A 70,700-nucleotide genomic window follows, 5' to 3' on the forward strand; every position below is an offset into this window, starting at 1 on the left:
AGTCTGACATGGAGGCATCTGCTTCTCATTTTCATTTTGAGATTTTCCAGCCAGGATCCCAATGTTGGGGTACATACATCCCAATAAAGTGCTAGCTGCTCAATCACTGTTGTCAGCCAGCTAATTCAAGATTGATTTCCCCCCTCACTGTTGATGTATCTCACCTCCCTGATTCTTCATTTGCAAGATGGAAATGGTATTGTGGCTTCAGCTCCAAGAGGTTCTTGCCAAGAGTATAGGGTGGAATTGGGGGGCATGTACAGAGACTGGGTGATGGTATGGGGTTCTGGGAGGAGAGGAGGCTGCACTAGGCGTTCCTTGTTATTCTCTGCTACAATCCCTTTTCTGTGGTGTCTCTGAAATTCTGATGGCAAATGTCCGCTGGCTCCTTTGATGATCGTGTGTGTGTGTGTGTGTGTGTGTGTGTGTGTGTGTGTACTTCACATGTGCTCTCTCAGCTCTAGAAATGGAAGAATTTCAAGATTTTTCTTTATTTAGATATAAAAAATACAGTACGTCTCAGGCACCAGTGTGGTCAATCTATAGTCATTATTTCTAGAGCAGTTACTACAATGATAGGAAAAAGAAGGTTACAGGAATCTGTTTATCAAACTAAAAAAAAAAAAAACAAACCTGTTAAATTGTTAACCTAAAAAGCAACTTGCTTACTATGCAAAACTCTTATATTTTTGTGAGAGCTAGAATCATGTAAGTATTATTAGTAAAAACAAAAAGTATATGAAGAACTAGTTGCTGGTTAAATAAGTCAGTGTTATCTACAGTCCCCTGAAGTGTGAGGGGCCTTGCCCAGAGTGGGAATCTCAGTCATGACCAAGAACGAGTTGGAGGGTTTGCCTCCTTCCCTGCACCCTCCTGTTGAGTGATGCCACTTCTCCAAGGCGTGTTTACAGTGGAATGTTCCATGTGTGGCTGAAAGTGGGACATGAAGAGAGGACTAGGGCTTGGGCAGGGCAGGGGCCTTGTCTTCTGCAGGGTGTGCCCAAGGGATGGGGCCCTGCTGGGGTTCCCTGAGAGGTGGCAACACCGAGGTGTGAGGGCAAACAGTGTGGCTCCATTGCAGTCATGTTTGGGTTTGGACATTGGCCAAAGTTGCTAGTTGCTGTGGGTGCCTCTAAGTCAAGAGATGAGGAGAGAAAGAAAGAAAGGCAAAAGAGAGCATGAATGAGTGACCAGGCAAGACAGAGATGGGGAGAGGTGTTCTGCTCTGGGAACATTGGTTCCCACTTCCCAGGCAAAACTAGAGGGGTGTTGATGAGGCTCAATTTGGGGTCACAGCTACTCGAGGCCCTCTACAGAGGGTATGGGTGTGGAGGTATCCCTCACTCTAGGATTTGTCACGCTTGGTACCCACTGTCCCTTCAGGATGAATTCATAGTTGCTTCAAAGTTCGGCGAGCCGTTTCCCTGACTTTGGTTGAATTTTCAATGTTCAGTACAGCACAGTTACCCGCATGGCAGACAAGTGAGGTCACCTCAGGACCTGAAGTTGGGAGCTGCCAAGGGCCACTGTCTCCCTCTTGACAGACCTGGGGAGGGGCCCAGGCGTGGTGCAGGACTTGGGAGGGGGTGGTGAGGAAGTTAAAGCAGGGCAGGCATGATGGACAGTCCCAGTCTCCTTTGGGACTGGGCTGCTGGGCGTGTCAGCCACAGGTCATGCTGTCCTGCACTTTGCCTCCAGGCAGACAGGCACCAGGGCCTTACCAGCCTCACCAGGGGTTTCAGGGACCTCAGGGGAAGACCTCTCCTTGGCAGGTGACCATAAGCTGCTTTGAGGAGCCAAGAAAGTCTTTGTGTTGGACCTGTGGTCCCTGGTGGCGGGGTTATGTGGAGGTCCAAGCCCAGACACAACACTAGCTGGGATTTTCCAGCATTTGGGAGGTAGCCATCACTGACATATGTTCCTGGACATTTCAGGGACCTGGAGTTTGCTACCCAAGGTGGTCAGGTCTCTGGGACTCACGAGGAAGGGCTGCTGGGCTGGGCTGTCAGTGCTACAAGTTGAGGGCTCAGGTCCTGGTGTCCGACTGGCGGAAGCTGCAGTGGTTTGGGTCCCCAGGCGCAGAGGCTCGCAGCTCCCTAATACACGAGGTCCTCCTGGGGGTCGGAGCCATACAGCTCGGCCAGCATCTTGAACCTGGGCCCCCAGTCGTTGAGGAAGTCGTAATCGACGTCTGAGTCAGAGGAGTCGGTGCCCAGGGAGCTGAGGGACTCAGCGATGGACTCGGAGCCCTCGTAGCCGTAGATGTGCAGCGTGTCGTAGGGCGGGCCGCCGCCGTCGTGGTCAGCCTCGTCTTTCTTCACCTCAATCACAGCGGCCATGTCCCCAGGTCCCCCGTGCACAGTAGGGGGCGTGCGCCGCGGCGGCTTCTGCACCTGCGCGTATACCAATGGCCCTGCGTCCAGCCCGGGCCGTGGAGGCTTGGCCCCGCCGCGGCGCGTCGAGTTGAGCACCGACACGTCGTAGCTGTTGGTGTCCATCTCGCCGCCGCCCTCTTCGTTGTAGGAGACCAGCTGCTCGTGGATTTCCGGCACACTCTTGCCGTGGGCGCGGGCCTGCTTCCGGAGCCGCCGTCGCAGGAAGATGAGCAGGGTGATCACTGCAAGGCAGCGCGAGTTAGACCAGGTGCAGCGGAACGGGAGGTCACCACCCTCGGGGGGACACTGCGCCCTTCCCTCCTCCCTGGGAATTCTGGGACCAGCCCAGCTTCCCTGTGACACCCAGGCCAACACAGAAGGTTTGGTTTGGTCCAGACGCCTGGTGGGCCCACCATCCGCCACCTCCGTAGTATCTGCCCGGCCCTGCTCCCAGGGAATCCTGACTGGATGTCACGGCCACTGGTAAGGATCCGGGGAGAGGTACAGAGGGGACCTCCTTCAAGTTCATTCTCTTCTGCCAGTCTCAACCCCATCTACCTGCATCCTCATTTCCTCCCTCCTCACACCACTGTGGCAAATCCTTCTCTGTCATGTCGAAAGGGAGAAAGCCAGAGGTGGGGGCAGGAATGGCGAAAGGGAGGGAGTCGGAATTTGGAGGGCAAAAATTCTGATCCATTGGTTCGTTGACAGTTATGATAATAATGCTTAATAGAGGGGATGGCAGACATGGGACTCATTGCAGGAGCAGTGAGCACCTACTGTATACATGCTGGCATGAAATTGGCACATTTCCATGTTGTCTCACTGAAGTAAGATATTATTGTCCCATTTTACAGGTAAGCAAATGAGCTCAGAGAGGTTGAGTGATGTGCCGAGACTACCGTGGTTGGCAGTGGTGTAGCTGTTGACCCTGATGAAAGCTCAGGAGTGTGGATGTATGAGGGTGACCAAACCCCCCGAGGAGGGGTGGACTGAGCTCCTACAATTAGACTTAGATCATCCCTCAGGCTCTGTCCTTCTAGTCTTGAATTAGTTAATAAACTGTTACGTATGTAAGTAAAGTTGAGATGTTCTCTCTGAGCCTCATTTTCCTTGCCTGTAAAATGGAAATAATGGCTTCTCTGCTCCGTTTATATTTGGTCAGGTGGTTATCAGGTTACTGCAATTCTGTGTGTGGTGGCAATGCCATTACCATTATTATTATTAACTATTCTTAAAAGAGGAATCTGGGTCAGGACTCTCTGCCACAGAAGCCCCCCAGAAGGGAGGCTCACTCAGGGGGCCTCTCGGGAGCTACTGGCAGGAAAGGCCTGGAGCAGAGAATGTGGGTGCTTCGCTCTCTCCCCAGTTCCTGTCACCTGAGGTGTCCTCTGGAGGATGGGCCTCTGCCCCATCTCATGGCAAGTGAAGTGCAGGAGAATTTTTGCCTCTCACAGGAGTCCCCAACCATCAACTGGTGGGAGTTGCTGGGTAAACACTGGCTATTAGTGCCGCCCAGTCCCAGTGGGAGGAAGCTCCCATGACTCACGGGGGTAATTTGGGGGACAGTGCACTCTTCCTTGGCTGCCTCCATTCCTCATCTCACACCCCATCTACCTTCTGGGCTTCCTGGGAGCATCTCCCAAGTAAATCACTTGCACCCCAATCCTTGTGCCCAGGTCTGCTTCCTGGGAACCCAAACTAAGGCAAGGCTTAAAATACTCCAAAAATTTCAGAGTCCCAAACAAGAAAGATTTCAAAGCTGGAGGGTTCCTATGAAAGGGAAAAAAGCCCATGGATATAATCTAAACTAGATGTTTTGAGATTTTTCTATTTCTTTCCAAAAGAGGAACTGTGTCTTCTGTTTTCAAAGTAGGTTCATGTAAATAAATGCCTAGAACAGTAGCTGGCACACATGAAGTTGAATAAGTGAATATAAAAGTTGAGTAAGTGAATGTCATATATAAAGTATTTTAAAGCAGGGCCCAAGGCCTGTCCTCCTCCCCGGTCCACCCCCACCCTTAGGCACCCAGGGAGGTCAAGCTGGCCTTCCTGGCCCCCACTCTGAACACCAGGGGCCCACGTTGGGGTACTGGCCCAGGGGTGGGTCCCTGGCCTCTTCCTCCTCTGGTACAGCCCACGCAGTGTCCCCTCCCTGCCCTCCTGGGTACTGACCTGTGATGGTGAGGATGCAGAGGAAGATGGCTACCAGCGCCTGGATGCTGACGCCCGCCTGGTAGGCCATCTCCTCACAGAAGGTGAACTCGCCATGCTCATTGCACTTGCACACTGTCACAGCCAGCGTGTTGGTGCCCGTGAGGCTCGGCCTCCCGTTGTCCGAGATGAGCACAGGCAGATGGTGGACCTTGGTTCGTTCCCGGTCAAACGGGCCGTACTTGACTGTGATGTTGGCTGTGTTATCTGGAAACACCAAGGCTGCAGGGTCAGGCTGTGCTGCCCACAGTGCCTGTCCCCTTATCCACACTGATGGGGTGGCCTGCCTCCTCCAGGGAGCCCTCTCTGATTGCGCCAGCCCTTGTGCTGCCTGGGCTGCTTCTGTGCCCTTTGCATCCCCTGCCTCGTGTTTCAGCCATTTCAGTGCAGGTCTGTTCCTCCAGAGAGGGGCTATTTTGGGCAGCTCCTTTTGACTTAGTCTCTAAAAATGGCTTGGCCAGAATGTACAATGTTTGCTTTCTGTGTCTGTGGGCAACTGATATACCTGACCTTTCTTCCTCCTTAACACACCTAATTGGGGATTTCTGGGACAGGCTGGAATTGGGACTGCTTCAGCCCTAGTATTGGCTCTCCCTCCCAGCTCCCGTCAATGGTTTCATGTATAGGAGAATTCCCCAAGGGAGCTTTTTAAACCTGCTGATTTTCAGACCCTCTTTCAGCAATCCCCACCTCCGCTCCCTCCCCCATTTCTGACTCAGTGGCTTTGCGCAGAGGCCAGATAATCTGCCTTTTGTAGGCTCCCTGGGAGGTTGTGATGCTGATGGTCAGGGGAGGGTTCAAGGACTCCGTGCTCCAGGATTTAGAAGGGGAATTTGAGCAGCTGTGCAGGGTCTGCCTACTCAGGAAGCCATCCAAAAGCAAAGGAGGCCATCTTTTAGATTTCAAATGATAGCCAGTGACCTCTCATTATTTAGTAGTCATGTCTATTATAATGGAGAATCAACGATATGGCATTGACATTTTATGGGAGAAATGAGGGCTTTCTCACTAAACTCACTTAATACTATAGCATGATATTCATGTTATAAGTGAATCTGGGACCAACAGTTGTGCCTCCTGGTTGCATATGGGTATCTTTTGGTTGGCCTTTAAAGCTTTCTACCCGATTGTAGACCTTCTCTGAGGTGGGATTTAGTTGGACCTTGTGGGTGGGGTGACAGGTATTTTTGCCACATTATTTACTGCTAAAGAGCTGAATGTTGAATGGTCTGTCATTGACTGTCAACACATCATGACCACCTTGCCCATCTCATAGGAGGCTGTGGCTGATCCCCTGGGTCTACCCCCACTCTTAGGGACCCCACTCCCTGACTTTCCTCAACAGTGGCAATGGCTGTTTCTATACAGTGTTCCTCATCAACCACAGTTTCGCCAGTCAGGGATGGGTAGGGATTCCATTCACCCCGTACTGGGGGAAGGATTTCTCTATTTAGACTCAAGGGGGATTTTTTTCTATTTTTGTAAGGAAGCTGCTGAAGCCATGGAAGCCTGTCTGCTGTTGGCTGGAATTCAATCAACTCAGCATCATCACTTTCCCAAGCTCTGATTGGTCACTGCTGACATCATAGGACTCTCTGGGTTGTGATTGGTGGGCCAAATCCTATTCCAGGGCACCTGGTGGTAAGTAGTTATTATAACTGAATTATGACAGTTTTCTCTATCCTTGGCATTTTGGATTTCACATTTCCGGTTTTGACTCTTTGGGAGTGACCTCAAAGTTCAGCATTTTGTAATTATGCTGAGCACAAAGATCTTGTATGGGAAGGAATTCCTTGGCTAGTTCATGAATAGAGCATCCCATATCTATTCTGTCTGTACCCCATATCTATTCTGTATGCCTCGCTGACTTAGATCTTAAGGGAATGGCAGGCCATGTGCACTTGGCAGTTTGGCCAGGGTGGCTCTGACCATTGCAGACCAATAAGGTATGTGGCAGAAGTTGAACAAACTGTTCCATAACGTGAAAACCCCAGTGAGGGCCTGCCCCCAATTTCTTGGCTGGTCCTTGACCCTGGCGCTTCAGGACTCAAATAACCCCATCCCTGAGCCCCCTAAGAGCCAGGCTGACTCCTTTGATGCATACCGTGATTATCTGTGAGGGTGAAGTTGCTGTGCTCGGTGCCCAGGGAGAATCTGAACCTCACGTTTGTTGGCGTTATGTCCTTGTCTGTTGCCGAGATTTGTACAACCAGCTGGAGTGTGAAAGATGGGGAACAGTCAGTGGTGGTGTTGGGGCGGCCTGGGGTTCACTGATGGAGATTTTGGGTTTAGACCTGATCATGGCTGCCTCTCCTGTGCAACACTAACCTAAATGATCTCCATAAAGCCACTCTTTATACCAGCCCCTTCCCCGCCAATCTGTTCTCCACATAGTTTCTCTGAGCCTCAGTTTCTCCATCTATAAAGTGGGGATAATGTCACCTTTCCTTAAGGTTGTTGTACAGGTTACATTAAGCTCAGTGAAATGCCAGCTGACTGTGGATGGGAGGGAGGTGGTGCCCCACAGCTTGTCCCAGGAGGGTGCCACCCTCACTCGCCCCCTGAGCCAGACTCACCTTGCCCTGGGCAGCATGCTCACACACTTTGGGACTGTAGGGCTGGGCGAACTCGGGGGCATTGTCGTTCTCATCCAGAACTTCGATGTACACCTGCACAATGGATTCTTTGCCTGTGGGGGTCCCTGCAGGGAGAAAGGACTTGTCACCACAGTGGGCTCAGCTCGTGCCAGGCCCAGGAGCAGAAGGTGTGTAGATGGGCACTCCTGCAGGGATGCCCATTTTGCAGGAAGAGGGGGCTATGGACTTGGAAGAGAGGCCAGGGATGGTGCTCTGGATGAAAAGTGTGGAAGAGGAAGGGGTTCGAGCTTCATATACAAGGATGCTTACTAAAGCATTACTTGTAAGAATAAAAAGGTAAATAACCTAAGTGAATTTTAAAAAGGTTTAATCAAGTTAATTGGATTAAGTAATTTAAGTAGCTAAATTATTAAACTAATCTAATGATTCAAGTAAGTAATTGAATAGAAATACATATAACTTATTAAATTAAATCAATTAATTACAAAATAATTTAAAAGGCAAACAGCCTAAGTGAGATTCGGTTAATAAATTATGCCACTTTAAAAGAATGGACTATGTGGCCATTTATAATGCCCATGTAAATTACAGTTAAAAAAATGTAATAAAAAAAAGACATTTTAGTATTATGAAAAAGTGGTTCTGGAATAAGGTTACATAAAAATGCAGGATATGATTTTACACAAATATTATAAACTTGTATAAAAATATGTATAGAACAAAGACTAGAGAAGCTATACTAAAGTGCTAACAGTAGTTGTCTGTACGGTGGGATTATGGGGGAACAATTTTCTTCTCCTTTTCTGTTTTTTTATGTTTTAAAATGAACAACAAATTATTACCTTTAAAATTTAAAAACTGTATGAATGATATTAAATGGGGAAAAAAGGGGTAAATATTTCTTTGGAAAATGCCCATTGAAGTTGGCCTGACTGCCACGTTGGGGGGCCCAGCAGAAAGCAGGGGCCTTCCAGGGTGGTACTTAGTGGGGCCTTGGCCACGTCAATCCGTCTCCAGGCTGCTGGTCTCCTGGGTAAGGTGGGCATGTTAGTCCTTTTTCTGGAGGGGAGTTATGATTTGCTCATATAGGCAAAGGATGCAAAACTCCAACACTTGCCTTTCCCTCTGGCACAAGTTACACTAATTTCTAGAGAACCTTACAATCTTGGAGTTAGAAGCTGCAGCAGATTTTGAATTCAACCCACTAACTGGAACATAAACAGCCCCCAAAGCTGCCTTTTCCAAACGTCCACAATAATAAGATTCAAGTGGCACTTGTTCAGTACACTTTCCTTGGCACTATTTCTGGTTCACTGGGCCAGAACCTCCAGAAAAGGGCCTGAGAAGCCATATGTTAAGAGGTTCCCTGGATGATTCTCATCACAGGGACATCTGGCAGCCTGTTGGTTAACAGAGCTTCTTAAACTGTAACATGCACGAGATTCTGATTCAATCTGGGTTTGGGGCCTGGCCTTCTAACAGGGTTTCAGGGGATGTGGATGCTGCTGGTCCATGCACATTTGGGGATGGAAGCTCTATAGCATCCTGGGAAAGTGGTGCTTCAGCAGGAACTTGTAATACCTGTAGAGACCTGCAATGACAGATTATGCCAATTTTGAAAGAATGAGAGAAAGGAGAAAGACCAGGTTCCCTGGCAGATGGGGCCACTCACCGCTAGAATCCAGTTCTTTAGCCTCCACAGTCAGGTTATACCAGGGGTAGATTTCTCTGTCAAGTTCTTTCTCATTGGAAATATCCCCATTCTTGTTTACTCGGAAGAACTGGCCCTTGTCACTGGTCCTGCGGATGGAGTATCTGCCCAGGAGAGAGAGATTCATGGCTTTCCATTGTTCTTTGCTGAGTTCAAACTCTCAGCATCACAGACGAGGCTCTTCAGGATCTGTCCTTTGCATCCTCCTCCGTCCTCCTTTCACTGCTCATTGCACTCTACCACCCAGAGCAGTTCAGAGCAGTGAGATAAACCCTTCGATCTGAGCAATGTTGCCATCACTGGACTGAGGGTAGTGCCTGGGACTCCATCAATAGCACTTTCAGGCAGGTGGCACGATAATCAACTATACCACAGCTGGGATTGTTTTTTTTTATGATTAATGAAAAGATAGTTGGGCAAGAGCCAAGAAGAAATAAAAAAGAAGCTGGAAGAGATAAGAACTGAGTGAAAGAAAATTAAATTTTTAAAGTGAAAATTTGAACAGTTTTTCCAGAAATCAAGAACAAAGAGGTATGAAGAGATGAAGAAAGAGGGAAAATATCATTATATATATATATATATATATATATATATATATATATATATATATATATATACACACACACACACACATCTATAAATATATATTATTTGGAATATATATATTTATTAATACTGAAGAAAATTCCAGAACAAATATAAACAGAAGAAATAAAAGATATAATAAAAGAAAAATTTTCTGATTTGAAGAAAGCCCCAGGTCTACAGATTAAAATAGGTCATTGATTTTAGGCATAATTTAAAAAAGAGATCAATATTTAGACATATCCTGATGACACTTTTGAATTTCAAAACAATATGAAGAAAGTGAAAAGAGTCTAGACAGAGAAAATGCATTTTTATAAAGAGAAATCGGATTCACCCCAGAAAGTCCCCACAAAATTAAATGCTAGAACACATCAATAGTATTTTTGGAGGGAAGTGTCTATAATCTTAGGATTATATGAACACATCTAAGTGTTATTAACTTAAGAAGGCAAAAGAACTAATGTATTTGTAAATATTCAAGAAATCAGGAAGTATATCACCCACAAAGATTGGTCCTGAAAAAATTATTTAAAAGCTTCATCTAACTAAGAAATATCTCAATATAAAATAAAAACTTGGTTTGATAGGAATTAAAATGAAATTATTGATTTATTAATTATACATAGGAAAGCAGTGGTCTGTGTATGTGTGTGTGTGTGTGTGGAGAGAGAGAGAGAGAGAGAGAGAGAGAGAGAGAGAGAAAGATCTTTGAACTACAAAATACAGGTCTAGGAAAACATTTATAATTTTACAGATAGAAGTAAATCTCACTGATAAAAGTAAAAATGGATGTACTCAATCCAAATATCTAGGTGAAAAAAATAGATGGTGAGAAAACAAAAAAAAAAATTGAGAAATGGGAAACGTAAAACAGGATAAAAGAAGTATAATCAAACATCGTTTATGATGAAAAATGTAAATAGGTTAAACACAAAGCATCTTAGTTTAGGTTGAAAAGCAAAGCCAACTACATTCTACTTCCAAGAGACAACTTAAAGCCAAATGACTAAAGAAAGTTAAAAAGTAAAGGTTGGAAAACTTGTATCAGGTCAACACAAATAACATGAAAACAGGGCTGACAAACTTAACATTAGGCCATATGGAATTGAAGGCAAAATGTTTAAGCAGAATAAACTGGGTAATTTCATAAGGATAAAAGTCATAATGAAGGTAAAATAGTTATAAACTTCTGTTAAGGGAATAGTATGATTAAAATATATAAAGCAAAAGCTTTGATATTCTAGGAAATAAATGAAAAAAAGTATCAATGTATTCCATCACAGAAAAAGTTAAAGCAAAAATACAGAATATCCAACCACTTGTAAATGAAAATAAAAACAAATCTCTTAAATAAACCCTTGGATCTATGAAGAAATAAAACTAATCATTATAGCCTATTTAGAATAAAATGGCCCCAAAACTTATGAAATGTGGCCAAAATGGAGGGACATATTTTGTTCTTAATAAGAAGATCTGGTAACATAGAAACATGAACTCTTCCAAAATTGATATGTAAACAGACCTGATAACATAGAAATATTTATTCTTCCAAAATCGATATGTAAACACAATTAGAATTCTGTTGTTTTTAAAAAAACTGGATAAAAAATTTCAAAGTTCATATGAAGGAATGAATGTTTCAGAGTGCATAAAAATTATGTAAAGTAAGAATACAGTGAGGGAAGGACTTGCCTTATACACACTAAGTTTGGCGTTAAGCTGCTACAATAAAACAGAATGGAGATAGAATAGAGGATTCAGAAATAGATTCGGGAATATACAGGAACTTAGTATACAGCAAAGGTGGGAAAATGATGACTTGTTTAATACATGGTGCTGGCACAATTGACTACCCCTCAGGAATAAAATGAGATTGGATTAAATTCATACTTATTATCAAACGTTAATAGCTCTAGAAAGTAGGACTTAGAACTATATTGTTTGTCCCAGAAAAAGAAGTAGTGATGAAATGGGCATGGTATGATCTAAAACATTTTAAAACCAACCCAAACAAACAGCAACTCCTCCATAAATGTATCTAGCTGTTTGTGTGGTCATGAAGAAAGGCGTGATAGGACCACATGAAACGAGTTGGATGAACATTGGTTATCTGGGAGTGGGCGTTACTTATGTTTCTTTATCGATCTTCATGTTGTTTCTCGGTGTGAAATAAACACTTTTTCCTTCTGTGGTTTTGGGAAGACTCATAAAACATGTTTAGTGTCATCTGGTTGGTTGCTCTCTTGACTATCTGATCTCCCCAGATGGGACCTGGGGGAGCCTGGGTCCAAAAAGAACAGGCCCTTCAAGGTTGAGCAGCTCGGATGGCCAGGACCGTGCTAGGGGGGTGCCTGGGCAGGATGAGAGCCCAGCCGGCCACGTGGGTTAGTGGAAGAGCTTGGGCTATACTAGTCTGGCCTCTGCTACTTCCCACACACGTGCCGGGAGAAGCGAGTGTTCCCTTTGAGTCCTGGTCTCAGTCCAGCAGGCGGAAGAACCGCAATGCCAGGGTTGTCACGACCACCAGCCTCACACCCTCCTTACCCAATGGTCCGCCGAGCGGCGTCGGGGTCCACGGCCCGCACTGAGCCGATCAGAGGTTTCTTTTGGTTCTCCCGCAGCTGGAAGTGGTAGAAGGGCTGCTGGAAGGTGGGAGGCTCGTCCACGTCTGTAATGTTGATGATGACCCGGGCCTTGTTTTTGGCAGAGGCGCTGCTTGCGTAGCGGAGGTTGATGGTGGGGTCCATGGCCTCGATGGTGAAGGTGTATTGCCGGATGCGTTCATAGTCCAGGGGCTGTGGGAGGGAAATGTATGGTGGTCATCTGCTCTGAGCCAAGCACATGGCACATGAGCTTCACGGCAACCTGTGAGGTAATACGCATTTTACGGATAAGGGGCCTGAGACGTGGAGAAGTGATATTTCCAAGGTCATCAAGGGAGTGGTTGGGCCTGGCTGTCCTCAGCTGTCCCCCATTGCACTCAGCTGCCTCATGGGTGCACCCCGAAGCCTGGTTCTATGCCTGGCCCTGTTCCAAGTATTGGGGACAGACAGGGATCAGCCCCAGTCCTGCTCTCAAGGGGATCAAAGCCTAGTGGTTCTAGACACAGCTCCTTAAGGACGAGCCTTTTCTTTATGCCTTTGCTAAAGATGCCTGCTTAGTACACCCCTACTTACCCCTCAAGAAGCCAATTCAGAGGTCATCAGATGTTCTCTCAGAACCCATCCCTGTCCCCTCGACACAGGCCATTGTCTCTGCACAGGTCGCTGTAGCACTTACACCCGGCTACGTGTTTTGTCTTTGCGTGTCTTCCCTGCTCGCTGACCGCTTCAGTAACGTGGAGGCGATCTGACTCCCTGGGTGGCTCCAGTCCCCAGTCAGGGCTGCCCAGAGATGGACTCGGGAGCTCTGCTGGCGGTCTGGCTTGGACAGAGGGGTTCCGGAGTATGCCATTCGAGGTGGGTCATCCCTGGCCCAGGACCTCCAGTCCTCTGAATGGCCATTCGGGAGGTGTTCTGTGCCCCTGACAGGACCTTCCCTCCTCTTCCAGATTCAGTTGGACTGGCTGCTGTCAGCAACAGCCACTGCCAGGGGCCACCCACATCCTCATGGCACTCACTGTTTCCTTATGTGCTGATACGGCTTTCTGCTGCAAGCAACTGTAACTCTACCAGGGCTCTAGTGTCCAGTGTCCAGGGCAGGACAGAAGGTGCCAGGGAGTGAACGCCCCCAGGAGTAGCCCTCAGTCCATGCCACAGCGCCCTCACCCTCAGCTGCTGCAACTCTGAGGCAGCTGTCCCCCAGATGTCCCCAGTGGAACTGGGGCTCCATTACCCACAGTGATAACCTGCTCACGAAGGAGCCCCACAATAACTTCCTCCTTTTCCTGCGTCACTGCTCCTAGGGCATCCTGGGATCACCTCCCAAATAAACCATTTACACCCAAATCCTTGCCTCCAGGCCTGCTTCGGGGGTAATCCAGCCTAAGGCACCAACTCTTCTCTCCTGGCTCCCCTGTCCCAGCTCCAGGGCCACAGTCTTCATAAGCACATGACCAGCTCTGAGCTGACCCAGATGTACACCTCTGATGGCCTGTGACCTGGGAGCAGCCCCTGGGAGAGTCCTGGGGATGCTGAGAGCCTCCATCCCCACATCTGAGCTCATTGCCCCAGACCGACAAACCTTCATGGGCTTGATGATGCCCTCATTGCGCGTGGAGTCCGTCTCGATGCTGAAGGTGTCCCTGTACTCGCCCTGCACGATGCTGTACTTGGTCATCCGGTTCTGGGGCTCGTCTGGGTCCTCAACAAACAGAGAGCCCAGGGGGCTGCCTACACGGATGTCTTCGGGCACCGCAAATGTGTACTTGGCTGATGCAAATAGGGTGCCCCAACGGGCATTAGGTTAATGAGCTAAACAAGGCCATTGTCCCTCATATTATCCTAATAGGTTCCGATACAGGAAATGGACATGATAAAATAATAACAGTAATAATGCCACTGAAATTTTGGGTCCCAAGGCAAAGAGGTTCTGCTCTATCTGTCCTATCCCTCTATCCATCCAACAGGTAGTTATTGAGCACCTACCGTATACCAGGCACTTGGCTAAGGGACCTATCAATTGACAGGAGAGACAAGTCCTGCCTTTAGGGAGCTTGTGCCATGCACAGTAAGGCTGCCTCAGGAAAACTGGCCTGTCCTTGGGGCAGCTGAGACTGAATTATGTCTCAGTGTTGGACAGTGCAAGTGATAAGCCATCTGACTTCTTCCCCAGCCCCTCCCAGAGCATGTGAAAAGCTCTTGTCAGACTTTGGTTGGGGAGAATCAGTTTGTGGGTGGGTCAGGGCCCCATGACAGGAGCCAAAATGACTTCCCGGGGCTGTAGGCCCACCCTGAGGTCGGGGGAGAGACAGCGGGACTCTGGGTTCCTCCCTGAGAGCCCCCCAGGACACTGAGTCTGGAGCATCTCAAGCCCCGCCCTCCCCGGGGCCCTCGGGGCCGTGCTCACTCTGGGTGAAGATGGGGAAGTTGTCGTTGATGTCTTGCAGAGTGATAAGCACAGTGGCCGTGCCTGAGTCTCCCCGGAGGCCCTGGGCATCTCGTGCTTCCACCACGACCTCGTACCTGGCCTTCGTCTCTCGGTCCAAGTCTTTGGTTGTCGTGGAAATGAGTCCTGTAAAAGTGTCCCAGCAGGAGCCACGTTACCTGGGGAACTTGTAGAAAATACCAATGCCTGAGCCCTCCCCTGAGAGCACCTGACTTAAAACCTCCCCAGGTGGATCCATGTGCCGCCAGGGCTGAGAACCCCTGGCCAACCACCCCCTGCCTCCATGCCCTGCTCTGCGAGGCCAAAGCTGCCCAGACTAGTTGGTCCAATATTGGCCTTAGCCACCTGGAGCATTGTGCCGAGAAAGAGCGCGAGGCCACCTCTAGGCTCAGCGTGGAAAGAGTGCTATGATAGATTAGTGATGCCTGCCTGGGATGTGGTGGCATCTGGGCTGTGTACTTGCCATCCCTCTGAAGAACAGTGCGCCCCAGGTCTGGCCAGTGGGACTTCTGTTTTGCTCCCAAGACTCAGTCCTCACAGTTTTTAAAGTCACACTTAATAGACAATTACTACAATTACTATGGGCCATGAGCTCTCCATACGCTAATTCAAACTTCACGGCTACCATGCAATATGAATATAAGCGTTGCCATTTTCAGATTAGGGGACCAAGGCTTGCAGAGGTTAGTGGACTTGCCTGAGGTCTTAGAGAGGGTGAGTAGGAGAGCTGGATTTGGAAACCAGGTCTGTCTGAATCCATACCCAACATTTATTTCTGCCACTTGGGTCCTGCTTTTGTTTCCTGGACTGGAGTCCGTGTCTTGGGCACCTGTCTGCTTCCTTCTGCCCTCACCAGCCACCTTGTCTTAATGTGTGATACTGACCACCTCCATAGGACAGTGTGGTTCAGTGGGTGGTGATACCTGTCACACTGGACTTCCTCAGCACCTGTACATGGGATATCCACCCCAGTCCCTCTAAGCCAGTGCCTGCCCAGGAGGGTTAGTCCCACAGACCAGACTGATCGATGGCAAAATACTCGTTTCCTTTCAGGACTTCGTATGTGACAGAGGTGTGTTCTGCTATTGTAGGGTCATCTGCGTCCACGGCTGTCAGATGGGTGACCGAGGTCCCTGCAGAGAGAGCGTCCGGGGATTGCTGCCTTGTGCTTGCGGGCCCCTCATCCCATCCCCAGGAGAGAGACGATGGGGCATAGGCTGTTCCCTGAACCCATCTCCCCCGCGTCCTGAGGGAGGAAAGCCTCGTGTGGGGGCAACGTGCTGGCAGGGGTGGAGGCCCAGCCTGGTCAACCTTGAAGGGGGCAGAGAGAGCAGGTGATTTTCATTTCCAGGGAAATGAAGGAGAGGCAGGGGGTTGGGATATGAGGAGAAACCCAGGAGAGTGAGGGGCTGCTTCTTTCCTCTCCTGGAAGGCTGAAAACAAAGGAATAGGAAGGTGTCCCCACAGGAATAGGTGTCACAGCACTTTCCCCCGTGCCCTTAGGGTCCTCAGACTGAGCAGGAAGATCTGGTCCCAGGGTCTTGGCCAGGGATCCTGGACTAAGGAGTGGGGAAGGGAGTCCTTTTCTGGCTCCTCCTGGAGGCTGTGGGTAGAATTGAGGAAGGAATAGTAACCTCTGAACACCTGGGGTCCATGCTGGTGACACCCCTTGGGGTGAGGGTTCTAGTCCTCCCCTCTCTACTCCTGCATGTGTCCCACAGATGACTCTCCTTGCCTTTGTGGTACGGTTGGCATTTCTTCACGTGCAAAGACTATGTTTGTGGTGCGCCAGTCCTGAGAGGCGGAGCAGTGGGGAGGGTTTGTTCTAAAGAGTAATCAGATGTGTGTGTCTCTGATGGTTAAGGCTCTGTTCTCGATCAGGATCGGGGCTCAGTCCATGACTCGGATCAGGGCTCAGTTTGGGGCCAAGCCACACCTTAGTCTGTGGACCAGCGTTTCTTTCAAGCCATATAACATGGCAAATAGGCATTATTATAATCACTGCTCTGAGCTCTCTGAATCCTGGCCCAGGCAGTGAAGTTGCTAACGGAGAGATGCCTTCAGGCTGGGGATGAGGGAGGGAAGGAGGGCGAGGGACAGACTGGGCACATACCCACAGCGGACATCTCAGGCACAGAGGCGTTGAAAATCCGGTGTGTGAACACAGGCCAGTTGTCATTCACATCGTGAACTTTGATGGTAAAGCTGGAAGGAGATTCCAGGTTCCTGTTGGTGTTCTTGTCCACGATGAGGGCAATAAGGTGGTACTCAGAGATCTTCTCCCTGTCTAGCCTCTCAAAGGCAAACACGTCCCCTGTGTCTTCTTTGACCCGGAAGACCTTATCGGCATATTCTCCTTTGAGCAGGTACTTGGCGTTCGGACGGTTTACACTCGATTTGATCTAGGAAAGAAGAGGTGCTGTGAGCTGGGAATGAGAGCAGTGGTGTGCGCACATGTGAGTGTGCAAGTACATGTGTGTAGGTATGTGTGTGTACACATGTACATATACGTACACACACGCATGTTTGTGCACATGTGTGTGTGGTGCTGGCCCGGGATCCTAAATGTGACACTAATTTTTTAAAAAATTGGCTACGATATTATATTAGTTTCAGGTGTATAACATAGTGATTTGACATTTATATTCCTTACGATGTGTTCCTCATGGTAAGTCTAGTAACTGTCTGTAACCATACAAACTTATTGTAATAGCGACTGTTTTCCCAATGTTGTACATCTCATGACTTTATTTATTTATAATTAGAAGTTTGTATCTCTTATTCCCCTTCACCCTTTCTTCCCATCCCCCATTACCCTCCCCTCTGGCAGCCATCAGTTCTCTGTATCTATGAGTTTGTTTCTCTTCTATTTGTGTGTTTTTTTAGATTCCACATGTTAAGTGAAATCACATAGTATTTGTCACTTAGCATAATAGTCTCTAGGTCTGTCTGTGTTGTCGCAAATGGCACGATTTCATTCTTTTTTATCGCTGAATAATATTCCATTGTGTGTATGTGTATACATATGTGTGTGTATATATACACACATATATATTACATTACTATGTATATTACATATATATGTAAATATATAAATATACATATGTGTGTGTGTGTGTGTGTGTGTGTATATATATATTACACATACCATATCTTCTTTGTCCGTTTGTTTATTGATGGACATTTAGGTTGCTTCTGTATCTTGGCTATTATAAATAATGCTGCAATGAACATAGAGGGACATATGCATATGTCTTTTTGAATTAGTGTTTTGGATTTCTTCGGACACTCAGAAGTGGGGTTGCTGGGTCACAAAGTAGTTCTATTGTTAATTTTCTGAGGGACCTCCATATGGTTTTCCATAGCGGCTGCGCCAATTTACATTCCCACTAACAGTGTACGAGGGTTCCCTTTTCTCCACATTCTTCCTGACACTTGTTATTTCTTGTCTTGTTGATAATAGCCTGACAGGTGTGAGGTGATATCTCATTGTGGTTTTAACTTGCATTTCCCTGACAATGACTGATGTTGCGTACCTTCTCATTTGTCTATTGGATGAGAAAGAGTGGGTCTCAAGACAGAAGAGGGAGGGTCAAGAAGGGTGTGGTCAAATCCCACTAGGTCTGGGAATGTCCCTAGGGCTTAGCAGTGTGCATCAAAAACATCAAGTGGACGGTGGGGTGAGAAGCGGGTGACAGAGCGTGGGTAGAGAAGAGTCTGCAGGGTGAGGAGGCGGAGACAGGGAGTGAGGACCCTCACCTTGGATGCCTGGGGAAGGAGAGAGAGAGGGCAGCAGCTGGAGGTGGTGGAGCATCCTGGAGCAGGGCTGGGGTATTCAGGGGGCAGGTGGGGTCCTGAGCGGGTCCTAAGGCCTGGTGGCTGGGTCATATGATGAACAGTGAGGTTGTGTAACCTGTGGCCTGGGGGGGACTGTACTGAAGGAGGAGGAAGAGTCTGAGGCCCTGTGTGAGTTGCTCAGGGTTAGGATAAGATGGTAGTTCCAAGCTTGGGGTGGGTGTGTTAGGATCCATGTGGGCGGGGGTCGTAAGGGGGAGTGAGGCAGCTGTGATGTATTTGATTGGAATTCTGAGTATGATTTTATGTGAATATAAGTTTCTGTTTTCCTTCCCTCTAATTTTTCTTAAATACTATATATTTTTTAGGTTAGTTTTAGATATGTAGAAAAATTTAGAAGACAATACAGAGAGTTCTCATACATTCTGATCCCAGTTTCCCTTATTATTAACATCTTATATTAGTCTGGTACCTTTGTTATAATTAATGGACCAATACTGATACATTATTATTAACTGAAGTCTATGGTTTATGCAGATTTTTAAAGTTTTTACTTAATGTCCTTTTTCTGTTCTTGGATCCCATCCGGGACACCACATTACATCTTAGTCATCCTGTTTCTTTAAGCTCCTCTCAGTTTCTCGGCCTTTCAGTGTTTTTGATGACCTTGACAATTTTGAGATGTGCTCGTGAAGTATTTTGTAGGATGACCTTCTGTTGGAATTTGTCTGGTAGTTTTCTTATAATTAGACTGAGTGTATGCATTTTGGAGAGCCCTCCCTTTTAAAAATTATCACTATATTTGGATAAAACGTCTTCATGCCATAGCCATGCTGACCTGTATTTGTGGATTCAGAAGGCTGCTCAGGGCTCACTCCTATTGTCCCCAAGCAGCTCTGTAAACAAAGGCTCCTGGCTATGGCTTTGATAAACAGGGACTTCCTTCCCTCAGATGACGTCTTTGGAGCCAGGAGGTGATCCTTGGAGCCCTGTCCTTGCCTCCCCTCCGCACCCTTGTTTCTAGGCAGGGTGGAGACAGCATGTGCCTTCTCTGTCCCCTGACCCCATGCCAGGTGCCAAGGGAACACTGTTGGCAGATGACGGCAGGCCTGACGCTCTTCCTGCTGCTTGAAGACCCTAGGATGAGTCCTTCAAAGGTTGCCGTGTCAGGCTATGTGTGTTACAGAGGGCCCCCAAGTTCTGCTCATTCTGCCTGACTCAACTGACAGATGTTCCTTGGGGCGGGTCATTTTCTTCAGTGGCTGATTCATGGCACAGTTATCCCATTGGGAAGGATGTAGGTAAGTTGACAGCATTTTCCTCTATGACATAGTTCATATTTCTGTTGGGAGTCAGGAACCCTCTGCTTTCCTGGGGCTAGGTTCTCCTAGGGCTCTGTCCTGGCCTCACGGTGGGATCCTGGGCAAGTGTCTTTTCCCCTGTGTCGCCATACTGAAGGATTTAAACTTCTCTCTCAAGATTTAAACTTTTTGAGAGCTAGAGGAGTCTGTGGGCACAGTCAGCTGGCAGTGGGCAGAGCTGTGAGTGGAGATCCCCGAGCTGCTGTGGCATTTCTGGTACAAGGCCAGACGGGATCCTCCCCCATCAGAGGGTCCTCTCCAGTTTGTTTCTCTATGACCATAGGGCTCCTCCAGCACTGCTGTTTGTGGGGTTCTTTGCTGTGTGCTATCCCTCTAGACTAGGGCTGGCAAGCTGTTTCTATAAAGGGCCAGATAGCAAATATTTTCAACTTTGTGGGTCATATGGTCTTTGTCACAGCTACTCAAATCTGCCATTGTAGCATGAAATCAACCATGACAGTTTGTAAGTGCATGGGAGTGCTCTGTTCCAATAAAACTTTATTTACAAAACCAGGCGGTGGGCTGGTTCTGCCAGCGCTTGTTTTAGACCAAAAGCTCCACAAAGGTGGGGACCATGTCCCGTCTCTGCCCATGGTGGTCTCCCCAGAACCTGGCCTACTGATTGGGATTAGACTTCCTCTCACCAGCACATTCATCTCTTCTTTCTTTAGCCCATCATGTTTAGAGTACAAGAAAGTGACGTGATGAGATTTTATACACTTGAAAGAAAAGTTTTTCCTCACTGAAAGCTCTCAAAATGCCTAGTCCGTCTCCCTGTCACTGTGTGCGAAATTCTACCACTAGACAATTCTTTTGAATCAGAATGGCTGGCTTTGACATCAGTAACAATTTGACACCGTAGGACAGTTCAATCGTCACTCAGATTAGCTCTAATCTCTCGGAAGGTGACTGAGGATGAACAAGATTTAGAGGGGAAGGGAGCGGGGCTTGGAGTCATGGAGGGCAGGCATCTTGTTGTGGGTATCCTAGAAATCTGGGGAGTTATGTGGGTGACAGAAAACTAGGGAGGGATTGTCTGAGAGAAAGGGTTTTTGGAGGAATTTCAAAGGCATAGACCTGGGTTGGCCAACTATGGCCTGGACAATTAGCTTTATCACCAGCATGAGTTTGTAGAAGGCAGCTTAGGTTTGCTGGACCTCTCAGATGGAAACATTTAATGGCAGCCTTGGCTGGTTTTGCCCTAAGCCCTGAACCCCAAGGTCAGGCTGGCCTCCTCAGCCTGTGCCCAGTGTGGCCCTTCTACCAGTGATATTTGGTCCATGGACCAAGATCTGGGAGAAAATGAGCCATAGCATTCAGTATCACTTCCACCACCGTCCCCGCCATGATCACCACCACCAACTTCCCCTTCGTCATTATTAACACCATTATCACCACCATCACTTTTCTCTTCTTCATCACCATTATCACCGCCATTTATCATCATCACCACCACCACCACCTTCCTCTTCACCATCACCTTCATCACCACCATTATCACCATCCCCGTCGCTGCCACCACCACATCACCAGCACCATCACATCCATGATCACCATCACTACCACTGCCAACGTCCCCTTCCTTGTCACCATTATCACCACCACTCCTGCCTTACACTTCCCCATCATCGTCATCACCACCATCATTATCATCATCACCACCGTTATCACCACCACCACCACCACATCTACCACCTCCACCATCTGTACCACCATTACCATCCCCTCACAACCATATTCCCCACCCCTACAACCTCCACAATACCTATCAGCATCCTTACTACCATCACTGTGGCCCGCCTGCTGCCACAGAGAGGCCTGTCCTGCTCTGGGCCTGAGCCTTACCTTGCCCACATAATGAGGCAGGGGCTGGGTTTTCTCTTCATCGATGTGCATCTGGTTCCAAATCCAGTCTCTCTTCTGGCGCCGGAGGGTGGGGAGCATGCTGGGAGTGTCCAGCTGGGCAAGGTTAGCACTCGTGGCAGTTGCCACCAGCAGGCCCAGGCAGGTGCCCGTGGTGGCCAGAAGCACCAGGAGCATATGCATCTTCCTGAGAGGCACAGATCTGGGGACAGAGAGGAGACACCATCAGGGCATATGGGTCACTGTGCTGGGGTGTGAGCAGCTCCCGGGGACAAACGAGCTCCCCTTTTCTGCTCATTCCTTTGCCCTTCACCCTCTGCTGATCCGAGCAGAACCAGACTCTGTTCCTGCCCCCAAAGAGCTCCCAGCCTGGGAGGGGAAGACAGGCACAGACACAATTCCTACTTAACGTCACATGTGCTGGTGTGGAAGCAACTGCAGGTGCTAGGAGAGCCCAGAGGAGGGCTGCGGAGAAGGCTTCCTGCACGAGAGGGTGATGCTGATGGTAGCTCCCAAAACCTTGTGCAGTGGGCACCCAGTTATCCGTATCTTACACGTCAGAAAACCGACCCACAGAGAGGGTCAATTCACCTGGGAGCAAGTGGTGGGGCTGACAATGGATCCCAAGAGTCTGACTTCAGCAGCTAACATTTATCGAGCACTTATCAATTGCCTGACACTGTTCCAAGCGCTTAATGGGTTGTCTCACTTTAATCCTCCCAATAACCCTCAAGGTGGGTATAATTGTAACCCTCCTTTTACAGATGAGCTGAGGAACAGAGAGGTTTAGTAACATTTCTGAGATCACTCAGAATGTAAGCAGCAGTGCCAAGATTCGAAGGAAGTCTGGCTGGTCCAAAAGTTCGTGTTGTTTCTTACTGCTCTCTCTTGCCCCAGCAGCTGCTATGACATGGGATTTCAAGGCTCCTCCAAATAAACATGTCCTTTGGCCAGCTTTGGAGCCCCTGTAGCAGTGTGGCTTTGATGCTGTCTTCAGAAGGCTCTTAGGAAACCCAAATGTGTTCACCCAGAGGGTCAGACCTCACCCCCAGAATTCATGGGAGATTATCAGTTTAGGAGCTGTCACCAGAGTAGGGGTGGGTGGTGTGGAGGTTGACAGGCTGGGCTTACTGTACTAGCTTCATCATTTTCAGGGCCTACTGCAAAATTTAAATGTGCGGTCCCATGTTCAGAAGTTATTAAGAATTTCAAGACAGCGACAGAAGAACATGAAAGCAGGCATGGGAGCCTTTTAAGCACAGGGTCCCTTGTGATTGCCCAGGTTCATGCCCGTCAAGGCCGCCTCCAGGACTTGGGATCAGCCCAGATTAGGATCTAGGGTTCCCCATCGATGGGGGCCTAGCGTCCTCCTGAATTCCAGGGAGAGGGATTTTCCCCATTGCCCCACAGTGGGTGGAGGCTCTGACCTTGGCTGTCACTATGCCCTCAGCCCTGACCCCTTCAGTCCACCCCTGTTGGGTCCCTGTGTCACTGACCTGTGGCGTGTGGGATGGTTCAAGGGAAGGAGGCAGGTGGTGGGAGTGGGATCAGGGCTCCTGCCTGGAGAGACGAGGACTCACAGGGTGCTGCTGGAAGGGGGCCCACTCCCTGACTGTCCCCTGCTTCGGCCCAGGGGAGAGGCTGGACTCTGCACATCACAGGAGATTTCCAAACTCTAGTCACATTTCCTCTGAGACACTGGCGCCAGGCTGGCCTCAGTGAGGGCCGAGGGTGTCATCTGTGCTGGGCCAGCCTGGCCTCTGGGTCTGCTGAGCTTAGCATTCAAGTTTCCCATCCTGTGTCCCCTGCCACTGGCCCAGGAGGAAGTGGGTTCCTGAGTTGGGATGGAGCAGAGCAGGCCCCAAAATACAAGTGCCATGTGTCTCCAAGGCCCTCCAGCCTCCGCCTCTCACTTTCCTCAGTCACAGATGAGGCGGTAGACTTGGGAGCAACCTGGCTCCCTTTGAGGTGGGTGTGGCAAAGGCAGCCCTTCCAGGTGAGAGGCAGGCAGTGAACAAAGCCATGGGGAGGTTGGGAGTCCTGGCCAGGAAGCTGGTTCTGACTTAGGGAAGGCAGCAGGCGTGACCCCTGCCCCAGCCTTGCTGGGCCCAAGCCTGGTGGGTCATTTCCTTCTTTGCTTAGAAAGGAACTGCAAGTCTTAGTTCTTTCTTCCTCCCTCAAATGAGAAGTGACTCGAAAATGAAAAAGTGAAACAAACAGAAGTGAACCTGAGAGAGAGAGAGAGAGCGAGAGAGGGAGACAGGGAGAGAGAGATACTTTTCAGGCTACTGAGCAGGACAGGGTGTGAGCCCTGATGGGTATTGAGCACCTACTGTATGCTGGGCCCCATGCTAGGCATTGAGGTACAGCAGTGAGCAAGACAGACAAGAACCACCCTCAGGGAGTGCACACTGTAGTGGGAACACCCGGAAAATAAGTAAATGAGGAAAAACATCAGCTAGTGATCAGAGGGGCTCAGGGAATTACAATGGGGGACACAACAGAGACCGAGGGAGCAGCTGGTTGAGAGGGAGAGGCCAGGAAAGGCCTCTCCTAGAGATGACATCATCTGAGTGTTAGTCCTAGAAATGCCAGGGGAAGGAAGGGACTTCTAGGCAGAAGGACCAGCAAGTGCAAAGGCCCTGAGGTAGAAAAATGTTTAGTGTGTTTGAAGAAGCAAAGGACGTCCCTGGGTCAGATACAAATGAACAATGAGGGAGGGCAGGTCACAGGAAGAGCTGGCCAGGTCAGTGTGGTAGGCTGCATGATGCCACCCACACATATGTCTACGTCCTCATCCCAAGAACCTGTACATGGCAGATAGGATTACGTTAAAGATGGTGAGATAGAGAGATTATCCTGGATCATGTGGGTAGACCCACTGTAATCAAAGGTTTTTAAAAGGTGAAGGAGGGAGGGTCAGAATCAGGAAAAAGGAGATGTGACAATGGGAACAGTGGTTGGAGTGATGCAGGATCATAGGCCGAGGAATGAGGGTGGCCTCTAGAAACCAGAAAAGGCAAGGACATGGATTCTCCCCTAGAGCTTCTAGAAGGAACACAGCCCTGACTTTAGCTCACTGAAACCTGTTTCAGACTTCCGACCTCCAGAACTACAAGATAACAAATAAATACATTTGTATTGTCTCAAGCCACTGTGTTTGGGGAGGTTTGTTATAGCAGCCGTAGGCAACGAATGCAGTGTAATTGTGCAGTCAGCTGTGGGGAGGGGGCTGGCTGGGTGAGGGTGACCAGGAGGAGGCAGTCACTGTCATACAGGAGAGAGGTGATGGTGGTCCACCAGGTTTAGGAGGGGATGGCCACGGGAAATATTTTTGGGGTAGAGTTAACAGGACTCGCTGGTGAAGGGGAGGTGGGGGCGAGGGATAGGAAAGAATGAGGGAGGGCTCCCCGTCTTTGGCCTGAGCAGTTGGGGGACAGCAAGGTCTTTCCTGAGATTCAGAAGCCTGGGGCTGTGGCATGTTGGTGGGGAGCAAACCAAAAGTTCTGTGTGGACTGTGTCAGGTGGCAGTTCCCTATGAAGGGTCTCTGTGGTCATGGCCAGCAGCTGCTGGAGACCCGCCTGGAGTCGGGGGGAGCTTGCAGTTACCGTCCAGTAACGGTGTCTGGACAGTGTTCAAGCTGCGAGGGTGGAACAGTCAGGAGAGCAGGTAGCTGCAGAAGAGAAGTGACCCCAGGACAGCACCCCCGGTTTTGCCTCTTTCTCTGTCTGGTGAACTTGTTCTTCAGAGTTGAGGACAAGTCCTCTGGGGACCGTCCCTGGTCCCTGCGTCACAGGCCGCATTCCCTACATCTTCCACTGGATTGACATCCAGGCCCCAGGGCAGGGCTCAAGTCACAGCTTCCTCTGCTTCCTGGAGACCATCTTTCCCTCTCACCCAGCTATGTCTCCCCTCCTCAAGGCTCAGCCACATGTCACACGTGGATCGTTTCTCTCTGGGCCCACACAGTGCGGGGTGGTGGCTATGACGGCAGCCTCTGTAGTTTGCAGAACCTCCGTTGCATTGCTTTGTTGCTAAGCGACTGTGCACAAGACACTTCACCCCTCTGAGCCTCAGTTTCGTCCTTGGTGCAGTGGGAACACTAGCATCTACCTCTCAGGGTTGTTTTCTGGTTGAATTAGAAAATGTTTGTGACGTGGGCAATAAACAGTAGCTAAAAATGGAACCAACGGTGTGTGAATCCTCACTGACACTCTGGTTCTGCTCCCTGGAGGAGTCTACTTACCCTTCTTGTTCCTTCACACCCCGTCACTTGGTGGAGGGATTTGCAGGTCCCCACCTGCCAGATCCAGTCCCCCCACACCTCCCCTGACCTCTGCTCTGTGTCGAGGGGCTGACCCCTGGGCTTTCTGGCCCTGGCTTCTGGTGTTTGGCCAGTAGGCGCTCCAGCAAGAGCTCTCAGGATGGGAGGAGAAAGCGGGATTAGTTCTTCCCTTTGGCTCTTTGTGCTGGTTCATATTATTTGCTGTGACTGACAGCTCCTGGTGGGCGGGCAGCCCCTCCAGGGTTCTGGAAACAACCCTCCCTCCTCTGTGCCTTTGGCTCTGGGTGGTAACGGTTTCCACTGTTGCTGGTGTCCGCATGCCTCAGTGTCCCCCTTGTTCCCTTAGCCAAGCTCCCAGCTCTGTAAGTAGTCCCTCCGAGCCCCCAGAGTAAATACTGTTTCCTGCCAGGACCTGTCTGCCCCAGTGAAGAGGAGCACGGCTTTCTCCTGGGCGGGGCCTGCTTGGATGAGCCCGAGGTCCCAGGGCTGCCAGCATCCATCAGGCAAACAAATATGTAACCATGCTGGACTTAAATAAAGCCGAGGCCCCCGGCACAGGCTCTGGCCACATGGCACACAGGGGACAGGGACCCTTCAAGGGGCTTTGGCTGGCCCCACATATAAAGTATGACCTGAATGTTCAGATCCATTCTGTGTCCAGCAGAGGCTCTGCTGTGGGCCCTGGAGAGAACTCCCTTGGCACACAGAACTGGCACTGCCCTCCAGAGTCACCCCACCACACCAGTGTGTCACTTTCGGGGGGGGGGGCATGCTCAGCTGTCTTGTCAGTGACAGTTAGTGAGGAGGCAGGACCTTGGAGAATAGGACCTTTGGGAGACGAAGCTCACATAATCCCATCGCCAGCGCCCATCCTAGACCCTCGCGGGCTCTCCCAAGACAGCCCTTTTTGGCCGTGGGTGGTGGATAGGGGCTGACATTCCTGAGTATCTCCTCAGTGGCCCACATTATCTCATTTAAACCTTGCAAACTGCAAGGTAGTTGTCAGTAATCCCATTTAGCAGGTGAGGCTCAGAGAGGTGGAGTGAGTCATCCTAGGCCACACAGCAAGAGGTGGAGCCAGGATTTGAACTTAGGCTGCCTTTCACCCCACATAGTGTTTTTTCCATCATGTGCCCCTCTCTGTGGTGACATTCATGTGCAGTAATAATAATAAACTGTTCTCCATGCTGGGCTTTCATAGCTACCATCTCATTCAGTTTTCACACTATCCCCAGGAGGTAGGAATTATCAGCTCCATTTCACAGAGGAAGAAACTGAGGCTCAAGACAAACAACTCAGAAGGGGTAGACCTGGGACTCCCCACTACCCCTCAGATCTATCTTTTTCTAAATCCCAGGCTCCTTCTACATCCAATCTCAGCGGGACCTTAGGGTCTTTTCCATCTGAAAAGCTACATTTTATTTGTGTTATTTTGCCTTTTGTGTTAGAAATTTGGCCACCAAAATGGGGGCCAAGGGGAATGGTTTTGTCTAACAATTGTTCCACCTCCAGCGGCTGATAGAGGGAGAGGAAGTCAGGCAAGAGGATTTGCTGTACCCACAGCTGGAAGCAGCATGTCCCCATGGCTACATCTCTGGAGGTGTAGTCAGAGCCACAGCGGGGTCACACTTGTTTCAGCCCTTTACCATCCTACAAATAGGAGTCACGTCTCTTGGTTGCTGTCACTAAGTTTTCAGAGATCAAGGTGCTGCTGGGTGGCTTTGGGTGTGACAGATGTGCAGAGGGTCAGATTTCTGTGCTCAGAAATTCCCAGCTGAGCAGCCCTGGCGACTTGCCCAACAACTGCCTTGAGGAGAGAGGGGATTCGCTCTCTGGGCAGCTCAGATATGCGTGTCACACACGCCTTGACCAGGTGCCTGTCTGTGTCCTTGTCATCTAGGATTGTGACAATGCCTGTCCCTGCAGCCATGTTGGAGACTTTAGGGGGCAACTCCAAATGGACTCGTGGATGAGGTGGGCCAGCCAGCGAACCTGAAGGGGTTGTGCCCTTGGTCAATCTGGGAAAGTCTGGGGGACCCACAATGAGAAGACAGAGTGTGGCCCAAAGACACTGGTGAGCGGGCATGGAGCCCAGAAAAAGGGGTAGAGGAGCCCGGGAGGACCTGGGGAGTGGCTGGGCTCACCCATGCCTGGATGGCAGGTTGGGGCCTTGGAGAGCCCCTGGATCCGGGTCTGTGTCCACAGTGAGTGGGACCATTGAGGTCAGAACCTAGATGCCAGGTGTGGTCACATCCTCTTCACCTTTGTATGGCCATTCTCTCTCCTCTGCCTGGATTTAGTCCCATGGCATCACTTTTTTGAAACCCTCTCTAGGGCCCTGGGGTTCCACAGTCATTCAACAAACATAGTGCACCAACTATGTGGCAGGCACTGAATGAACACACACGGGAAGCAAACACAGGCTGCATCCCAGCGGGGGAGATGGACAGTAACCTCTTGATAAAAAAATAGAGCTTCAGACTGTGATGGAGGAGGGCAGGAAGCGGTGAGAAGGCAGAGAGGGGGAGGGCCCGGATTGGTCTGAGGGTCTCACTCCAGGAGTGAGTCCTGCCTCTCTCTGTCCCCCTGTGGGACATCAGGCAAAACTCTCTTTGCTGTCTTTCTTTTTGTGGCCCGCATGTGTCCTTGAGATTTAGCCTTGAAGGGGCTGTGAGATCTGCTCAGCTCTGTGTTCTTTAAAAGGAGGGTCCAGGGGGATACAGAGGGCACAAAGGGAGGGGCTGGAACTGCTCCATTTGTAGCTAAATTGACTCTGGGAAGCCTGGACCCAGCTGGGAACTGCTCAGTGGGGCAGCCTGGCAGATGCCCCTAGGCTGGTCCTGCCCCTGACCACTGGGAAGACCCCTGCTCCTTGACCTGACCAGAACCCTGCTCAAGCCTGAGGTTTTAGGGGCTAAGTTCAGGCTTTTGCGGGGGGGGGGGGGGGGGTATTGAGAAGACTGGAGGGCCCTTGGGGGTGGGGCAGAGGAAGCCTCCAGGTCAGAGATACATACATGACATCTACAGACACACCACACAGACACACTATACCCTCAACTGTGCCTTCACAACTACACACCCCTGTCCCCAGGCATCTGCCCACGCCAATTCCTGAAGAGTCTCTCTGCTCTGTGGGGCTGGCCCCTCTGTTCCCACCCAGCACACCCACCATCAGCTGGGACAAGACCTGGCAGCTGAGCCCAACCCTAAGCAAAGCTTCAGAGAGTGGACAGGACACTCAGTTCCAGCCCAGCCTCCTGCAGGCTCTGGACTCTGGCCCAGAGGCCCTGGGTCAGGGATGAGGGGCTGGGCCCACAGCATGCAAGAGGTGTGTCTGTAGGAGGGAACGAGCTGGGCCCCTGCTCCGTGTGTGGCCCTGAGCAGCTCTCCGCACTGCCCTCCCATGCCATCCCCCCACACACCTCCAGTTTAGGGCTGAGGTTGGAGCTCCTGATCCCCAAACTCCTTCAGGAACTCCCCAATTGTCTGTTCAAACTCCAGCATTTACAGCTAGGCTTTGGCAACTATAGACACTGGTGTGGATGAAGGGTGAGGCCCTGGGAGCCTTGGGTATGGGGTGTGTTGGGGGTGGGACTGGGCAGCTCACAAGGGACTTTCTCCTGGTTTGTAGCTCAGTTTGGCTCAGGGACCTGCTCCTGTGGGTCCCAGACCTGATCCCCTTCCCTTGGGGTTCTACCAACAGCCCCGTCTTAACTCTGCTTAGAGCTGACCACCCTGCTCCCTTGCTGACTGTCCTCCCTGGCTCCTCACCTCCAGCAGGATGAATCTAGCGCCTGAGCCAGCATGGCGTGTCCCCTGCCCACCACTCTGGCTCTCCTCTCCCCCACCTCCCTGCCCTTTCCAGTCATGAGGAGAACTAGGTGTTTCTGGAATGCACAGGTTTTCCTCTCTCTAGGCTTTTTGCACAGGCTGTTTCCTCTGGATGACCCTGGATCCCAGAGACCCCAGCATAAATTTGTTTTAAATCGCAAACCAGCTCTAGTGAATTGGGAGTATCTACTTCAAAGATAGTATTGAGGATTTAGGGGCTGAGTTCAAGTTCAGAGGGAATGAACACTGTGGTGGATTAGTGATGTCTGCCACGGGTATGAGAATGGATGAACGGCCAACTCTGCCTGAATGCCCTTCCTTGCTGTGTCCCCTGGGTGAATGCTTTACTTCTTTTTAAGCCCCAGGCACCTCCCCCATGAGCTCTTCTGATTGACTCCTGCCCCCAGTACAGCCTGTGCTTCCTGGCCCAAGTGCCTCTGACCAGGCAGGCTCTGGGTCTGTCTCCACTTCGTCCAGTATCCAGCTGCATGAACACAAGGCTCCGGCCCTTGATGGTCAGGCGTTCCCATTGCTGCATGGCAGCCTGCCTCAGTCTCCAGGCCTGCTCTTGTCACTCTTCCCTCTTCACTCACAGGATTTAAAACAAATCTGAATTATTTGCAGACAACACCTTGGGTGGTCAGAGTGGGTGCAGTAATTGGTATAACTCAGTGAAGCTCCTCCTTGTTCCCAAATAGCCTCTCTACTGGCCCAGAATATTGTCATACGCACCCCCGTTAGGATATTGGTCCTTTGAAGACAATGAGATTATCCTTCTTATCGGATCCTGGTGAACACACACCTGCCTCTGTGCAGGGGACCTCTTACAGGATAGGGCTGGCAAAACAGAGGTCATAGGTGGCCACTCACCCATTCCTGTACCCATGGCAGACATCACTAATCCACCACAGTGCTCATTCCCACTGAACTTGAACTCAGCCCTTGAATCCTCAATACAATCTTTGAAATAGATACTACCGTGTTTCCCCCAAAATAAGACTGGGTCTTATATTAATTTTTGCTCCAAAAGACTCAGCAGGGCTTATGTTCAGGAGATGTCATCCTGAAAAATCATGCTAGGGCTTATTTCTGGTTAGGTCTTATTTTTTGGGGGAATACGGTATTCTACTGTAGAATACCAATTCACCAGAGCTAGTTTACGATTTAAAACAAATTTGTGCTGGGGTCTCTGGGCTCCAGGGTCATCCAGTCTATGCCCCTGTCTCCTAATGGGGCAGCTCAATGTTTCAAGGAGAGAACACCTACCCTACAGAGCCTTTTCTAGTCTCTGGGCTTCCTGACTTTGGGACTCTGAGGCAGTCAGTGAGGGCAACAGAATGAGCCCCACCAACCTGCTTGTTTGAACTTGCTCAGCTGTTTATGAGCTGTGTGGCCTGAGGCTCATCCCTTGCCCTCTCTGAGCCCCAGCTGCTTCATGAATAATAGCTGCCTCCCGAGTCAGGAGGGCGATCACAGGTATGAAGCCCAGCACACAGTAGGTGTTCAGTAAATGTGTGGGTATCTTGACCCTCATCTGCTTAACCCCTTTACCTGGTAGCTGTGGGCTCAATTGGCTGACTGGTCGACTCACACCTGACCTCATTTCCTGGTTATGCCTGGGCCTACCTCCTACTCCCCTCTGTTCCTCTCCAGAAGGAAATCTCATTCATTGCCTGCCTGGCCTGGCCTGGCCCCATGGATCCTGCTTCCTCCTCCTCCTCCTCCTCCTCCTCCTCCTCCTCCTCCTCCTCCTCCTCCTCCTCCTAATATCTGCACCTGCTAGGATCTGACTGTTATGCTGTGGCCCCAGATAATCTGGAGGTCCTTGAATGAGGTTAGGGATCATTGGGTCCATCCCTGCCCGAGAGAGATGAGAAGACTGAGATTGCCGACCTAAGACCTCAGTCTCCTTCTCTTCCTCCAGGAAGCCTTCTGTGATTTCTCCATCCAACATCAGCTTGGACCTGAGTTAGGATGAGCTTTTCAGTATCTCTCCAGCCAGAAGCCAAACTCCTCAGGACAAGACCTGTATCCTAGAACATTCCTTTGCCAGGGTCAGTGGGCTCCTGACTTATCCTGGTACCTGCTTCTATGGCTTGAACTGTCATGTACAATTCTCCTTGACTTGTCTTCCCTCTGAGCTTGATTGTGGGGCGTGGTAGGAGCTGTGGGGCCGGAAGGAGCTGGCTTCACTCATATCCTCATTCCTCCTCATACTGTGACCTTGGACTGGCCACTCAGCCTCTCTCTGTCTCTGTGGTCCCATCTGTCAAATGGGAATTCATTTAGTAGCTTCAAGGCTGCTGAGGGGGTGCAGAGAAGTGATGGATATAGCAGGCATGGGTCCATATGAGCAAGGGGCCCAAGATTTTTCCTAAGCTGGTGGCTACTGTGTCCACTTTGCATCCCTGAGGCAGCAGCAGAGCGGTGAGTCATCCAACTTGGGGAGAAAATAAGCGTGGCCCCCTCTGGCTTCCTGCCCCCATGTCCGGCCCTTGTTTAGCAGCACAATTGCTCAGGTCCAGACTGTAGCACGAGCAGCTTAACCCGTTCAAGGCCAGTGGACGCTTCCCCTACCCCCTCAGCACAGGAAGCCTGGATTGGCAGGGCTGCCTGAGGCTCAGCGGCACCCAGATTCTGTAGGTCATCTGCTGCCCTCCAGGCTGGCGCCCACAGATGGCTGGACTCAGGCCGAAGGGGAGAGGCCCACTGCTCCCCATCACCTCAAGATGAACTAAAGTTCCTGGTCCTGGCACTCGTGGCCTTCAGCGTCCCTAGCCATCCTGCCACCCCCTGCTCTAAACACTCTCTGGCCACACTGGACTGTCCAGTTTCTCAGAGCTGCCGAGGTTCTCTGCCTCCCCCAGAATTCCCTTCACCTTCTGTAGGATCCTATCTGCCCACCACTCATGGGAGATGTCCTTGTTGGGGGTGGGGAAAAAGCACAGTGCTTGGCACAGAGTAGCTCCCTTGTGTGCTTGCCAGAGGAAGAGCTGAGTTGACAGTCTCTCACTTTCCCTGTCACATGCTGGGGTCCTACCGACCTCAGGGGTCAAAACCTTTATGACATCCACAGCCAAGATCAGCTCTGGGTAGCAGGTAAATTCAGCCATGGTTTCTTGAAGATCCCCTACAATGAGCCACTCCTGGTGCTAAGCATTAGGTTGACTCAGGAAGAGACAGTTTCCTCCATTTTATAGATGAGAAAGCTGAGACATGGAGAAACTATGTGACGCCGGAAAAAGACTAGGCTTTCGGGTACAAAATCCTCATTCGAATTCCTACCCCAGCTCTTCTCCAAATATCAGTTTCCTTACTGAGAAATGGAGAAAGGCTATATTTAACTCATGGGGTAGTTGGTAGTTATAAAATAAGGAGCTCCGTTGTTTAAGAGCCTTCTCTGTGCATTGTCTTTAGTTCCCACAATGAATTGTAGAAAGACTTGCTGTCTCCATTGTTCAGACAAGCAAACTGAGGTTTGATAATGTGGAGTAATTTTCCCAAAGTCAGACAGGAAGTGGGTGGTAGAGCTGGGATGTGCACCCAGGACCACTGTCTCCAGGCTGGGCTCTGGAGACTGCCTGCCTTCAAGTCCCTTTGGGGGACTTCCCTAAAATAGGAGGGCCTCAGGGCCCCAACCTTCAGGTATCTGGGTGTCAGGGGAGAAAGGGAGGGCCACCTTCCTGACCACAGCTCCCACAGCTCAGAGTGACCCCTGCAGTGTCTGGGGTGGGAAGGGAAGGGGCTTCCATTAGCAGGGCCTCAAGTGCTCAGAGCTAAGCCTTAGCTTGCTTATTCTGGAATGGGGACACTGGCTGACGGAGGGGCAGAGGCTCAGAGCTCCCCTTCTTCTCCCAGTCCCAGCACAGAGCCTTGAGGGGAGGGGATGATGACAGGCCTTGGTTAATCCTCTACCTGGGGGAAGGCGCACCAGAGGGGAGCCTAGGCCTGGGTGCCAGTCCTCTGCCCCTGGTGTGCTGGTTGATTTGGGCAGAATCCTGCCCTCTCTGAGCCTGGCACCACTGGAAGCCAGTGGGCCCTTGAGTCACATAGAATTAGAGAGTACATGTGAGAGAGCTGAGGCCTTCTCCCCTCCCTCAGCCCTGGGAATGCTCACTTGTGCCCAGGGCACCACCGCTGGGTGTACTTCTCAGCCCTGCTCTAAGCCTGGCGGAGACCCTGTGTACCCCGAGGAGAGGCTCTTCCCTGGGACCCTGACAGTGACCATTCTACAGATGGGGAAGGCAAGGACCCTACTGTCTTGGGTCCATGGTGAGGGTCTGAGTGGATTGGGGTCGGGAGCGCTCACTCACCGTGCCCGTGGGCTGAGCGGTGTCTCTGTTCTGTCAGACTGTCCGTCCGGGGCTGAGTGCTATGGAGTTCTGTGGAGCTTGGCGGACAGACAACCTCTCGAGGGGAGCCACACCCGGCAGCGAGGGAGGCTGGCTGCCTCCCCTTCAGGTTTTCCAGCTGGCCCAGGCCCACGCCCCCCTGGGATGGTTTCCTGTTATTGTTTCTTTGTGAGGGCCGGGCTGGCTGTAGATAGGCAGGCCCTGTGGTGGGCCGCTCCCTCGGTCCTGCTGGGCTGTCCCCACAGAGGCCTAGCGCTGTACCTGCCTGGGCCTCAACTCCAGGCCTCAAATCTGGGGCTCTAAGTCTAGTACCTGCCAAGGGCCTTAGTTCACCCTCCTTGTAGCCCCAAGGGCAGTTGTCATCACCCCCATTTTATAGCTCAGGACACTGAGACTCAGCAAGTTGAAAGTACCTCTCTAGCCCTCTGAGGTGTAGTGGAGTCAGAAATCCAGCCTGGGTCAACCTGGACCCAGAGCCAGATTTTCTCAGGTGACCCCATGACATGGGAAGGGGCAGAGTTTGCACGTGATGGGGAGGCTTCAGGGGCTTTGGAGGTGAGGTGGGTGGGAGAAGGGGAACAGCATCTCTTGGCTCTGCAGGGCCGGATTGGTGCCAGCCTGGGTTTGTGGGGCTGTTTGAGTTTAGGAATACCAGGTGGAGTCCAGTGCCCTGGTTCTGCTTCTGGATGTGACCGTGGACCAGTCGTGTCCCCTTGAGCCTTATTTTCCTCATCTGTAAAATGGGGATAATCAGAGCCTCAACCCCATAGGGCAGTTGAGATAAATGAGTCAAAAAGCAGCTTGGAAGATAGGGAAGCTGAGGCAGGACCAGAGCTCAGGGAACCAAGAAGCTGGGGCAGTGAGGAGGCAGGGCTCAGAATCTGTTACTCATGAACATCACGTGAGGAGGTTTTACAAACTACAGATACCAGGGCCCTGCGCCAGGCCGACGGATTTGGAATCTCCCTGGATGGGCAGTGGGAATCTATCTGTCCTTTGAATAGTTGCCCCTGTTTTTCCATGGGTGAATGAATGGCTGGGAAGTCCCGAACTGGATTTATTACATAGCTGGGAGGAGACCTGAGAGTTTGAGAGCTTTGCCCAGGGATACTCAGTAAGTCAGTGACACGAGTATAGAGATGCACACGGAGGGAAGAATATTTTTTTGGAGAGGGAGATAAAGATTTCTCTGTTTCAGGCATGTTGAGTTTGAGATGGCCTTTGGATACCCAGGTGTCACGGCCAGTTGGAGATAGGGGCGGATTCACGTAGCCTGCTGCGTAGTGACGAGCTTAGTTATGGTGGGACCTGAGGCCATGGCAGCGGATGTGCTTACAGCGAGGGAGGACTTGAGCCGCCGAGATTTGTAGATCCTCTAGCGAAGAGAGCGCAGCAAAGGAGGACAGAAGCGGTGAGGACAGGGCGTGTGAGCTGGGTCAGCCTGGGAAAGGGGAGAGTCGATTTGGAAGACAGAGGTCGTCCTGATTGTGATCAGAGCAGGTTAAAAGGACAAGAGCAGGCAAGACAGGTTAGAGGGGGCTGGGGAGGGAGGGGGAGAAAGTGGAGACGTGCGTGATGACAGTTCCTTCCCCAGGACTTGCAGTGAATGGGAGCAGAGAAATGGGAGGATTTTTGTTTTTCTCAGAAAGCTATGGTGGCATGTTTGTGTGCCAAGGGGAGGTCCAACAGCTGGGGAAGGCAGGTGATGCTGAAGCAAGAAGAGTGCGTCATGAGGCACCCCTTCCCCGCCCCAAGCGGGGTCCAGCACGTTCAGTCACTGTGGAATGAACAAAGGCTCAGCGGTTCCTTACTGGATTAACTCTGCTTTTTCCTGGTGGGGGTGGTGGGGGTGGAGGGCGGCAGGGGCGGGGCAGGGAGGGCAGTGTGACCACAGAGGAGGCTGGACAGGCCAGCGCCCTGTCTCTGGTGCCCCAGCCTCTCCCCTCTGCCTGTGCGGGCTACCTGCCCTCGTGTTGTATGGTGTATATGCCCACTGGGATGGGGGTGGCATCACTTCCCGCTGTATCTCAGACTCCGTGCTGGTGGCATGTCTCGATGGGGTGTGTCCTGGAACCATCTGCCAATTTCCTTTGTGCTCCCAGTCTGTGGGGAAGTTGACTCTGCCCTGAATCCCGCTGTTGCTTTGGTCCGTAAACATGGGATGGCCATCCAGGCATATGCCCCTGGGGTGGGGATGGGGTTGCCATGAGGAGGTAGCCCAGGCCCTGGGAGGGAGGCTAGTGCCCGTGAGGATCTCATGCCTAATTTCTGCCACTGCGCAGCTTCTGCTGGAGGCAAAGGAGGTAATGGGTACAAGGCCAGGAAATGCCATCAGGAGCAAAGGAGGCAGCCTGTAGCCTGGCAGGAAATGGGATGGTGTGTGAGATCTGATTAGCTGCTGGAGGAGGAAGCAACAGTGGGGTGGTAGGGTGGGCTGGGGAATGCAACCAGAAGGCCTGGGGACATCCACGTGGCCTCTGCCAGGACTGAAGCTGCCCAGGGAGGGGCCCTGGGTCTCCCTGCTTGGAGAGGCCTGGGCTTGGGGGTTGGCAGTCCCGCTTCAGATCCTCCCCTGGCCCATCTGTCTCTCCTCCCTCCACCCTGGTTGTGTCTCCTTTGTGTGTCTGTTCCTGGGCGGCACCAGGCACAGAGTGAGTGGTCCATAGATGCCACCTTGAAACCGTGGACTCCTTAGCGTAGCAGTCAGTGCGCTGTGGGCCAGATCTGTGGCTTCTGGAGGGACAGCTGGGTGTGGGGGGCTCTTCCCCCTGCACTGCGTGGTCCTGAGCCTGTATGCAGAGCCCTGGCAGGGAGCCATGACCACAGCACAGCGTCACTTAGGCGAGGAATAAAGCTAGGATTCTCCTGTGAGAAAGCAGCTGAAATGGATTCTGTCAGTAGCGCTTGATTTGGTTGCTGAAGTATTTTTCATTTTCTTCCTCTTTTCTCCAGATAATTGCTCTAGACATCCGTGGCCATCCAGGAGAGTGGGGGCCAGCCTGCTGAGCTATCACCCAGCAGGATTTGGGGGTGGACAAAGCCTCCAGGGGAAAGAGAATTGGGGTCAGTGTAGGGTGCGCTTTAGGGGCTCATGAGGGAGGACGAGCAGGAAGAAGCAGCAGGGGAGGGGTCTCACCCTCAGCTGTGGTTCCATAGGAACAGCGAGAGGTCCTCAGAGCAGGGACCTTTGGGTGTTCAGAGCTGAGCTCAGGGTGGCACAGAACAGGGGTCATTGAACAATGAAGGCATGAATGAGTGAATGGGTGCAGAACAAATGGCATGTTGAGGCTGACTCAAGGTGTGGGGCTGCGATATACCTGTGTTCTGTGCTATCCGCGTACATGCCTGTGTTCTGTGCTATCCGCGTACATGCCTGTGTTCTGTGCTATCCGGGTATATACTCTCATGCACAGTGGATCCTTTCCTCAAAGGCTTCAAGGAGGCACTGCATGAATCAATCAATCAATCAATCAATCAATCGATCAATCAATCAATCTCTCAGGCCTGTTGGGTGCCCAGCTCTGTGCCAGGCTGGGGGTGGGGACCCAGAGAAGTGAAAGAGACCATCCATTGATAAACTCCGAGATTGGGTGGAGTTAATTACAGTCACCAACACTACCATGAACTGAGCTCTGTGACCTTGAGGGAGGCCATGGATCTGCCCATTTTACAGCATTAAGTAACCAGCCCAGCGTGGCACTGCCCGGCTCAAACCAGGGCTCATGTGAGTATGCATGTGAGCCTTGGGCAACCCTGGATCCACTCTGAGCGTCCTGCCTCTGAGCTTGTGCCCGTGCTCTCCTTGCCTCCTAGGGTGCTCTTTCCTTCCTGCCTCTGCCAGCCCAAACCCTCCTGACCTTCAGTGCCCAGCTCAAACATACAACCCCTCCATCTAGCCTTTCTGGATTCCCGTTTGGGAAGCATCTTGTCCTCGGGAAGCTTCTACCCTGTCTGCACCAGACTTGTTTGGTTTCAACGCTTATTGGGCCCGTCCCCTGTTTGCTTAGGTCATGATTCCTAAGAGGTATATATACTATTCATATTCCCCTGGGCTTAGAGAGGCGGCGTAACTTACTCAAGGTCACACAGCTCCTGAGTAGCAGACCCGAGATTCCAACCCCCATCTTTCTGTTCCCAGTTTAGTGCTCATTGTACATCATCCTACTGCTGACAACCTGTCATTGTTTAACAGTATTTTCTGCTCATTTACTGTTTCAAAAGTGCCATTGAATGATGCCCAGCCTTTGCCACACTCTGTCCTGGGCATGGGGGACACAGAGGTGACCCAGGATGGGTTCTTGCCCTTGAAGGGTTCTCACTCTGGTGGGAGAGACACATGCCCAGAACTGAGCTGTACTGAGTGGGGCCAGGTTGGTGGCAGAGGTGTGTGCCCTATGCTGGGTGTACTCAGAGGAGGGGGCCTGGGGAGCTGCCAGAGGACGGGGTCCCCAAGCTGCTCTGAAAGGATGGGCAGGAGCTCACCAAGTACAGAGCAGGAGGAAAGACTGGCTGGGCAGAGGGAATGGCAAGGTCAAAGACGCAGATTTAGGAAGGAGAAGCCATTCCATGGGGGCAAGCACTGAGGTGCAGGGAGATGGAATGGGAGTCTGGCTGGGGATGAAGCCAGGTGGTGGAGGGTCTCTCATGCCACCTGAGAGCTCAGGAAGGGGACACCTGGGGGCTTCATGCCAGGCAGGGACCCAAGGAGTCCTGAATTGTAGGAGAATTGCCCCATATAATCGGGTGGCCCGTGGTCAGGCCAGGGAGAGGCCTCAGGCTGGAGAACCACAAGTCAGGGCTGCTGAGTGTGCAGTTGCTAGAGTGGGCGGGAGGATGGGAGCTAAGAGGGGCCTCTCCTTGGCCAGGAAAGGACTGGTTGAGCAGTGTTTGAATTCCCGACAGTGAGAACAATACCTTATCTGCAGAGCACTTTCCCAGATGTTTCTCACTTTTCTCTCATCATCCCAGGAAGCCTGTTAGGAAACGGTGCTCAAGCGTTGTGTGGCTGAGGGGAGAGCCCAGGAGTAGCTGGGGTTCAGAAGGTGTCCTGTGGATGTATCCTGGGCTCCTCTGCCTCTGCCACTTACAGTCCCACCAATCCTGGACAAGCCACGCAGCCTTTGTACCTTAGTTTCTCCTTCTGTAAAACGGGAGTGATTGCATACCTTTCTCATGGGATTGCTGGAAGGAGGAATTGAGAAGATTCAAGCACAGTGCATAGAGCAGTCTCTGGAATACAGTAGGTGCTCAATAATGCAAGTCATGACAATGATGCTGCAAGTGTGTGAGGCAGTCACGCGTGTACACATGTAAAGGTGCGAGCACAGGCACCACATGTGCATTTATTTGGCAGCCATGGGGCTACATGTGTACATGCAAGAGCACACATGGAGCTTGTAAAGCAGCCACATGGATGTGACCGTGGGTGTGTGTTTATGGTGCATGAGTGGGCTGAGGGGTGCAGCTGGGCCACGGGAGGGCCAGGCTTTGGGGAAGCACCTTCCTCCTCCATCATCTGGAATCCTCTGCCCCTGTTACCCCACTGACCAAACCTTCTGCACCCTCGTCTCCTGCAGAGTCCCAGAGAGGTCAAGGCCTTGCTCCCGGGTGGCTCAGTGAGTCGGGAGAGGTAGGATGGGACGAGGCCCCTGCCTCCCTGTCTGGAGGGCAGGCCTGTGTTTGGTAGAGACCTCCCCCCACGGAAGCCAGGACTTCCTGTCTCCAGGGCCCACATTCCTTGTGTCCTCTGTCAAAGTGTTCTGGAGAACAATGGAGCGGAGGCTTCGCCATCTGGAGGGCAGGAAGGTGGGTCAAGGGCTGCTCGGGCTGCCTCTAGATGGGGCATACAGCGCGGCTCTGGCACCGGCCTGAAGCGTGGCAGTGTGGTGGCAGGGCCAGAACTTGGCAAGCCGGAGATGTCTGCCTCCTGCCTGCCCTAGTCTGTCCCTTCTCCAGGCCCTCTCCAGACCCCTCCGTACACTCTGCCCCTCACCGCTGTGGCCTGAGGCAGGTCTTCTAGGCACAGTCCGGCTAAGGGAGAGGAGTCTGAGCTGGCCCTGGGGAGGGGAGCTGCCAGGGAGAACCAGGCAGATGAGATGGCGCTGGTCACTCAGGCTGGTAAGGTCTTGGGGAATCCCCTAGCCTCACCCGCCTGCCATGCCAGGAGGGAAATAAGACTAAGCAGCCAGAAGAAACCCTCCCCAGCCCCTGTGCCAAAGTGCCTACTCACCAGGATGTCTGCCTGTGATCGCTCAGTTTATACACAGTTCTAAGAAGCCTGTGGCCGGAAAGGACAGGGCAGCGCTGGGGCCATTCTCTGGGAACCAACAGGGTGGGGTGGGGTGCGGTGCAGTGGGTGTCAAACCAGCCAAGAGGGGAAAGCCAGGGGTCTTTGGTCTGGACGGCTGTTTCTGCCCTCCCTTGTGCCTGACAATCTGGCCACCATCCCAGGTTCCCCTGCCATGGGCTGAGGGACCATCTCTGAGACCAGCTCCCTCGGCCTGCTTGTATTTCTGGGAAAGTTTTTGAGTCCCAGCTGGGACCACTCACAGGAATCACACATTGTGCCTTGGCTGGAGTGAGAGAGGACTGGAGTTAGGCCTGTGGAGTTGGGGGGGAGTCTAGAGTCCTGGAAGGAGGGAGGCTCGGTGGGGGATGGCTTACCACCCCCCTCCTGCCCCATAGGCCAGCCCTTAGGGCCTTCAGCTCTGGGACCCCCACTCCGGCTCTCCCTCACCCTGGGGGATCATCCATAACCTTACCCCATCCCACCTCGATTTTCACCAGTTTGCTGTTTGGTGACAGTTCCTATCTGGCAGCCACCATCTTTAATTCCTTAGGACAAGCTACAAGCTCCTTAGCCTGGCATTCAAAGTGTGCTGGGGTCTGGAGCTGTCTGCAGCACAGAGCTCTGTTGGGCCTCAGGGCCTTTGCATGTGCCGCCTCCACTGCCTGGCATTCCACCTCTCCCAGAACCTCTAGCCCCTCCAACTCCCTGAAATCCAGTCCAAATGTCTTCCTCTGCATGACAAGCAACAACAGTAAAGAATATAGATATTCTCCTTTAAAAATTACAGCTTTATTGCGATGTAATTCATATATCATAAAGTTCACCTTTTAAAGCATACTAGTCAGTGTTCTTTAAGTATATCTATAAAGTTGTGTAACAGTCACCACTAACATCCCAGAACATTTTCATCACCCCCCAGAGAAACCCAGAACCCATTAGCAGTCAATCCCCTTCCCCTTCCCCCCAGCCCCTGGCAACAACTAATCTACTTTCTGTCTATGGATTTGCATATTCTGGACATTTCATATAAATTGAATCATATAATATGTGGTCTTTTGTGTCTGGCTTCTTTCACTTGGCACAATGTTTCCAAGATTCATCCATGTTGTAGCAGGTATCAGAACTGCATCCCTTTTTATGGCTGAATAATATTCTGGTAATAATATTCTGCTGTGATATACCACATTTTTTTATCCAGTCATAAGTTGATGGAATCTGGGTTGTTTCTGTTTTTGGACTATTATGAGTAAGACTGCTATGAATGTTTGTGTACAGGTTTTTATGTGAACATAGTTTTAATTCTCTTGGGGTACACATCTAGAAGGGGAAGTGCTGTGTCATCTGGAAACTCTAAATTAATCTTTGAGGAACTGTCAAACTGTTTTCCAAAGTAGCTGTACCATTTTACACTTCCACTAGCAATGTGTAAGGGCTCTAATTTCTCCAAATCCTCACCCACACTTGTTAATATCTGTCTTTTTGATTCTAACCATCCCAGTGGATATGACGTGGTATCTCATTGTGGTTTTGGTTTGCATTTCCCATACGACTCATGCTGTTGGATATCTTTTCATCCATTTCGGCTGTTTGTATATCTTCTTTGGGAAAACGCCTTTTGGAATCATTTGTTCATTTTTAATTGGGTTGTCTTTTGTTGTTGTAAGAGTTTTTATATGTCCTGGATATATAAGTTCCTTATCAAATATATTTGATAATGCAAATGTTTTCTCCCATTCTCTGGGTTGTCATTTTCTTGATGGTGTCCTTTGAAATAGAAAGGCTTTAAGTTTTAATGAGGTTCCATTTATATAGAGTTTTTCTTTTGTCTATAGTGCTTTTGGTGTCAAACCTCAGAAATCATTGTCTAACCCAAGGTCATGAAGATTAGCTACCACTTCTTGAGATTTACCCCGTGCCAGGTACTTTATATACATTATCTTCTGTGATCACATCCTGGCAAGGATTGGGTTTTTTACTCCCATTTTACAGATGTGAAATCGAGGCTCAAAGATCCAATCTTGGGCATGCAGCTAGTAGATGGCAGGGTGTCTAGCCTCAGAGCTGCGCCCAGATGGGTGCCAGGGTGACCCCTATGTAGCTTGGAAGCACAGCAGTGGGTGAAGGAAAAGAGTACCTGACATTGAATGAGTACCTGGCATCCTTTGTGCCAGGCGTGGTGTTGGTGCTTTGTGAGCATTAGCTCACATCCTCTCTCTCTCCATGGTAGAGGCTCTCAAACTGTGGTTCTGACCAGCAGCATCAGCCAATTTCTGGGCCCCATTCCAGATCAGCTAAATCAGAAGCTCTGGGGAAGGGGCCTGGCCATCGGTGTTACTTAAGAGCGTCAAGGGATTCTGATGGCGCTCAAGCTTGAGAACCACTTCCTTAGAGCACTGCCTCTCCCCGCCCAGGCTGCACCCTACAATTGTCTGGGGAGCTTTCCTGTGTGTTTGTTTTGTTTGTAAGTACTAGTTTGGGGGAAGGCACACCTAGAGATTCTGATTTCATCCATCTGGGTGGGAGCACCAGTTTTTAAAGCTCCCCAGGAGCGTCTAATGTGCACCCAGGGCTTTCATCGCTCACTGTCTTGGGAACAGGTACCGCCACTAGCCCCCTTTTATAGATGCAGAAGCTCTAGGAGATGAAGGGACGTGTGCAGGGTTATATAGCCACGGAAGAGGGGGGGCTGGAATTCAAAGTCCCTGCCTTCTACTTCCCCTCCTTCCTCCCACGTATTACTTTTTGCTTAACTAGAACCTGTGTGTTGCTTCCCCAAGCTGCTTTCTTTGGAAAGTAAATGATGCGTGATGTCGCCATCTAGTGGCAATTGAGTAGAATTGACGAGCGTCTTCAGGACTTCCAATGACTGTTCTCAGGGGACATGTGGGAAGAGGGAAGGTGACCCTTCACAGCCGCTGTTGGGAGACTTGGGCCCATTTTTTCTAAAGGCATCCTTCAAGAAAAGGAGATTGGAATGATGGTGGGTTTCATTTTAAGCTCTAGTCAGGCTCTGGAAACTTCTCCTAGGCCCATATGTGCACTTCGTTGTAAAATCTAGTTTTAGCAAGAACCCTGCTAAGTCAGGTTAACCAGGACCCCCCCCCCCCCCCCCCCAATATCTGATCAGGTCACTCACCCAGGTGATGTCTGATCAGCAAGAATCCTGTTAGGTGGGTTCAGCCAGAATCCCCCTTTACGCCTGATGTTTCCTCCTGGTAATTTTCCATCCACTGACCCCCACTCACCCTGCTCCTTATCTGTAAATTCCCACTTGTCCATTCTATAGTATTCAGAGTCGAGCCCAGCTTCACTCCCTGACTGCAAAATCCCATGGCAGTGGTCCCTGTATCTATCGTGAGGGTCCTGCCTTACCATCTTTAACAAGTTTCATAAATGTTTTCTTTCTTTAGTATGGGGGAGGCTAGGTCCCAGGCAGGGGCTGCAAGGGGAGGCAGAGAGGGATCTGAAATGGAGAGAGGTTCACTCTGGCTGGAGAGCTTCACTCACCCTCAGGGGTGTCAGACCTCTGTTTGGACATTCATTCATTCAACAAACAGCCACTGTGGGTCAGGCCTCAGGGGTAGGTGCTGGCTCTCCGACATCAGGGGGAGAAACAGAATATTTGGGGTGCTCAATCACCTGTGGCCCAAGCAGGTCTGTTCTTGGCCCTGGGAGGGGCCCCAGAGGAGGCAGGTGGGACTGAGAGGGGGAGGTGCCCCTAGTTGGGAGCCCCGAGGTGGCTGTGGGAGGGGGTGGCCTCTTGAAGCTGGTGCCCAGGGTCTGAACAGGAGCCCACAGATGAGTCAAAATTGATGGCTGCTGCCCACCCTGCTGGCTCCCGTGGGACCAAACAAGAGCTCCCAGGACGTGTCTCGGGACTTCTCATGTGCTGGCACAGCTGGGGTCCTCACCAGGGCCAGGGGTGGTGAAAGAAATAAAGCATCTGAGGAGGGAGGGAGTGACTGACTATGTGCAAGGCATTCATAGGAAGTACACATAACATAAGAGGCATAATCTTAATAATTTTAAGTGTCCACTTCAGTGGCATTACGTAGTCATGTTGTGCAATCGTTACCACCGTCCATCTCCAGAACTTTTTTCATTTTGCAAAACGGAAACTCCATACCCATTAAACAACAACTCCCCATTTCTCCCTTACCCAGCCTCTGGCAACCACCATTCTGCTTTCTGTCTTTATGATTTTGGCTACTCTAGGCACCTCATATAAGTGGAATCCTACAATATGTGCCCTTTTGTGACTGCCTTACGCCACTTAGCATAATGTCCTCATGATTTATACATGTTGTGCATGTGTCAGAATTTTCTTCCTTTTAAGGTGAATAATATTCTACTGCATGTATACACCACATTTTGTTTCTCCATTCACCAGCTAATGGACACATGGGTTACTTCTACCTTTGGCTTGTCGTGAATAATGCTGCCGCCACTGTGAGTGCACAAATATCTGAGTCCCCACTGTCAATTCTTTTGAGTGTATCCCCAGAAGTGGAATTGCTGGATGATATAGTAATTATATTTTTAATTTTTGGAGGAACCACCATAATGTTGTCTGTAGAGGCTGTACCATTTTACATTCCCACCAACAGTGTACAGGTGTTCCAATTTTTCCATGCCCTCAACGATGTTTTTTTCGAATAGTAGCCAGCAGGATGGATGCGAACTGGTAGTGCGTTGTGATTTTGATTTGCGTATCTGTAATGATTCGTGATGTGGAGCCTATTTTCATGTAGCTTAGAATCCACTGATAACAGTAAGTCTTAGTGGACAAAACACAGGTAGGGCGTGTGTTATCAGAAGGCCCACCCAGCCTGGCAGCTTGCCATCAGATGTGATGTCTTTGCTTCCTCATGAAAATATTGTTTTAGCCCCTGATGTGTGTCAGCCTCATCTGATCACAGGCTCCTTTATTCCCAAACACATATTTGTATCTCATGGAAAATACAAGGTCCGTGGAACACAGTTTGGAAACATGGACACACAGGGCGGTAGGTCTCCAGTGGGATGCCACGGGGCTCCATCCAGGTCCATCTTGATTAGCATTTTCCATCAGTAACTTAGAAGAAGACCTCAATTGTCTACTAATAAATCAGTGAGCTATTTAAGCCCTGATGGGATGGTGACTGCATTGGGCAACAGGGTCAGTATCCAAAGATGTCCTGACATGATGAAGAAATGGTTCAAGATAACAACAGGTAGCGTTACAAGCATGAGTTGAAGGCCTTGCACTTGGGCTTAAAAAAAAAAAAATCAGGAGCAGCTGCCCAAAGATGGGAGACACATAAGAGACATGAGAGAAACTGAGGACACTGGGCCAAGGGTTGGGAGAATAATATTAATAAAAATAATACTAGCTAACATAGATTACCTTACAACAATGTACTATTGCAGGTAGGTAGGTACTATTATCAATGCCCATTCAACAGATGGGAAGGTTGAGGCTTTTGGTGGTGAAATAACTTGCCTAGGGTTACATAGCTAGAGGTGACAGAGAGCATCAATCAAGGACAGGACCTCTCTCAAGACCTGCTGGCTCTGTCCTGGCCAGAGCCTGGAGTGCTGTGTTCATTCCTTTCAAACCATAGGATACATGTGCAGCAGCTACAGGGAAGTTTAACCTAAAGTAGACTAGGAGGCCAGGGAGGTAGTGAGCTTCCCATCCTTGGGGATGTACAAGAAGGGCTGGAAGACCCTGGCAGCACTGTTGTGGTGAGGATCCCAGCGTCCGGTAGGGACTAAGATAAATAATATTTAAGGTCCCTCCATCCCCTGCAATTCTATAATTCTGATATAGCAACTTTCTACTTTAACGTCAAGAAACGGGAGAACTCTATGTTTTTTACGTACTGAATATATACATTATTTATAATACTTTGGGTTTTCTCCTATGACAAATATGTGCACTGTATTTATTCCCAAGTGCTAGGACTTGTGACAAATTTTACATGACCATTTAGGGTTTATGTTCTGGCTGATTATTAAGACTTTCATAGTTATTGTACACTTATACTTATGACACAGGGCTATTCACATTTTTGAAGTTCTGGATGCCCAGGCATTGATCAGGAACCCACGCTGAACACCTTACATCATTCCTGTGGGAAAAACGTGGCCTGCTTTATGACGATTCAGTTTATGATGTGATTTCAGAAACTCAGTGAATTTGCTTTGAGGACAAAAAACTCACACTGTCACTAGGTTCAAAGACGTCCCAGAAGTGGACAAACCTAGTCTGCTATGTGGCTTGGGTGAGTTTCTCAACATTTCTGTGCCTCAGTTTCCCCATTTAGGAATCAGAGGGGAGGATGCACGTCCTGCCTGGCGTTGCTGAGGTGGTGTGTGTGGCAGTGCCCATCCTCAGTGACACATCTTTCCATCCTTTTGTCCTCGTTGGCATTGAGGGCGCTGCCTTGGGATCCAGGAGCCTCAAAAAAGGCCGGCAGCTCACCCAGGGTTGGAGCTTTCTGGGTTCTCCCTTGCCAAGCAGCGTCTTTTCAGCAAATGTGAGGATTTTGCACTGGGTCTCCAAACTGAACTAGTTTCACCTCAAATAAAAGAAATCAATCTTTGCAGCTGAGCTGTTGCTCCGACATTGATTTGACATAAATTTTCAGACTGCTTGGCTAATAAATAAGCGGAAAGGCAATAAACATCAGGGGGAATTATCTGTGAGGGGGTGGGGCAGGCAGCTAGGGAGGGGGGTGATTCCCGCTTCCCTCACCCACTCCCTGTCTGCTCCCAGCTTGAGACACTTGTCAATGGAGGGTGGCTGCCTGATGTGTGTGGTACATTTGGGGAAGTGGGGAAGAGGCTCCAGCTCACCCCCCTCCCCTGACTCTTGGTTGCTCAGACCTGCCCTGCAGAGCAAGGGGAGGCCAGCCCCTCTTAAGTATGAATCTCAGCCCCCGAGTTGTGTGATCAGGGGCAGGTGAATTAACCTCTTTGCCTTGGTTTACTCACCTGGAAAACCAGGGACACTTCTGGCAGGCTTTATGTGAGACACAGGGACACTGCCACCCACAGTCAGCATGCCAATATGTGTCAGCTATGGCTCTCACACTGTGAGCTGTTTGCCAAGTCCCCAGCACATAGTAGGTGCTGTGCCAGTGACAGGTGTTCCTATTCTGGGGGGTGCACTAATGAGTTTTTGGCCCCACCCTCAAGTGCGGGACCCTTTCTCTTCCTTGTCACACTTGTGTCCTGCTGCCAGCCCCACTGCGGCCCCAGGGTCATCCATTGTCACCTCCCCTGGTACCCCTCCACCCCCCCAATTCCTAGTCTCAGAGTTCAGGTCCTTGACTTCTGCTGGACGTACCTCCCCTCACCCCACTGCCGGCCTGTCTGGCTTGGTCACAGTCCCCATGTTGCAGAAGTGTAGTGGGGTCTCCAGCCAATTATTTAGCCAGGCTTCCCATCCCAGGGAGGATGCCCTCACCCGTGTCATTGCATTTTTTATAGTGTGTCAGCAACTTAATTACTGGTTAATAGGGACCCAAAATGGATAACTCTTACCTGCATCTGCTTACTGGTAGGTAACGGAGAGGAAACAACTGTGCATTTGAAAAGTAATACATTTCCCCCAACATGATTTCTGTCTCCGGTCATAAATGTCAGAGATAAATGAATCTGTTTTATTAAGAATCAGCACATTGGTGCATGGAGGCAGTGCTGGGCCGTGAATCATGGAGCCCCTGCCCCCCACATTGCCAGTGCCTGCCCGCGCTGCCTTCCTGCTTGAGGTACTGGGAGCTGTGAAGGGCTGGGCCAGCCCCTGCCATCCAGCCACCCCCCACCCCCTTCCTCACCAAACCCAGGCCCTTCCATACCTGTTGGTGCAGGTGGCTTTATTATGTCAGCGTGACATTTCCCAGGACCCTGACCACCGTCACCCACCCCATCCCCGAATTCAGAGGCAGGCAAGGCAAGGCTTGGCTGGCATCTCAGCTCCATGCTGTGTGACCTCAAGCGAATTGGTTGCACTCTCTGAGCCTCGGTTTTCTCAGCTATAAAGTGGGAACACTAATGCCCAGGACCGATTTAGCCATTAGGCACAGCAGGCACAGTGCCTGGGGCCCAAGATACTAGTTTAGGGCCGGTGACAGGGAGAATAATGGCTTCCCAAGGATGTCCACATCTCAATCCCTGGAAACTGTCAGTATGTTATGCTACGTAGCAAAGGAGTATTAAAGTTGCCTATGAATTAGCGTGGCTAATCAGCTGACCTTGAAACAGAGAGATTATCCTTGTGGGCCGATGTGATCATAATAGTCCTTAAATGTGGTTGAGGAAGAGAGAGAGAGAGTGAGCTTCAGAGTGATGTGATGTGAGAAGGACTCCACCGGCCATTGTTGGCTTTGAAGATGCAGGAAGGGGCCACGAGCCAAAGAATTCAGGCCGCCTCCAGAGGCTGCAAACAGCAGGAAAACAGATTCTCCCCTAAAACCTCCAGAAAAGGATTGCAGCCTTGCTGAAACCTGATTCCAGCCCAGTGAGACCCATTTTGGACTTCTGACTTCCAGAACTGTAAATAATAAATCTGTATTGTTTTTAGCCACTAGATTTATGGTAGCTTGTTACAGCAGCAGTAGGAAACGAATACTGGGGCCCACCAAAACGTTCCAGTTTCTTTTAAAATCAGAAGAAAAATAAATGTAATTCAGGCTGGATTATATTTGTCTTGATACCAATGCAGTCATAAATGTAAATTTTAATTTCTTGCTTTTTTGGAGGAAGGCGCCCACAAAGGCAAAAGTGCCGAGGGCCCAGGAACGTCAGAATGCAGCCCCTGCACTTCTTGCCTCATGGTTTGTAATGCACTAAAATGAGAGGATGTTGGCAGAGCACCTTCTAGGGCATGGGGGTCACACAGTAGGAGTCAGAAATTGTGGCAGTTTCTCCTTCTGAGCACTGAGGCTCCCCACTGGGAGCTGCGCTGTCCTCAGGCTTTGCACCCCACTCCTGGGACTCTGCACCCCACTGTCTGGGGCCTCATTGACCTAAGAGGCCTGTGGGGCCCAATCCAGGCTTTTTGTATACCTAATGGGGACCTTTCTTCCTTGTCCCCCTGTGCCTGGATCCATTGCTGCGTCTCCCATAATAACATAATCACCTGAATACCTACTCTGTGCTTAGACCTGAGGGTCGGGTCTGATAGCTCATCCGCGCACCCCCCAAATAGGAATATCTTTGAGTCTTTAAACCTGCCCGATGGTCATTCCCATCCAGCACCCCACCCGGAGTCTGCATGACTTGTCCTGCCCAGCAGTTTCATTGATGTCCCCAACTTGAGAGTCATTGGGGAACGTGTGAAAATTACAGTGCCCAGCCCCACCCAGCCCCGCTGAACCCCAACCTCCTGCTGCTGCATGATTAATTGGGGCTCCTGTGATCTGTCCTCCATCCGGGAGACCCTGCTATGCTAGTGACATGCTCAATTTGCAACAGCAAGGGAAGGGGCAAACCAAAGGGAATGGACATGTGGAATTGGGTACGTTCTGTGGGCCAGGTGCTGGGCTAGGCACAGCCACACTGTGTCTTCATGGCCATCTTTCAAGGCAATAACAACCCCATTTTAGAGATGGGAAAAACTGAGGCTCAAAGAGGCAGCATGAGAACTCTGGAGCCATGGCAATTGAGACAGGGTGTAGGTAGAGTGCAAAGTCCTGGGGCTGATGGAGCTGAACTGGAACATGGTGCCACACTGCAGGGGCCCTGCCTCAGATGGGGGCAGGAGGCATGGCTTCTCTTCCTGACCCTGACACACTGATGCTTGGTGTGACTGAGCCCATCATTTCCCTGCTCTAGACCACATTTGCCTGACTGTGCTGGACCCAGTCCTTGCAGTGTAACTGAAAGCCCCTCCCATCTGGGGAGGGGTCCATTCTGCCTTGGAAGGCTCCCTACAAGACCCTCTTTGTGAGGCCTGCTGGGGCTCAGGTTTGCCTGTCCCTGGGGAGAGGCCATGGCAGGGCCAGGTGGGCAGGAAGACGACCCCCTGCAGGGGCCACCCAGCCCTCTGCTGCAGGGAGGACAAACTCACCTGCTGGCCAGCATGTTCCTTCTCTCTTGAAATATAGATAGTATATATATCATATCATGCATATAGTAAAGACCATACATCTTAACTGTACAGCTCAATGAGAAAGACAATTCCACCAGTCCAGGAATTCCCCTCATGTTCCTTCTAAGTCTGTATCCAACTCCCTCCCCACCAGAGGTAACTGCTATTCACCTCTAAGAACACAGTGTTGCCAGTTATTGAATTTCATGTAGAGAGAGTCACTAGTTCACTCCCCTCTGTGTCCAGCTTCTCTCACTCTGCGTTATGCCTGTGAGATTCGTCCACGTTGTTGCGTTTGCCCGCAATTGTTTATTAAATCGTTGAGTAATATTCCATTGTATACTACATGGACTATGCCACATACCTTCTTTCATGGGTAGCTATTTGGGTTCTTTCCTGTTTGGGCTATTATAGAAAGGCAGAACATTTCCTTGGTTTGGGTATTTTTGCAAGTGTGCACGAGCTTCGGAAACGTCCTGTTTCACACCCATCCTGACTGTCTCCCCCTTCTCTTCTCCCCCTGGCACCTGTTTAGCAGCTGTTTTTAGGAGGCCGTCGTGGGGCTCTTGGCCATGCTGTGGGGACTCGCCCCTCACTGGGCAGGGGTTTCCCAGAGGTGGTTCTGGCATCTACTTTGTCTGGCCAGGATGCTGTTTGTTTGTTTCCTTGTGTCAGATCATTGCTGTTCTCCACCCATTGTCCCCAGTAAGCCAACTTTTAGCACCTGGGTGATCCTGCCCCCTCAACCTTCCTGCACCTTGTGTTGACTGATTGTCAGCCAATCAGTAAGGCTGTTGGTGTGCTTTCAGCAGACTTCACAGGTGCTTGTGTTTGGAGCTTTGGGATTTATCAGAGATAAAACTGGGAGGCCACTGCCTTCGATAAATGGTCGATAAACGGCTCCGCATTAAGTTGGGGGACCTTTTGCTGGCTTTCTTCTTCCTGAAATACTTTGGGTGTGGGCACTGCTGCCTGAATTAACAAGCTTGTGTACCCTTGAATATGTTCATCTGTGTGTGTGTGTGTGTGTGTGTTAATACCAGCCAGCGTGTGCATTCCTGTGTGTGCATATGTGCTCACATGTACTCCTATCAAGAAATTTCTCTGAAGCTGTTTTCTTGTTTTAAAGGGATCCCCCGGCCCCTGCTCTGTTGCCACTTGGCTCTTGGCCAGTAAGAGCCAGCAGCCATGGGAAATGCGCCTTCTGTTGATGGAAGAAAATAGCCCAGGCCACACCCTGGATGTTCTGCCTGTGATCTTGGCACCATCATGGGCAGATGGGCACCTCAGCTCTGCTGTGTGAGAGGTTGTCGGGGTGGGAACCTGAAGGGGGTCAAGCTGTGCTGGGGGAGAGCAGAACCAAGGGCTCTCCCTTAATGTCCTGGGGCAACGAGGAACTGGAAAGGATGGTGAGGGTCTATGGGCCAGACAGGAGTGTAAGTCTGGGCTTCAGCATTTACTCGCTGTGTGGATTTGGGAGAATCACTGCCCCTCTGAGCCTCAGTTTCTCATCTGCCAAATGGGGATAATGAGACCTACATCAGAAAGAGACAGCGCGTGGCCCAAGACACGACTGGAGAGGAAGGCATGGCTGGCTCGCTCGGTGCCTGTAGGCCACCGTGGGGCGTGAGTTTCATCCTGGTTACAACGATGGGAAGCGGTTGGGGCAATACTGTCCAGTAGAGCTTTCTGTGACGACAGAAACGTTCTGTGCCTGAGCTGTCCAGTACGGTAGCCACTAACCATACATGCCTCCTGAGCACTTGGAATGTGGCTAGTGTGACTAAGGAATTGGAATTTTAGTTTAATTTTGATAACTAAATTTAAATTCAAATAGCCGCCAGGGATTAATGGCTACTATATTGTATCTACCACTAGAGGGCAGCACTAGAGGATTTCAAGCAACATAAACGGCACAATCCGATTTTTGTGTAAACAGTAAAGCATCCGGCAACTCTTTCTTTGTACCTCTCCCCACCTCGGCTTCCCCCGCCCCTCCATTGTTTTCTCTTGTCCCATGAACAAGACTGGGAGCTATTGACTTTTTCACAGGGACACTGGAGGGCAGCAGTGCATGGTGGCTTCCTGAATCTTCTGTCAAAGTTTTGCTGGTGGCTATTGCCAGCCTCAGGGGAATCGCCAGAAGCACGGACTCTGCTGAGCTTTGTCTTTGCCTGAGATGGGGCAGAGGGGCAGGGCTTATGGCTGCTCTGGAAGCAAATCCAAGTCTAAGACAAAAATCCTTGTTTGTTGATCTCTGCAGAAGTTGGGCTCTGGGCTTCTCAGTCTACTTTTTTCTGAAACCAAGTTCAGCGAGAGATAGAGGGGGAAGGAACAGTCTTGAACTTGGAGTCTCAAGACCCAAGTCTGCCTGCCTGCCCGCCTTGGGATCTTGGACAAGTTGCTGGGCATCTCTGGGCCTCAGTTTCCTCCTCTGTGACACGATATCACAATGGTAATGACAATATGCCATCTCTGTTGACTCCAGTGCAAGGAGCTTTGGCCACACAAACTCATCATCCCCTGTCAGCTACTTGACGGGGCCAGATAACAATTTACCCCCAATTTGTAGTTGAGATGATTGAGTCCCAGGCCAGGCAAGGCCATTTACCTAGGTCACAAAGTCTTTGCGTGGCAGTCAGGATTCGAACCCAGGTCTAATTCCCAAGTCTGCTCCTGCCACCTTATCATGCCAGCTTTCATGGTCCCTTTACCTCTCAGGCGGTGGGAATGGAGATGGTGATGGCATTGAGGAGGCGTGCACCACCAGAGTCTCCTCCAGCCACAGTGACCTGCTTACTGTCACTGCCCTGGGCCTCAGTGTCCTCATCTGAAAAGTGGGAATACTTCTACAGTTAGATTCAAAAGCTTGTTATGAAGGTTAAGTGGGATTTGGATTGTGCAAGTATCTTGCACAGTGAGCCGTTGGTCAATATTTAGAAAGCATGAAGCATTCAGATGAAGGGGCCTGAATGGTCAGGGAGCTTTATGGAGAAGGTGGTTCTGCAGCCTGCCAAGGCCCTGGGGGTTTAGCAGGGAGGATGGGGAAGGGACCACAGGTTGGGGGATGGCGTGGGGCAAGACACCAGGGTGGGGGAAGCAGTCTCTGGAATATGGCAGAGGACCCTCGTGGCGGAAGCTGGGTGAGGCAGACACAGGAAGTGCTGAATAAATACTTCTTTGTGTGTGGAGCCCAGCATACAAAACATCACAGAGAGTGAACATTTTTCACTCCAGTTTCAGGGGACAACACCTGACGATCCACACACACTGCTGGGGTGGCCTCTGGTCCCTTGGTGTCTCCCCAGGCTCTGTTCTTAGGGTGGGGCCCGTGTCCTCCTCTCCTGCGTGTGGTACAATATTTCTGGCCTCTCTTGTCCCTCCATCATGTTGTCCCTTCCATCCCCCTCTTCCTAAGTTTCTACTCTCTCCCGAGTGGAACCCCAGTGGGGTTTCCTGTTGTTCCCCTGCTGGGTGGCAATGGGGAAGCCTTGATCCTGCAGGTAGAGGAGGGATGTGGGGTGTGTGGGGGGTGTGAGAACCCCTCAGATGTGCCCGCTTCAGGACACACTGTCTGAAAACCACCAGAGCTCTTGTGAGCATTTCTTACAAACCTTATTGTGCTAAAGAGATCAGTTTCCCTTCCCCTTGAGTTAAAATAAAAAGTTACTGTTTGGTGCACCTTGGGGGAGGAGAGTGGGCTGGGCAGTGCCAGGCTGCAGGAAGGGGAGTGGGAGACAAACTCCTCCCTCAGACATGACTTGGTCACCTCCCTAACGGAAGACGGAGCCAAGACCTCATTCGACTGCCTGTGGGCAGCTGGGGGACCTGCGTCCATTTTGGGAGATGCAGCTACAGCTCACTGGCCTCTCCTGGGCTTTAGACATGTGTCACTCATAGACGTGCTGGTGTCCCCCTCATCTGACACTTGCTCCACAGGGGAGAGCTCACACACTCAACTTAGTGGGGATCTCAGGGACAGTTCCATTCACCCCCTCCTTGTGGGGGAAAATATGGCCCAGTAAGTAAGGGGCCGCTCCACAGCTGTACACCTGAGTTGAGACAGGGCCAGGCTCCTGTCTGCTGTCCCTGTTCCCTGCTCCGCCATCAACATGTCTGTGGGATCTAACAACTTCTACCAGGGCACCCTGGGTGCTGCCTCCTGTGCTAAAGTAACTGCCGTTGGGGAGTAGGATAAGTCCAGAGAGGTTGTGTGGACTTGCCCAGGGTTGCACAGCCTGGAATGCATCAACTCTTGGCTAGGCTTTGGGGTTCCGGGGCAGTGCCCTACCCCATCCCCTCTCCCAACCCCAGGTGGTATTTGTTCCCTTGCTGGGTGGGCACCTTCCTCTCCCTGTGTCTCCCCAAGTACCCATTCCCCAGCTGTGGGGGTTTCCAGCCACCTACACCATCTCTCTCTTCTTGCACAGAAAAGAAAAAAAAAACCAACAAATTATTTGGGGACATGGATGCTGGGTTTTATGCCTTTAATCTCTCTCTCTAAGAAACATCTTCCTACTTAAGAATTTGAAGAGGGAAAGCGGTCACGGAGAGGTTTTTTTCTTTCTAAGAAATGATATTTTTCTTCACTCTCTCCTTTTTCAGTGTAGGAGACTGGGATCTGGGAATGAGTTTGTACTCAGAAAAGATAAGAAAAAGGCTCTGCTCTCCACGAGGCAGTGCTCAAGTGTGACCTTGAACTAGGGAACAGAATACCAAAGGTATTGATTGATTGATGATTGATTGATTGATTCAAGTATTTATGGAGTGTCACCATGTGGCAGGTGGCACAGGAGAGGCAATGGGGAGCAAAATACAGACCTGGTCTCTTCTGGGGATTGCCAGGCCCATCCCAGACTTTCTGAAGCAGGAACTTGGAGGGTCATGTGCATTTTTAAAAAGTTTCACAGTCGAGTCTGGTGGTACCTTGATTTACATATAATTGAGCTAAAAATTTGATGATGTTTGTCTGGATGGATCACACATATAGATGGTCTTCAGGAGAGCTGGCTCTCTGGAGAGACCTCGGGTCTCCAGCTGGGCTTTTGAGCTGTTCATGGGTTCCTGGCATCATGGCCTAGCAAGGCAGACTCTGAGCTTGGTCATTGTTTTGCTGACCCAGGCGACTGCAGAGGCCACAGTTTGTGGATTGAATTGGGTTGACGGTTCCCTCCTCTGAACGTGGCCTGTCCCTGAATCCAGCTCTGGCTGTACAGTCTGTACTCTTTGGGGCGCCCATGGGCCAGGATGCAGTGGACATTGGGGTGCTTGGCCCATTTTCCCCCTCCAGGGCTCACACGCCCGTCCTTCACCGCTGAGCATATCAGTTCATAGCCAATCACTCACTGGGATTGTCCTCAGCTGGTGGGAACTTCCTCCTGCAACATTGTGCTCCTCCTAGATAAAAGTCTGTGGCCAGTGAGTGGCTGATGCATGGGATACCAAGGCCTGCCTTCTTGCCTTGATTTGGGGCCTTCCCAGCTCCAAAGCTCTGATAGGATTGGCTGAGGCCTCCACTGCTGCTGCTTTGTGGGTCAGCTTCTCCCTCTACCCACCCCAACCTTGCGTTCCTCTCTTCCTTACGGGTCCACCTCCTAGGAACCCTCCTTGATATAAACCTCCTATGAGCAAATATCCATCCCAGAATTTGTTTCCAGGGAACCCACTTTAAGACAACCATCTCCTTGATAGTTCTGTTCTAAGACCTGGCATCTTTTCAGCACCGACACAGTCATGCTAGGACATCTGGGTCTTTTTATGACTGAAAATTCCATTGAGAAATGGGCTCTCCAGCTGTGGCTCGTGGCTGAGCACCTGCCATTTGCTGAACAAGTCCCTGGATCATTGGGATACTTTGCGGCCACCTCAGATGTTGCTATAAAACAAGGCGAGTCAGTGAGAATTCCATTTAAATAATCAAACCAGAGCCAAACGCCTGTGCACCACAGCTGTGCAGGAGGAAACTGCTCCAGCTCCCTGGTTTCCTCCAACTGTGCACCGTCTGTCTTTTCCAAACCTGTGTTTTATCTCCTGGCTTTCACTGAGATGTGCAAAACCCAGGTTGCTGCCTTTCGGTGGATCCGCCCAAACTGGGAAGAAGTGCCTGTGGCTGGGCCAGCCCTTCACCTCATCTCCCACACTCACCACCTGACTATACTTCCCCAAACCACGTCTGGCCGGCCCGTTGCCTGCTCAGGAGCTCCTGTGGGTGCCCTATCACCTTCAGAATGAAATTCAAGTTCTTTGACCTGGGAATCTGGGCCATCTGGGGTCAGGTCCCTCTGTGATTCCTCAACGTCCTCTCAAGCCAGTTCTCAGGCATTCCAAGAGCCAGCCAAACCAAATCACTTAAACTTTTCTTGAAAATTCCCTGCTGGTTTATTATATCTAGGTGTCAGTGGATGTGCTATTTCTTCTACCTAGAAATCGCTTTGTACTCTGTGATTGCAAAACTTCTCATCTTTCAAAACCCACTTTGGACATCACCTCCTTTGGGAAGGCTACCCATCCTGTTCCAGACAGAAGTAATCTCTGCCCTCTCTGGGCTTCCACTGCAGCTAAAGCCCTTTCTTAGCAAAGTACTAGTCTTATGCCCTTGATGTCTGCTTTTTGATAGAGGAATGATGGACACTTGTCCAGGTTGACCGGTGGTAGTAGTCAGAGTCTACACGGCCAGTGCTTTTAGCCTTGACTGGAAGTAGGCCCCATAGTTCAGTGGACAGAGACATGTTCTTTAAAAGCTGGGCATTTGGAAATTTTAAATGAAAAACTTACATCCTGCCCCAGGTCCCTCTGCCACTGTTCCTAAGGGTCTGTTCCACTTTGGCCTAAATTCTGCCTTCAGTTTGTCTCAGATGTTTTGGCTCTGTGACAGGGTTGAGCTACAGTAGTAGAAAGCATCCAGAGATCTCAAAAGAAAACAGCATTTGAAAAATTCAGGAAGAATGGTCCACGTCTCCCACCTTTCCACCAGTCTTAGCCAAGGAACTTCCAGGGCAGTGAGGTGTAGAGAGCTGCCCCAAATCTTTACTTGCTTCTCTCCTGCCAGGGAGTTGAGTTACAGCCCCCTGGCCTGGAAGCAGGCAAAGCAGGCAGTCTGATTACGTTTCCTCCACCATACTCTAAGATTTCCCCCAAAGTCTCTGCTCTAAGGCAAATTTGGATCCAGACGCCACTTGACCCCCAAGACTTGGAGGAGATCCTGTGGTCACTACATCTTTTTATTTACCAAGCACTTAAACAGTCCTTCCTATGTGCCAGGCACTCTTCTGAGCAGTTTACATAGTGTCACATGTTCTTCTTGCTGGGGAAGCAGATCTGAGTGCAGCATGTTCGTGAAGTGGGGGGCGTGTCTTGGAATCAGGGAGGAGAGGGGTAGGAAGCAGGGTTGGGCAGAGGGTCATTAGCCCCTTAGGAAGCTCTGGAGCAGGGATGGCCCTACAGAGTTGCCTGAGTGGGGACAAGAGTGCCTGGCCTTTATGCCCCTCCCTCCATAAGTCACTAACACAGGCTGCCCCTAGGAGGATGTGTGACCTTGGCCAACGTAGATTTCTGCAGCCGCGGCAATCTCCCAAAGAGAGCTGGCAGCTGAAGGCCATCTTCTGGCAGCGCGCCCGGCAGCTGGGGGAATAAGACTCTCTGAAGGGGACGGCACAGCACAGCATCCAGCACTCATATATGAACTCAATTTTCACAACAATCTAGTGAAATTGGTATTGTTGTCCCCATTTTACAAAGGAGGAAACTGAGGCTCCAAGAGGTGAACAAAGTTAACATACTTTTTCCGAAGTCATGTGGCCAGTGCAGGGCAGAGCTGGAATTCAAGCCCAGGCAGACCAGCCCCAGATGCTTTGCTCACGAACCAGGCTTTGTCTTACTGAAGTCGCCCCCAGACTGCCTCAAGGTCATGAGTTCTGAAAGGAGCCCTGGGAGTGTTTCCTTGAAGCTACGTAGAATGAAAAATTATAAACTCCCAACACTTTAAAATCAGATTTGATTAAAATTAAGTCGAAGCCAGAGGCTTCAGGCATCAGTAGCAGGTGTCTGGAGAGGGTACAAGCCCTTTGGAGAATGCAAAACCCGGGATTAGCCATTAGCCTTTATTTAGATAGTCGAGAGAAGTGCAGCAAATATTTACATACAAGTTACTATGACATGCAAGTTAAATCCGTATTTATTCTGTATCTTGTCATCACAAAGTTGACTTTTTGTCCAAGCGGATTTCCTAAGGGGACAGGGAGCATTCCTGAAATATTGAAGGGTTTATTTTAATAGTTCCAAGGACTCTAGACTTTTACATTTGAGATGATGACTATTTGTTATCGGAAACTACATGTTAGCATGTTTGTAGAAAATGGGTTGTTCACTTACCGCTGTAGTCTACGATTTTTATCAGCGCTCGACTTTATCTACCTTCTCTGAAGATGAGCCCAGGTAGACCTCACAGATGTAGTTCTCATGAGCCCCATCCACACAAAAGACGGTGCCCACTTTCAATGAGGAACACAAGTAAAGCCATTCATCCTTCTAGAAAGACTATTTTTGCAAGAAAAATAAATACGTGAGTGTAAAACACAGTGCAGGGCTCCAACAGCAAACTTTAAACCCCAGTGCAGAGCCTTGATTTTCCATGAAGACATAGAGGCCGGCTGTAATTGGGGGCCGGCATCCCGACTGGCGACCTGCTTAGCGGTGACCGGCAGTGCCAAGTTCAGCCACAGCATCTCTGTCAGTTCTGTTATTAAGGTGGTTTGGTCTTGGGGTGATATGGGTTGAATGGTGTCCCATCCACGCCCTCCCAAAATAAGCGATGTTAACATCTTAACAATGGCAGTCCCTCAGAATGGGACCTTATTTAGAAACTGGGGTTTCTACAGTAGAAATCAGGTTAAAATGAGTTCTTTGGGGTAGGTCCCAATTCAGTATGACTGGTATCCTTGCAGCCCTCAGAAAGAGCCAACACTGCCAACACCTTGATTTCAGACTTCTGGTCCCCAGAATTGTAGGACAATACATTTCTATTGTTTAAGCCGCCCAGTTTGTGGTACTTGGGTATGGCAAACTCACACTTTATCCGAGCTTTCCTGGATTCTCCCATTTTGGTGAGAGTTTTGGCAAGCCTCCTCATTCTTCTCACCCTATCACTGTGGTGAGGGCTGTGGGAAGCGGTGGCTGGGGGCTTGGGGAGTCTACAGGGACGTCAGTGTGCTTAGGGCAGGGGCGTGGTGGGGACGGACGGGGGTGGGTTCCTGACATCCATCCTGACTGATGCTGAGCCGGCCAAGTGGCGCTGAGAGGAGCCTCTCAGGAGGGTTTGGGTTTGGAAACCGGCATTAAGACCTCTGACGGTTTCCCTTGAAGCAAGGACTTTTCCCTTCAAGCTGTTCAGAGAGCAATAGAGAATGAAGACTCCTGTTGACCTGGAGTCCCAAGTAGGGATGGGGTGTGATACCCCCTGGCTTTGGGGCTACAAGCTCGCCTGTTTAAACTTGGTTAGGCCTTATTCCACCCTCTCTCCCCCAGAGCAGACCCCGAACCCTGCACCAGCCCCCTCCTGTTGGTGTTGCCCTGCATTTCTCCCTGACAGCTGCCACCTCAGCTCTGCAGTGGCCCTCAGACCAGGCCCAAGATGTCTGGGGTTTGGACTGAAGGGTCTATGGGCCAAGCAGATTACCAAGCACAGGGAGGAGTCGGCAGTACTGGGGACAACTGTGCCACGAAGCCACTGTCCCTGGGCTGCCCCCACCCTCAACAGGCCTGGTCTCTGGTTGTGGAATGATCAATCTTGACAAATTCATTTGCTTCCTGTTAAAAGTCCATTTGCTGGGCCCGAGCAGGCGCAGGCCGGCGGGTCTGAAGGCCTTGCTGTGGGCCAGCTGCCGCAGCTGCTCAACATGCAGCATAAATATTAGTCTCTCCCAGAAAGAGGCTCAGCTGCAATTGTCTTTGGCTGATGGACGTGACTGGGCTGTTTGCCCACATTCCTCCCTTGCCCCGTCCGGCTCAGCAAGATTCTTCCAGAACCCTGGAAGGCTGGGTGTTGACTGACCTTGGTCCTAGCGGGATTCAGCCCCCAAACCCCCATGGAGAAGAATTCAGAGGCCATGCCTGAAATTCATTTGCTGTGGAGCCCTGGGTCTGTCATTTCACCTGGTATCACCTCCTCATCTGCATAACAGGAAGTGAGACCCTGCCTGCTTTATGCTTCTAAACCTGCTCCTTTACTGGCAGCACCTTGAAGGTGGAGGTGATGACTACTGACTCTTGCCCTACCCTGCCCATGGCTTTTCGCTGGGCCACCCTCTCAGGACAGCTCGGGTGTCACCAAAGCTGGGTGTGAATCCTGACCACAATGCTTCCATCCTTCAGGGCATATTGATTGGGTGCCAGACTCAGTGGTGGGTGCTGGGGTCCTGGTGACAAACAGGATTGTCGAGGTCACTGTGGGCACAGACACACCACTAAACAAATGAATGTTGACCAATTTCAAGTACTGTGGACAGATCCTGTGACAGGGCGTGACTGGGGGCTCACACAGTGGCCACAGCCTCTGGGAGGAAGTAACACCTTGGATCTGAGAGCCGAGCCTTGCTGACCCTCAGTTTCCTAATCTGAAAAATGGAGATGGAGGCCCCCCCATATTGTAATGCATAGATGGGATTGTGCATGTAAAGGCTCTGGCACATTGTGGGAACCTGGCACCAGGGCCTCTGAACAAATGTCCTCTTGGCACCTGGCTCTTCTCACTGATGGCTGTGTACCCTCTAACCGTGTCCTCAGATTAGCGCTTCCTAAACCTTTGTGTGAATGGAAGTCATCTGGGAAACTTATTAAAATTAATATACATATTCTCAGCCCTGCCCCCTAGCGATTCAGCAGGTCTGGGCCCTGGAATCTGCATTTGTACAAGCACTGTGGCTGACATGGGGGGCTCATAGGAGATACTTTGAGAACCATGGTTTAGATACCCCTGAGGGAGACCCGGCATTCCTTCCCCAATCTCCAAAGCTCAGTTCCACGGTGGTAGTTTTGGAGGACGACTTGCCCCAGCGCTGGCAGACGCAGAAAAGCTGCTCTGATAGCCGAGGCCTGTCTGGTCTCAGCCCACTGGACTGTGCGAAATGCTGCTTTGAAAGAACCAGCTGCTTAGAATCCCAAAGTGTCCTGAATTTATTAACACACAGAACGTCTTCCGAGAGCCTGCTGGGGAATATTAAGTATCAAGGCTGGCCGTGGAATGAGGCCCAGGGGTTAGTGGAGGTCAGGTCTGGCAGGCTGAGGGAGCAGCAGGGCGAACTTCATCCAACGGGAAGGAAGATTAGTCCCCAGAGGCAGAGGCCAGTGGGAAGTGGTGGGTGGGGAATGTTCTGGGTCTGAGAGGTCCAGAGGCTCAGCCGGGCCCCTCTGCCCTGCCATCTTTTCACCGCCTTTCTGGTCTGAGTGCGGCTTTCTCACAGACCCAGGCATCTCATCAGCATGGATCGCACACCATAACGTAATAACCCCTGCTAATGATATGTCTGTGCTCTTACTCTGCTGCCAGTTGTGGGAATGGAAGCAGGATGATTCGGGGCCAGGAGAACTAGCCTCCTCCCCTGCCCCCCATATACGAGTACATAGCCTTTGTTTTTAATTGCAAAATTTGGTCCTTTTTGACATTTGTTCTTATTCCCCACCCAGCCAGCTCTGATCTCCTGCTGTCGTCTGGTGCTGGGGAAGGAGAGAAACCCACACTGTCCTTGTCTCGGGGGCCTTCCAGTCAGGGCCACAGGGAGGCTGACGCACAAGCAGCAGGGACACCTGCCTGGGCATCTTCCTCCTTTGTGGCTGGCTCTATCCTGCGTCCTGTACCTATAGCCACCTACTGGTGACTTGCTGTGAATGGCCCAAGGCCACACCCTGCACCCTCACTCCTAGGCAGGATCTGCCTCGATAGGTCCGGAGTCGGGGCCAGAGCGCTCCCCGTCCTCTGCTGCTGTGCCACTTACCCAGTCTGGGTACCCCTGGCTCCGCTCCTCTCCTCCCACCTCCACATCTTCCTGAGGCCTCAGTTTCCCCATTTGCATAATGAAGGCACCAACACCACCCACCTCAATGGGCCCTGGCCAGAACCAAGTCAAGGGGCCTCAATCCTGGTTGCACATTTAGAATCGCCAGGACGACCAAAACAAGGGCCAGGGCCTGGGTCCACCCGAGTCCCATCTGGGCTGGTTTCATCAGAATTTCTGGCCAGTGGGGTGTGGACATTGGCATTTTATAAAAGCTGCCAGGGGATTCCAGGGTGCAGCTAGGAATGAGAACTACTCCTGTATAGGAAGCTTCTATTACAGGGTCTGGTGCATAGCCGACCGTCAACAAACGAAGAGTCCTTGTTTCATTATTGTTTGTTGTATTAAGAGTTTTAAATGGCATTGCATTTTAAGCCACTCATTTTAAATGAATGGATTTTATTAATTAAATTCCTTAATAAAAGAAAGAAATATAGATATGCCAGTGTGAAGGGCGAGTTTGTAAGGAAATGTCTACCAGTTTCAGCGTGTCTTTCCCCCATCTCCATGTCCAGGACAGGGGGAGGGGATGGAGGGAAGAATGTTCTGGCAGGGTAGACATGGAGAAAGCTGAAGTAGCCCCTGGGAGGAGATTCCCCAGACTGGGAAGGGCATAGTGTTTTGGGGGGAAGGGGGAGGTAGCTGGACCTAAGAGAGATAGGTTTTGTGGGGTACCTGATGAAGTTAAGGATATTGGTCCCAGGGGCTCCTTGATCCAGCCCCCCAGATGTGGAAGGAAAGGCTTGAACAACAGGCTAGGAACTCAAGGTGAGAAGAATGTCCTGAGGGCCAGAAGTATTATTGGCACCCAGCCTGCACACAAGGGCGCCCCCACCCCTACCCCAAGAAGTGGAGATAGCATTTCCCATAACGTTGTGGGGCAGGGCTCCAGACCTCATCCCCAGAGCAGACTTCTAGCACGAGGAGGCATTGAGGGCTATAGTTAGGGACCCCCCAGGGGCCCTGGAAGAGAAGGCCAGTCCCTCCAACTGGGAGGGCAGGGCTGGACTGTGCTTGCCAGACCTGCGTGGGCATTATGGATGATCTGGGGCAACTCGTAAATACAGATTCTCAGGCCCCACCTCACATTTGGATACAGTACGTCTGAGGGCCTGGGGATCTGCATTGTCAACCAGTTGCCCAGGTAATTGTGACGCTCACTAAGAGAGTGTCTGGGATGGGGAGAGGCAGGAACCAGGCTGCCCTGTTCCCTGGGAGCACTTTCCACACATGCCTTCCTGCCCTCTGAGGCTTCTGTGGGTCTCCGTGGATGTGGGCTGTCCCAGGGTGGGGCCGCTTTCCCAGCAGAGGGCGAGACTCTGCAAAGGGTGTGTGCGTGTGTGCTGGTGCCACATTTGCTTGAAATAAGCTCATCTTTTGGAGTCGATTTCATTCTCCTAATGCTCAAATATGCTAAGCCGCTGTGCCGTTCTGTTTGCAAATGATTTTTCTCTCTGATGAGCAGGGTGTCAAAGACATCAAGTAAATGAGTGGAGAGAAAGAGAGAGAGAAACCACACAGTGATAATTTCTAGGATTTAAGAAGTGAAGATTTTCTATCTGGTACAGGTCTTGGGGCTGTGGCTTAGGCAGCCCATCCCACTGTCCTGAGGATGCGGGGCCACTTCAGGTCGAGCTGGTCTAGTCGCAGGAGACTGGGGTGCTCAAGGAGTAAGGAGATGCCGGGCTGATAAAGCTCAGCGTCATCCTCACCAGATGTGTCCTCTCTGCCCACGGTCAGCGTCTCTAGCCACTTGCTCTGCTGTTGTATGTGAGGTGTAACCCTTCCTAATCACCCGCTCAGTACCCTTCCGTACCTCCCCAGTTCTCTGGGGCCGGATGGCTTGTGGCTTGGCATTCAGGATGCCTTCAGTCATTCCCCCTTCACGTACCCTCGGTTACCTGGATACATTATTTGCTGAGCATGTGAATGAATCATCTTGCTCTTGTCTTGAATAGACCCATCTTCTCTGCTCCTTTTCTCCTGCTCTTTCCTCTGCCCCAAGTGCCTACTTCCTCAACGCCACAAACACACAGCGCACCTGCTTCTCCAGATCCAGCTGAAATGCTCCCTCCTCCGCGTGTCTCCTCCAATGGCTGAGCTGCAGGCCACCCCTTCTCCTTTTGTGCTCCTGCTGCAGTTTATCTTGAATCCGAAGCACCGTGCACAGCCTGCCTCCTTTTAGCTCTGCCCATGTCCACATCGATTTTGTTCCTTACTATCCACTTCCACGTGTCTCATGGTGCTTTGTAGAAATGGAATTATACAGTATATAGACCTTTGTATACATTGTATATACTTTTATATACTGTTTCTTTCACTCAGCTCAATGTTTCTGAGATTTATCCACATTGTTGCCCATGTGACTAGTTCCTTACTTTTATTGCTGAGTCGTATTCCACTGTATAGACACTATGATTTGGGTATCCCTTCACTTACTGGTAGACATTTGAGTTATTTACGGTTTGGGGCTATCATGAATAAAGCTGCTATGAATGTTCACCCACAAAGCTTTGTGTGGACATATATCTTCGTTTCTCTTGGGTAGATACTTGGGGTGGAATTGCTGGGTTACAGGCAGGTGTGTGTTTAACTTTATAATTGCCAGACATTTTCTAGTGTTTATGCCATTTCACACTCACTCACAATGTGAGGGAGTTCTAGTCATACCATGTTCGTGCCAGTATTTGGTGGCATTGCTCTTTTTTATCTTAGTTGCTCTAGTGGACAAGTAGTGGTATCTCGTTTGGGTTTCAATTTGCATTTCCTTGCTGACTGATGGTCCTAAGCTTATTTTCATGTGTGTATTGGCTATCCCTATATTTTCTTTTGTGACATGTCTGTGCCTGGCTTTTGCCCACTTAAATAGTCATGGGTTGGTTGTCTTTTTATTGCTGATATGTAAGTGGATTTTTCCCCCCATCTATAGCTAGTTTATTCAGTCTTCTTAAAGGTGTCATTGGTGAGCAGAAATTGATTGTGACCCCTTCCCTTTTGATTATAGATGATTCTTGGGAATGGAAAGTGAGAGAACCTAATGTAACAAGTGTGTAGCAAGTGCTCCAAAGGGGCTTATTTCCTTTGCCCTTCTCCCTCCGGCCAAGGTCTCCCCAGATCATTTTCTCTAACTGGAACAGATTTCCTCTCCTCTCTATCCATTCACTTACATTTTACTCATCCTTGAAAGCTCAGTTTAACATGGGCCTCTGGCACCAAGCTCCTTAGAATTCCCCCACCCATGGGAACAACCCAAAAGCTGGATCAAATATCTATGACTCTCATAAAGGGCCTTGTGTTGTCTCACTGGCTTCTGGTAATGTGTTGCTATTAAGTCCATTTTGCTGATGAAGAAACTGAGGGCTAGAGAAAAGTCAGGTGACTCACCCATAGTTGCTGGTACCAGCCAGTCTGGGGATGGAGTCATCAAATTTACAGGCAGGTGACTTAATCCTGGCCCTCCCCACATCTTGCTTGAATCCCTGCTCACTCACTCAACACAAATTCTTTTAGTCTCGCTACTCCCAGGGACTGCTTTAGGCTCCCAGATACTGTCCTTAATCAAGCATTGCCCTGCCCTCTAGGGGTACTCAGGCCAGGGGAAACACGTTCACTGCAGTCATTAGAATGGAAATTAATGAGAGGTATGCACAGCAGGTGGACACGCTCGGTACTAAGGAGGGTGCCCCTGAAGAAGGCACTGCTTTTTCTGCCTGGGGGTGGGGGGCCCCCCGGGACATCTCAGAGGACCAGCACTTGAGCCAGAGTCTGCAAGCTGAATAGCCTTTTTCCAGTACACAGCCCCATGGAAAGGAGGGGCATTTGGAGAGGCGTGACCATGTGCGCATGTCTGGAGACGAGAAATACCAGGTGTCCAGAGAAGAGCATAGGGACAGACAGACACCGCTGGTGAGCAGCAGGGGTATTGGGAGGTGAGCTCAGAGAGGTCACTAGGGTGAGGTCATAAAACACTTGGCGAGTCAAGTAAGAAACTTGGGTTTTACCCTGAAAGCAATGGGTAGCTTTAGGAGGATTTGAAGATGGGGAGGGCCTGTGATTAAGTGACAATTGTTAAGAGGCTGGATGGCAGGGGGTCTGCTTTAACATGAGGCCTGTGGGACAGTCTTTCTGAAGTCAGTCCAGGAGAGAGATGATAAGGCCTGACCCAGGACAGAGGGCATGGGGCAGAGGGCACAGGGCAGAGGGCACAGGGCAGAGGGCACAGGGCAGAGGGCACAGGGGGAGAACGCATGTCTTATCTCACCCTGCATGTCTCACCCAGGAGAGCTGCTGAGAGATCATTTGCTGTGACATATGAATAAGTAGAACACAGTTATGGCCACAATAACACAATATGATCACCATCCAAAAAGGGCAAATTGGTGTTTATTGGAGGAAACATCATGCCCTATAGATGGCAACAAGTGGGAGCCAGTTATCTGATTGGGAACAGACGTGTCCATATGTTGACCCCAGAGGTGGCTTTGGGATGAGCCAGTGGTGAGTCTGGGTGCAGAGGCATGAGATGGGGGTGGTAAGGGAGACTGGAGGTGGGGGGTGAATGGACAGCGCCTGTTGGCATCTGGAAGTTTTATGTGGTCAGACAGACATGGTTTTGCCTCCATCTCTGGACTTCTGCTCTTCAAATAAACCCCTGAACCTCTAAGCCATAGTCTCCTCATGTCTGAACTATGGGTAATGGCAGCCCCTGGCATGGAGTTGCTTGGGGGTTAAATACCAACTGCACGTAAAGAAAGCACCTGGTGTGCACTTACTCCATTAGGGGTAGATTCCTGGACGTCCACCCATGTCCCCACTAAAGCTTCGTGGAGCTGTGTTCCCGGCCCTTCTTCTGGAAGCAGTCGGCTGTTGGACACTCAGCTAGTGCCAGGCACAGACGTGGGAGCTGTTTCCCAGGAAAACCCAACCTCAGAACCAGTGTGCTGGCAGCCCTTCCCACAATCCCTAGCAGCAATGGGGGCCAGGCAGGCCTTGGTCAGAATGTGCCTCTTGGGGAAGGTCTTCCTGTCGCTGCTCTAGTTAAATAAACATCACCCTCTGGCAGGTTTTCCAGGCTGCGCCCACTAGGAAGTTAAGGAGCTAAAATTCAAAGGCAATTTCTCCCCAAGGAGTTGTTTTATGGGTCGTTCATGCTGTACCACTGCCAGAAGTTGTCCCACTGCCCCTCCCAGGCTAAGCCTGCATAAGTTACCAGGACTCCAGCTCACTGGGCCACCCACGGCGCTCCCTAGATCAGGAGGCTGCAGCAGGGCTGTGGAAGGGTGCTGGGGAGAGCGTGTGCTTCCCTCCCACCTGCGGGGCAGTGGGAGGCTCAGGCCTGTGAATGTGCCCAGATTGCTGGGAAACGCTGTTATTACTGAAAACCAGAAAACCTTCTCCCTTCTCTCCAGGGCAAAAGGAGGCAGACAACTCTGATAAGTGCCTTAATAAGTGGCTGTCATTGGCTCAACAATAGCTATTAAAAACTATCAATTATTTAGATATGGGAAACTGGGGAACAGAGCTTTTAGGGGCACTTTTAAAGCCCGCATAGTGTCAATTAATTTCCAACTCATCGATAGTATTTATAACATGGGCTATGATAGTCCTTTGGAGGAAGGGAACCTTCACAAACATGCAGATGCCGAGCTGAGGACACCTCCGTGGGCATCCAGGGTGCTTTTCATTCTATGCCCAGTGTGGGGTGTCTCAGGCTGCAGCCAGCTCCAGGCGTCCTCACCTTCCTCTTCTCTGGCCAGAGGCCTCTGTTTATACTTGGAGCCGCATCCCTGCTGGGCGCCACTGCCTCAGATGGCCACTAGGGGGAGCCAAGGTCCTTAGCAAAGGACGGAGAAGGTTGTGCATCAGTGGCTTTTCAGTCCGAAATTTGGAAAGCAGGGCTGGGATGGGGACAGCTTGGCTGCTGACTTGCCTGACAGAGGTGGACAGTATTTGAAGGAGCTCCAGAGAGCGGACATTGAAGTGCTGGGGATGGATCATTTCCAGGACAGGACGTTATCAGGGCCCAGACATGGTGTTTACAGCTGGGTCACAGGTGAGAAAGGGACCCTCTTTAGGATCCCCATCCATCCTGTCTTGGTGAAGGAGGCAGTTGGGTGCCAGCGAGCCCTCTGGCTTTTGCCAGTCTCCCTTTTGAACGAAGGGCAAGCAGGTGTTTTCAAGCAGGCAACACAATCCAGTGGCAATTGACATTCGTTGTTTTCATTCCTGGTTACTTTTGATACTATTTTTATACATCATAGAGATGTGCTTTTCCCCTTAAAAACTGGATTATGTAAGTTAAAAATAAAGGGAGTCAGTTTAAAGAAAAATATTACGTAAACAATAGCACAAGTGATGCATGAATACATCCCGACGCTTGTGTAAGAATGACTATAGTGGGGTTGGGAGCACAAGTGGAGACCTGGCTCTGACTCCTCCGGAGATGTGACCTTGGACCTCTGCACCTGTTTTCTTATCTGTAAAGCAGGCCCACTAATACCCTGTCAGGAGGTTTGCTGTGAGGAACCAATGAGGTGGTTCATGAGCAGTACTGAGCACAGGGCCAGGCCCACAGGAGAGACTTGATAATTGCGCATTGGTCGACATTTTAGTTTGCAGCAGGGTGAATGGGGGTTGTCGTGGGGGGCGACGGGGCACCTGCCCCTTGGGGATGGAGGGCAGAAGGAAGTGAGATGCTTGAGGAATGGTCATTGAGGGACCAGGGAACCCAGAAGACACAACCCATAGACCAAGAGAGGAAAGTGCATGCCCCTCAGCCCCGCCCCAGGCCCTGGGCAATAAGCGAGGGACCCAGTGCTGTGTGTCTCCATTTCTCTGTTTCTCCTGCAAGTGGGAGAGGCTTCCTGTCCTCACCCTGCCACTCCAATTTCCCTTCTTTCAATATTTAATTCAGAATTACAAGTGTTCACAGTCAGGTCCTGGCAATGTTAACCTTGGAGCTTCCTAGCCTGGAAGGCCCTGTTTGCTGCTGAAGTTCAATATTAACACACAAGTGAGAACAGTCTCAGTCTCCTCAGGGAGCCAAGCTCCAGATGATGAGAATTACAATCACCCTCCAACTTGCAGGCAAGAGGGGTGCACCTGAAAAATATTAATGAGCTTTCCAATCCCTCCCTCCTTATGTCCCTCCCTTCCACAGGAATTTATTGAGGGCACACTGGGTGCTAACATTTTAATTTTTGCCAAAACCAGGAGTGCTTCCTTCTCTGGCAGAAACCTAATTTTGTTTCCTTTAACACAAGCAAAAGGCATAAATTCCAGGACCCGTGTCAGTTGGATCAATCAAAGAATTCTTCTCTTGTTCATCTGCTTCCAGTATTTACACAACATTCGGGTCACACACACGGTGCTTTGAGTCGTCTGCCTGTGCGAATTAATCTTGTTGCTCTGTTTGCTTAGTTTTCAACATTCTGGCCGGAGAGCCTGCTGTCCCCATTCCCTTGGGCAGCCGTCAGCCTGCCCTCCGAGCCTGGCTGACTCCTTACCTCCTCCACGCTCACTGTGCCATTCTCACCCCGAGCCTCTGGGCGTGCAGCTCCCCCTTTCTGGAGCACTCCCTTTCCTCCCCAGGCTTTTCTTTTCTGTGACATCCTTCGGAGGCTTTCTGACCCTTCTCTGCTCTGAGACCCCACAGAACCCACAATCCAGGCCACACCACGGGTCCTGTGGCTCTGGATTACCTGAGTTCCCCCACGGTCCGTCTGTAAACAGCATTATTTCTCACTGGGGAGCAGATTCCGGGGGCCAGGCCCTGGTCTTAGAACTGATATTTGCTGAGCACGTGTTATGCACCGAGCTCAGTGCTTTCCATCCACAAGTTCAAAACCATCCTGCTGAGGCAGGCGCTGTATTGACCTATTTCACATGCAGGAGTTGGAAGTATACGCAAGGTCACACAGCAGGAAGAAAGAGAGCCAGGGTTGGAATACAGGTGCTCTGGCTCCAGAGTCCACACTCTGAAGCGCTCCCCTATGTGCAGTGCGGGTTTGGGGGAGCTGAGGAAGGAGATGGTCCATGTAAGCCAGGCTGCCTGGATGCTGAATTACGAGTCGGTGATGGATTTAACATGGAAACGTGACAAGTTTAGCCACTGGAGCTGCTGCTGCCTGTTGTGGGGCTTTGGTGTCTCTGTGCAAAGTCCCCTCTGATTACCTGAGCACTCCCTTCTATCACTGGAATGTTGTCCCTCCTATGCTTTCATTCAAAGCATTTATTTTTACTTTGCTTTATTCCCCAAAGGATTTGAG

The 70,700-nt window shown here is 50.6% G+C and overlaps 1 protein-coding gene across 2 annotated transcripts; it reads right to left on the bottom strand.

Moving 5' to 3' along the window:
• Positions 1-467: 467 nt before the first annotated feature.
• On the bottom strand, positions 468-34,120 carry CDH5 (cadherin 5). 2 transcript variants are annotated; one of them, XM_019755125.2, is made up of 12 exons: positions 33,981-34,120; positions 21,533-21,752; positions 16,645-16,933; positions 15,548-15,664; positions 14,493-14,657; positions 13,668-13,855; positions 12,030-12,280; positions 8,859-9,001; positions 7,166-7,290; positions 6,694-6,802; positions 4,551-4,796; positions 468-2,617 (listed from the first exon to the last, which is right to left on the bottom strand). In XM_019755125.2, exons 2-12 carry the CDS (start codon positions 21,731-21,733, stop codon positions 2,097-2,099), a joined length of 2,355 nt encoding a protein of 784 aa, XP_019610684.2. In that variant the 5' UTR covers positions 21,734-21,752; positions 33,981-34,120; the 3' UTR covers positions 468-2,096. The 2 variants fall into 2 exon arrangements, with proteins under 2 accessions (XP_019610684.2, XP_074170883.1); XM_074314782.1 differs by lacking the exon at positions 33,981-34,120 and adding an exon at positions 23,047-23,227.
• Positions 34,121-70,700: the final 36,580 nt, after the last annotated feature.

Source organism: Rhinolophus sinicus, linkage group LG11, assembly GCF_036562045.2.
Source record: "Rhinolophus sinicus isolate RSC01 linkage group LG11, ASM3656204v1, whole genome shotgun sequence".
In the NCBI taxonomy this organism is placed as follows: Eukaryota; Metazoa; Chordata; class Mammalia; order Chiroptera; family Rhinolophidae; genus Rhinolophus; species Rhinolophus sinicus.

Bases quoted from the DNA above. Each gene is read 5' to 3' on its own strand.
- CDH5 (XM_019755125.2), bottom strand. From the start codon at position 21,733: ATGCATATGCTCCTGGTGCTTCTGGCCACCACGGGCACCTGCCTGGGC. The intron at 12,281-13,667 runs GTTTGTCGGTCT...TCCCTCCCACAG, and splicing joins GCATCATCAAGCCCATGAAG to CCCCTGGACTATGAACGCAT. The intron at 2,618-4,550 runs GTCAGTACCCAG...GCTGCCTTGCAG, and splicing joins CTGCATCCTCACCATCACAG to TGATCACCCTGCTCATCTTC.